Raw genomic sequence first — 67,822 nt, 5'->3', positions numbered from 1 at the left:
TACCCTCTTCAGTTTCTGGCACATGCCAGGCTTTCTGATCTGAGACTGTGGTTACAAAGGATTACACAAAGGATTAGAAACTCTTGGTGGACAAGTTTGAGAGCTCGGATTGAACCCTTTCTGTAGGAGGTGATTCAAAGCTCTGTCTACTGACTGCAAACCCAAATGGGTTTTGGACTTCCTGGAGGCTGGGGCACTTGCTTAACAGCCAGGAGAATCAGGTTCCTGGGGAACTCTGTGCCAGCATCCAAGTGAACAGTCTCCTTCCAGAAAGGCTCTGGTTCAGCTTCACCTGTAATGCCCTTGCATGTTACCGTTCAACTTTGTGCTTGGACGCAATGGGCTGAAGAATTTATAGCAGGTTACACAGTGCACTTCAAAGCCCCCAAAGTGTGTATTCGAAAGATTCCCTGGTGATGATGATTAAGCAGGCTTGAGAACCATAGTCTTAAGACAGTGTTCAGGTGTAAGCGGACCTCAGACAGACCGAGGGTCTTTTTGCCACATGCCGGTGGCCCTGCCAATCCTCCACCAAAACACCATCAGCCTCCCAGGAGCCTTCCTGTCTCCGACGCCTTATCTAACTCGGCAGCTAGGCTTTGCTGTTTCCACAGAGGGGAGGCTGAGGCTCGCGCCCGCCCCCCGCGCTCCCAATGCCGCCGCTGAGTGGGCGCCGGGCAGAGGAGCGTCTGGGCGACCTCCGAGCGGGGCGACGCGGCCTGGCCAGCAGGCCTTGGGACCCGGAAGGGGATGAGGCTCCCTACCTGCTTCTGCTCCTCGCTTAGCCCGTTGATCGCATCGTCCACGGGCAAGAGGGAGTGGGCCCGCTGGGACACGAGGCTGGAGAGCCGCGCCCGCGGCGCCCGCAGCCTCCAACTCGCCGCGCGCCGTCCCAGAAGCCAAGCCGAGGTCGCCATCTCTGCCTAGCACGGGGAGCGGGAGCCGGAGGGGCAGCTGCGGCGCCAGCTCCAGCGGCGACGACCCGCCCCCTGGGCTCCACCAATCCCAGGCTTCGCTGCCCCCACCCAATCGGTGAGGGGGTGGGTCTCCAGCAGCCTATCACCCTCCGCGGCCGGCTGAAGGCCGCGCTGCCCTTGGTCACCACGCGAGCCAATCAGCGGTGACGGCTTGACTCCCGGGGCACCCCCGCGATAGGAGCCGTGGGGCTGGACTCGCTTTGCGGGAGTCAGTCCTACGTGGAGACTTTATTAAGTGGGAGAGCGAGAAAGGCGTCTTCGGAATCGAGGAATGGTATCTCCCCTGCGTTAAAGTAGCAGCCTCTGACTACAGAAGTCTATCTCTGCGGGAGAGGAAGTGTTAAAACAGTCTGGGGAAAAAGATGCCCAATGCTTGGAAATAAATTGTTTTTTTGTTTTGTTTTTTCTTTTAAAGATTTTATTTATTTGACAGAGACGAAGCGAGAGAAGGAACACAAGCAGGGGGAGTGGAAGAGGGAGAAGCAGGCTTCCCGCTGAGCAGGGAGCCCGATGCGGGGCTGCAGCCCAGGACGCTGGGATCACGACCCGAGCCGAAGGCAGACGCTTAACGACTGAGCCACGCAGGCGCCCCTGGAAATAAATTGTTAAAGCAAATCTGGGATATCTAAGATTGGGTAAGTGGCGCTGGCTCTGGTGTGCAGTTAGAAACCAGTAAAACTTGCTTTATTATGTAACAGGGTGTAGTGATTTTGGAGTTCTATGCGAAAGAGTTGCTGTCTTCCAAATTATTTAATGTACAAGAAGAACATCAGGACTTTTTAAAAACAGGGTTGGGGGTTGGTGTGAAGATATAGAAAAGGGAAAGTAGTGTGTTACGAGTATTAAAAAGAAAGCCACCGAGCCATAGCGGAGCCACTTAAGGCTCGGAATCAGTAAACCAAGACTTAACTACCTAACTGTAGTTTTCACCGCCCCAGGAATGTAACCTCTAACCACTCGACATGGGAATTTCCTATCAGCAGTGGGAAATTTATAGTACCCTCTTGTGTTCCCCTTAGGATAGACCTTACCTGAAACAATCCTTTGCCTATTTCCTTTTTCTATTCTTTTGCTACGTTTAAAAACCTTTCCTTTTCTGCACCTCGATGGAGCTCCTTTCTATTTGCTAGATGGGATGCTGCCGGAGTCATGAACTGTTTAATAAAGCCAATTAGATCTTTTAAAATGGACTCAGTTGAATTTTCTGTTTTTTAACAGGGAAAGAGGAGAGCTGATAAAATTAAGCCTCTATCCCCCTTCGCTATTTTCCTCCTCCTTCGCATTGGCCCACCATTTCATTTCAGGTGTTAAGTGCCCTGGGTCCGGGGATGAAGTGCTGCATGAAATGAAAATGTGAAAACGGTACCACCAATATCACCCACAGCAAGGCTGTTAGGAGTGCTAAAAAGGAAGCCATAGGCCCAAGGTGGAGTCACTTGCCCCCAGGACAGCAAATCAAAACTGATTTGCAGTTTCAGTTTCTCCCAGAGTAGAATTTTAAACCAATCAATTTGGAATTTTCTGGTCAGCACCAATGAGGTAATCTGTCACATGGGTCCTCTCATTCCCCCCCCCCACCACCACCAAATAAGTAATCCATACCTTTCCCCCTAAAGAAAGATGACCTTGCCTGGAACAAACTTTTCTTTCGCTAGTGACTTCCTTGCCCCATCTTCCTTCCTACAAAAACCTTATATTTCCAACAACTCCTTGCAGCTCCCCTCTACTTGCTAGGTGGGATGCTGCCTGATTCATGAATTGATTTAATAAAGCCAATTAGATCTTCAGGTTTACTCTGTTGAATTTTGTTTTTTAATGAGGAATAAAGGAGCTAGCATACTTGGTGACAATGATTTCTGTTTCTTCTTAACAGCACCCCATTAGTCCAAGGTCTGAAACACAGCTAAGACAAAAGCCAGGCTTTGTGAGCTTGTCCAGACTGAAATGCTGTCACCCCACATATGATGAGTCTCCCCTAAGTGGAGAACAGGTTTCCCCTCCAAACCCCAAATAAAGGTTCTCCTTCTAGACCCCAAGCAGGGTCTTGGCCCCTACCTCACCCTGTTTTCAAGGGCCACAGCTCAACCAAAGGGGTAGAATGTCTCTCCCCAAGACTTCAGGCCACCAACAGTGAGAGCCAAGATCCCAAACTCCAAGGAGGTAGTTAATAGTGTCCTCAGCTACTTTGAAAGTCAAAACAAAGACTGAAAACAGATTTGCCCACAGGCAAGTCATTGGTGACCTTAGTAAAAATTATTTTGGTAGAGTAATGAGAAAAAAGGCCAGATTAGCCATAAGTAAAATAAGAAATCATTTGAAAATATTTTGAATGGAAACATAATGCAAATATGACAAAGGAAAACCAGTGGGATGCAGCTATCTAGCCCTTAGAGATGTTAAAACGAAACAATAGATCCTGAATGGAGTCACTTTTTTTTTTTTTAAGATATTATTTATTTGACAGAGACACAGCGAGAGAGGGAACACAAGCAAGGGGAGAGGGAGAGGGAGAAGCAGGCTTCCTGCAGAGCAGCGAGCCCTTTGTGGGGCTTGATGTGGGGCTTGATGTGGGGCTCGATGTGGGGCTTGATGTGGGGCTTGATCCCAGGACTCTGGGACAATGATCTGAGCCGAAGGCAGATGCTTAACGACTGAGCCACCCAGGCGCCCCCTAAATGGAGTCACTTTTGCTAAGCCCCTTAATAGAGGGAAATTTATAGTTTTAAGGCATATACTGGAAAAGAGAAAAACTAAAATGAAGTTATTCCTATTTTAAGAAAGCAGAAAAAGAACAGTAAATTAAAACCCCAAATATAGAGGGAAATGAATATGAATAGAAATTATGAACTAGAGAAGTACAACAGAGAAAAATCAACATAAAATTGATAAGCCACTAACAAGACTGATGAAAAAAAAAGAGAAATTGCAAACTGCTGATACCAAGAATGAAAAAGAAGTCAGCCTTCAGGTCCTATAGATAGAAAAAAGACGAGGGTATTTTGAGCAATTTATGCCAATACATTTTACACTGATGAGATGGGCAAATCCATTTATATAAAGTTCAAGAAAAGACAATACCCATAGATGGTGATTTTCTGTCAGAATGGAGGGGGGCAGTAATTTACTGACATGTACATTTAAGGTTAGTATACTTCGTGACGCCTCAATACATTTTCTTCAAAAAGTAAAATATACATAACAATTTGCCATTTTAACCATATTTAAGCGTACAATTCGGTGGCATTAAGTATATGCACAGTGCTGTGCCATTATCATCACCACTATCCATTTTCAGAATTTTCTCATCATGCCAAACAAACTGTGTACCCATCAAACCATAATTCCCCTGCCCTTGCCCCTCCCAGCCCCTGGTAACCTCTATTCTACATTCTGTCTCTGTGAAGGAGAGTACCTCAGGTACTCAGGTACTCAGGTACTTTAGGTATCTCATATGACTGTTTTTGTCTTTAAGCCAGATTGAAAGCGGAAGAGGACAGACAGTACAAACTCAGAAATTTGACTGTGGGAGCGCCTGGCTGGCTCAGTCAGTGGAGCATGTGACCTTGATCTGGGCAGTGTGAGTTCGAGCCCCACGTTGGGTGTAGAGATTACTTAAAAATAAAATCTTAAAAAACAACAACAACAAAAGAGGGGCGCCCGGGTAGCTCAGTTGGTTAAGCATCTGACTCTTGATTTTCACTCAGGTCATGATCTCAGGGTTGTGGGATTGTGCCCTGCCTCGGGCTCCGAGGGGAGGGGAGTCTGCTGGAGATTCTCACTCTCCCTCTGCCCCTCCAAACCTCCTCAAATAAATCTTTAAAAAAGTAATCTTTTGAGCTTTTATAAGACATAAAAAAGGATAACACCATAAAAACTGTTCATTCTTGGGGCGCCTGGGTGGCTCAGCCAGTTAAGCGACTGCCTTCAGATCAGGTCGTGATCCTGGGGTCCTGGTATGGAACCCCAAGTTGGCTCCCTGCTCAATGCGGAGTCTGTTTCTCCCTCTTGCTCTGACCGTCCCCCCTTCCCCTGCCCGTGCTCTCATGCTCTGTCTCTCTAATGAATAAATAAAAAATCTTTAGGGCGCCTGGGTGGCTCAGCTGGTTAAGCAACTGCCTTCGGCTCAGGCCATGATCCTGGAGTCCTGGGATCGAGCCCCACATTGGGCTCCTGGCTCAGTGGGGAGCCTGCTTCTCCCTCTGACCCTCTCCCCTCTCATGCTGTTTCTCTCTCTCTCGCTCTCTAATAAATAAAATCTTTAAAAAACAAACAAACCTGTTCATTTTCCGGAGCACTTTCTTCCTTGTGAAGAGCATGTTTCCCCAGACAGCTGTCCTAACTTGGGTCCTAATAAAACTCCTTACTTTTTTTAGCGGAGACAGTGTGGGGTGGTGGAGGCACAGATGGGGAAGGAGAGGGACAAGCAGATTACCCTGAGTACGCAGCCCAAGGCAAAACTTGATCCCACAACCCTGAGATCATGACCTGAGCTGGCAGCTTAACCTGCTGAGCCACCCAGGCGCCCCTCCTTACTTTTAGCGATTCTAAAAAGTTTGTTCATTTTGTGTGGACAATTCCATTAGTGAATAATTGTAGTTATTTAAAAATGAAATAAAAATATTTTTTCAAATACCTACTAAGTTGTTGGATCTGATCACTTAAAATAGAACCACTGATACTTCTTTGGGTGTCATAAATATTACTAGGACATTAACTAGGGGCATCATGAACTGAGAGTTTGGAAATCTCTGGCCTAGATGATAAAAATCCACACTTCTTAGCCTAGCATTCAAGGATCGAGACTTCTTTTTTTTTTTTTTTTAAAGATTTTATTTATTTATTTGACAGAGAGAGAGACAGCTAGAGAGGGAACACAAGCAGGGGGAGTGGGAGAGGGAGAAGCAGACTCTCCGCTGAGCAGGGAGCCCGATGCGGGGCTCTATCCCAGGACCCTGGGATCATGACCTGAGCCGAAGGCAGACGCTTAATGACTGAGCCACCCAGGCGCCCCAAAGGATCAAGACTTCCACTAACACCAAGTACCTCCCGCCCCACTCTTCCCTGGCTCAAATCTTTCTCCAATATTTGCTTGTTGTTTGACCTTGGGTAAATCAACCTAACATCTCTGAGCGTTATTTCCACAGCTGTAAAAAGAGATAATAGTGCTTACCTTGTGATGGTAATGAGGATTACCTGAGAAGTGCAGCAAGGAGTTATGTGTATCTGGCAGAGTACAAGTGCTCAATTAAGTGTCGGACATAATCCCCTCACCTTGAGTCTCTGAACAAGCCCAGTTCCCCAACTCACTTCCCCAAGACTCATCTCAGCTCTCTATTCTTTCCTTCAGCATTTCATGATTTTATTTTCTCCCTGGAGCTTCCAATGGCAGCCCCGCCTTCTTGGGTTTATCATTTGCTAGAGCAGTTCACAGACTCAGAGAAACCTTTTATTTACTAGGTGATCAGTTTATCGCACAGGCTGTAACTCGGGAAGAGCCCGGCGGAAGAGATGCAGAGGGCAAGGTGTGGGGAAAGGAAGTGGGGCTACCATGACCTGAGCTTGCTCCTCTCCCCAAACCTCCACATGCTCACCGACCTGCAAGGTCCTCCACTTTCCAGCTAGCCTCTCCAACTGTTACTCTTCCTTCAGTCTCCAGCCTACGTCCTTCATCAAGCCCTCCGCAACCAAAGTAGCCCATAGTGAACTACTAGAGCACACAGCTAGGCCGCACAGCCCACAGTTAGTAAGGTGTTGCTGTTGGCGATTTCACTTATATGTCACCTGCACGTGTAAGTTTTACCGAAGAGATTGCAAGCATCTTTGAGGTGAAGAATGCCATGCTACATTCAAGTTTCCTAGAGCATCTGGCGAAGTGGAGGGCACAGGTCACTATTTGCTGAGTTTCTCTAACATGGGTTCGTCCCGCCTCCAGAACAGATGAAGCGCCCACAACACCTCCACACGTACAAAAGGCAGATGGAGCAACAGAGGTCGGAGGAATCAAGAGAAAAGGCAGAGGGGCACCAGTGCCGGCTGGTGCTAGAGAACTGTGAGGGGAAGGCCCCTCGGGAGCCCAGGCCACCAGCCACCAGGGTTTCGGCACTGGGCGAGAGGAGTCACAGGCATTGAGAGTTACATTCCCAGGTGTTAACTAGGGAGGCCTGACAAGGAGGTGAGTTCTCCCCCTCTCCTGCCAAGAAGGAAGTAGAACTTTTTTTTGGGGGGGGGGGCAGAAATGCCAATTACAAATTCATTTGGGTAAACAATCTTTTAAAGTATAAACATGCTGAAAATGGGTAGAAGAAAATATTCAGCTCTTCTCACGGGTGAGAGTTATGTAACTGGGTTTACCCCCTCCTAATTTTGGGGACATAAGCAACTGTGTGAATGTCTGTGTGGAAGGCAAAGAAACTTAGCCCTGAAAGTTAGGGTGGGGGTGTTCCTTGGCCTGACTGGGTGGTAGCAAGAGGGGAGGGGGGAGGTCGGTGAAGAAATTGGGAGATGCAGAAAAACATGGAAGAGAGCCAAAGCCAAAGCCTGCCTAGATCAACTAAGAAATGAAATAGAGCTGTGCCTTTGGTAAACCCGGGGGGAAGCCTACCACAGACCTCGGCTACCTAGGGAGCCACGGGGCCAGGCCTAGGACTGGCTGTGCAAAGAGCAGTAGAGAGCAGGCTCAGGAATATAGGCAGGGCACAGGCAGCTGGGGGATGGAGTCGGGCACCCCCCGCCACAAACAGGGGACACCCTCAGAAGACCAGCTACCGCTCCTGGAAGACAGCAGGGCTAGCCACAGAGCACTGAAGTGGAAGACAAATATTCTGGGTTACATTGGAGTCTTGAACTTGTTCGCTGGATTAGGTCAAGAGTATTCGGTGGACGTACTTCAGTTAAAAGGTTTCTTTTCATTTCTCAGTGTTATAGTCTGGATAGTCACAGAAATATTTATTTTAAAAGTAGCACTTAGTAAAAAATAAAAGAAGAAGTGATTTAGACTAAAAGCTCCAAGGTGTATTATTTCAGGTAGGTGTTATTGCTATCTATACGCTCACCCCATTTATTAAGCCATTTCAATAACTTCACGTTCATTAACTTACAATGAGGTCTAGAGCCCAACCAGGATGAGACGGAATGTGTTCCAAGTTAGAAGGGGATAGGATCACTTCTCACTGATGTCTCCCGTGGAACCTCTGCACTCTAACCGCACAATTAAGGTTTTCTTCCTACACATCTGAATGTGACCTTTGGGATCCTCTGGCTGTGGCTGGTTTGGTCTCCTGATTCTAATGGCCTGCTGCTTTGTTGCCTAGCAGGTCGATCCAAGCTTCCGCACCTCCCCCCCCCATCAGCCTCGATTATGTGTGTGTGAGGTTCGGGGGAACCCACCAGTCTGAGGGTGGCGTTCGCTTGCCTGAAGGAGGAAGCGCCATTCTAGCATAGACTGTCCTTAATCCTACTGCAGCAAATGTCTCCATTCTGGGGACGGTGAGTCCTAGAAGGTCATGGCCGAGAAGCAGATGTCCTGAGTGGCTTCCCCTGTGGGAGCCATCTGGTCACTTGCTTTTTATCACATTTCTAATAGCTGCTCCATTTCCTCCAGGGCTGCTGTAAAATCATTTACTTGACTGTTACATAAAGTCTGCTGTTCTAGGAACCGGGCCCTCTCTTCTTCTTTCATCTTCAACTTGACTTTTAAGGCCTGCGTGGAAAGACATTCAAAAAGAAAGAAACAAACACGTACAAAACTTTGATTCACATGAAAGGCAATACCATCTCAGGACATTATGCTTCTCTTCCCTTGAGGAAGACCACTGGAATACTGACACGTGATTTTCTATCTTAGATCTGTGTATCTGTGCTGGTTTTAGGAATGGTCTCTCTCTACTACAGACTCTTATCTCTAAACTGGAGCCTTGAAATCCTCTAGGATTCAGTGTACTGTCCCTTGATTCTTCCAAGCAATCCAAAGCAGTCCAGACTCAAGAATCCGGGTTTCCTATTACAGTTTCCTTGAGATATCAAGTTTCCAAATCATAGCGGTCACACCTCTTACATTGAGCAACCTAGTGTTTTGCACATTGCCTCAAGCCCTGTAGATGTGAACACTTCTGAGTCTTTGGAATAGAACGTCAGTTGAAAAAAAATGGTGAAATCAAGCGGTCTTGCAATTTAGTGAATAGGAATGCATCAATGTTGGTTTGTTAATTTTGACAAATATACTATGATAATCTATGATGTTCATATTAAGGGCACTAAATTCCCTCTATTTATCTTTGCAACTTTCCTATAAATGTATTATTACAAAGCAGTTTATTAAAAAGAAATAAATTGATAAATAAGAAAGAGTCCTCCAGAGCCCCAGCCACTGTGGCAGGAAGTGGTCATCCTGCCGCATGGTGCCTGCCTCTCACCTGTAACTCCTCCATCTGCTTTTTGGCCGTTTCGTTAAAGAACTTCAGCTCATCTTGCAAAGTTTCTAACAGCAACTAAGAGGAAAGTACAATGTAGTAACAAATCTTTACTGATATGTGAAAACTTTCTTCATATAAACTAATCTCTTCATATAAAATGAAAGTTGATTAGTTGATTGCTAACAACCCTTCCGTTCATTCAGGCATGTACTGAGCATCCCCCATGGGCCAGGCCCTCTCCTGGGCACCCCTGGAGGAACACAGTCCACAGGATGGACAGATCACCCCACTTCCATGTGCTCTACGTTACACTGGCCATGTGGACAAAACAGAATGGCCATCAAAGAGGTGACTACTAGCCTGGGGGGTGGAGGAAGGCTTCCACAGCTAGCATTCTAGGATTCTAAGATGACAACTGATCTTTCCGGGGAAGAGGGTATAGAAGCTCAAAGACTTAATCCCAAACAACTACCTTCCTACTTTGGGGAGGGAACCAAAGAGAAGCCAAATTTAATTCAGGCTGGACCTTTCTTTCATACAGTTCTCAATAAACAGACAAGGGGAGAAATATGGTAAAGTGGAGAATAGAGAAACCAGAAAGTTCTCTATACAGGTCCATTGTAACATGTGCCTTAAAGCAGCATATTTTCAACTCCGACTCACTCACATCTGTAAGCACAAAGTCGCCTTCCAAGTAAAATATGCTATTTTGAGTACACATCCACTGTTCTCTTCCACTATCATGGAAAACAAAGGCGGCTTCCTGGGGTTTGCTGAGCACTTGGCCCTCGCCCACTCACACCCATGCCCTCACCATAGAGTCCGTGTGATCTGCGGCGGATTCCCGCTGTGATGCCAGGGTCTCACTGCCTAAAACTGACACAAATGACAAAGTCAGCCTTGCTTAGGGAACTGCACCTAAAACAAAAACTAAAAACCCTTCCACGGACAAGTACAGGAATATTCATGAGGGAAACTTCTCGAAGAGCCTGGTCCCTGAGTTTCTCCTGAGTTTTCACCTTGGCAGGGCCACCCACACCTACCCTCAGAGCTTTATTTTACCTCCCTCCTCTCTAGCTTTGGATATGGTTAAAAGTTCATTCTGCTTTCTCTTCAGCTTAGCAGAAAATTTGCCAAAGGAAATGCATCGGTTGGATTTTTTTGTTTTGTTTATAATACAAAAAATTATTTTTATTTGAAAAAAAATTTTTTAAAGATTTATTTTATTTTTATTTATTTTATTTTATTTTTAAAGATTTTATTTCTTTATTTGACAGAGAGAGACACAGCAAGAGAGGGAACACAAGCAGGGGGAGTGGGAGAGGGAGAAGCAGGCTTCCTGCGGAGCAGGGAGCCCAATGTGGGGCTCGATCCCAGCACCCTGGGATCATAACCTGAGCCGAAGGCAGACGCTTAACAACTGAGCCACCCAGGTGCCCAAGATTTGTTTATTTTAGAGCGGAGAGAGAGCACGCATGAGTGTGGAGTGAGGTGAGGGGCAGGGGGAGAGGGAGAGAGAGAGAATCTCAAGCCAACTCCCCACTGAGCGCACAGCCTGACAGAGGGCTGGATCCCATGACCGTGAGATCATGACCTGAGCCAAAATCAAGAGTCTGACGCTTAACTGACTGAACCACCCAGGCGCCCCACAAAAAACTATTTTTTAAAGCTTTTTGGGCTTAAAAGTTATTATTTTTGGTAAAAGTAGTACATGTGCATTATAAATTAAAATCATACAAAAACATATATGGTGACTATAAAGAATATATCCTAAAATGCACAGGTTAATCAGCAGCATTCAGAGTCAGTGTTCCTGAGCTCAGAGAAGCCTGGGCCCCTTCGCGGGTATTCTCAGGCTCCCCAACTCAGTCGGAAGCTCTTGTACCGTCTCTGGGCAGTCCCTTCTTCTCCTCCCCTCCTTGCCACAGACTCCGCTCTCCAGGGACAGGGCCGGAACAGAAGTCACATGTAACCACTGTGATTCTGCTGACGAGCGGCTTTAGGAGCCCTGGAAACAGCATCACCTCTGTCTTTTCCCACCTGGGAAAGTCACCGTGTTTGTTACCTGCCTTAGAAGAAATAAAATACTTCCGGTCTATTTGCAAGGTCATAATTGTTGGTACCAAATGAATGGCATAAAAGTGTGCAGATAGGAGATAATCCTCTCTCCACAACCATCTGAAATTCTGTTGGTTAAAGTCAACACCACAAGGGAACACAGAAAAGCTCCTCCAGGGCGCCTGGCTGGCTCAGTCTGTAGAGCATGTGACTCTTGATCTCGGGGTTGTGAGTTCGAGCCCCATGTTGGGTGTAGAGATTACTTAAAAATAAAAAAATCTTGAAAAAGAAAGGAAGGAAGGAAGGAAGGGAGGGAGGAAGGGAAGGAGGGAGGGAGAGAGAGAGAGAGAGAGAGAGAGAGAGAAAGAAAGAAAGAAAGGATCCTCCCAATCTTTATTGCTTTGCTAAGCAACCCCACACTGAACGGGCTGGCTGATGCTATGCTGGACTCTTGACACACAGTCCACAATCCCCCCCAGGAAGGGGCACGTGCACTGACTCCTCTGAAGGCAACCATGTACTGTCTCTTACCTGGGTTGAGGCCCTTGCTCTCCAAAACTGCCAAGCAGTTGTCTTGAAACTTCTCCAGCAGCTCCACCTTTTGGGTCAGGTCCTTCAGTTCTCCCTATGGAGGTGCCATGAGACAGATCAGGCCTGTTCCCCTGTGTGTATGTGGGGGGGCGGGGGTCTCTCTCGCCCCTGCTCTAATGGTACCACAAGCACAAGCCTAACGTCTTCTCTTCCTCGCCCCAGGCCCCCGGGCATTACAAGCTTCTCCTCCCCCAGGGACCATCCCTTAGGAGTCCACACATTGCCTAGTGCAGTGACGACAGAGGTCTGGTGGGTCTCCTACCTGAGTTTCAGTCAACTTCTGGTGCAGCTGCTTGTTGATGGCCTCTAAGAGCTGGTTCTTATCCTTGAGCTCTTCCTCTGATTTCTGCTTACTCAGCGGTTTGTAGCTGTAATGATAATTGGTGCTCAGCTGAAGAGGTGGAGGTGTTAAGAAAATGGGCTATAGAGTCATATGAGCAGGGGTTCAAATCTTGGGGTCATTACATAGTAGTATATGATGCTCAGTAAGTTACATAACCTCTTTGGGGCTTTGTTTCCTCATTTCTAGAATTAGGATAATACTCACATCTCATAATTATTGTGAAAAATAAAGGGAGAGAATACATGTAGAATTCTTGGCACAGCTACTGACACATAGTAAATACTTAATAATAGCCATTATCATCACTTCTCTTCAGTGGCCTCAGAGTCCTTCTTGAATAGTATTTTATCTTCAGAACTTTTTTTTTTAAGATTTTATTTATTTATTTGACAGAGAGAGACACAGCGAGAGAGGGAACACAAGCAGGGGGAGTGGGAGAGGGAGGAGCAGGCTTCCTGCGGAGCAGGCAGCCCGATGCGGGGCTCGATCCCAGGACCCTGAGATTGTGACCTGAGCCGAAGGCAGACGCTTAATGACTGAGCCACCCAGGTGCCCCAGAACTTTTTTTTTTTAATTTTTATTTTTTAAGTCATCTCTACACCCAAAGTGGGTCTCGAACTTGCAGCCCCGAGATTAAGAGCTGCATGCTTGGGGCGTCTGGGTGGCTCAGTCAGTTAAGTGTCTGACTCCTGATTTCCGCTCAGAGTCATGAGATCAAGCCCCACGTGGGGGTTCCACACTCAGTGGGGAGTCTGCTTGAGTCTCTCTCCCTCTCCTTGTGCCCCTCCCCAGCTTGCACACACTCTCTCTAAAATAAATAAATAAATCAAAAAAAAAAAAAAAGAGTTGCATGCTCTACCAACTGGGCCAGCCAGGGCCCCTATCTTCAGAACTTCTAACACATGCCCAAATAATAGACTTGGAATTAGAACCTATTTCTATAAACTTTCCAGCTTGTATTATTTCTGTCTTCAGAAGCAAAACATCCAAGCCAGCCTCAAACAGAGAGATGGATCCTTCCCCGGGATTTCTACCCCCACCGTCTCGAAGTCATTAACCACACGCAGCGCCTCCTATCCTGAAGGCTCACCCTCCTATCAACGGGCTAGAGCTGGGGTTGATTTCCAATCAGCCGTGGGCCTGGCATGGAGCCCAGAAAGCTCTTGTCTGGTTCTCAAGATGGGAGCATCGCAGATCCTTGCCCTGCCAGTGGTTCTCAAACCGGGCTGTGCCTCACCCCTGGAAATTCCACTCAGATTTCTGGGGTGGCACCCAGGCTGTCAGACACTAAACAAACCCACGAGTGATTCTGAGGCACAACCAGGACTGAGATCCACCACCTTAAAATGGTGGCCAACTTTCGCTTACCCTGATGCTCACCTCTTTCTGATGTTCTTCCTCATGGCAGTGTCTGCAGCTTTTACCTGCCTAGAGAAGCAAAAACAAAGAAATCAGGATGTTCGCTCGTCTTATTGTGGTGATCATTTTGCACTATATACAAATAGCTAAGCATTATGTTGTACACCTGAAACTAATATAACATTGTGTGTTAATAGACCTCAGTTAAAAAAACAACAACAAAGAAATCAGAGACCGGTAGCATTGCTGTTCTGTGTGTTGTGAACAAGGCAGAACAAAGAGCCTGGTTTTCTGGGGCGCCTGGGTGGCTCAGTCGTTAAGCGTCTGCCTTCAGCTCAGGTCATGATCCCGGAGTCCCGGGATCGAGCCCCGCATTGGGCTCCCTGCTCCGCGGGAGGCCCGCTTCTCCCTCTCCCACTCCCCCTGCTTGGGTTCCCTCTCTCGCTGTGTCTCTCTCTGTCAAATAAATAAATAAAATCTTTAAAAATATATATGTGTATTAAAAAAAAAAAGAGCCTGGTTTTCTGAGGAAAAAACCAGAGACTACATACAATGCAAACAGCTTCAGAAGCTCTGAGGGTCCGTGCACTTTTGTTTCAGCCTAGACTATTGGAAAAGGCTTATGAATAGGGAATGGGCTCCTCTCCTGACCCACCTCAATATTCCGACAGACCTGCGGCTGCTCAAAATGGTGTGGCTACCTCATGTCAAGCTGGCTTCCGTGGGAACTGAGCACAGGGAAACACCCACCCACCCTGGGCGGGACTATGCTCAGAGCAGCACCTAGGCTAACAATCAGCCCCACCCACTCTGACCACCACCTGGGGCGGTGTTTGGCCCCGGTACTGCTGTTTGCACACTCGGAGCAAGTGGTGAGAGCACAAAGTACCTCTTATCCTAACCCTTGCTGGGCCTCTTCAGAACTGCTCAACACAGAATCTTGATCCTGAGCAATTTCTAGCAAGATGTTCTCATCGGCGTATTGCATGGAGCACTGGGTATACGCAAACAATGAATCATGGAACACTACATCAAAAACTAATGATGTAAGGTATGGTGATTAACATAATAAAATAAAAATTAAAAAAAAAAGATGTTCTCATCGGATACCAATGATCGGACTCTCACCCATTCTCTCGTCTCGGTTTGGTGATTTTTGTAACATCATTCTCTGAACCTCCTGAATGAAGTCTGGAAACATCCACTTCTTTGGACTTAACGGGTAATAAGCTCTTAGAAGTGGCTCGAGTTTGTGTGTCTGCAAAGGAAGACAAGTGGGTGAAACCTCAAGCATTGTGACCCAACAGCTGCAACTCTGTAACAGCTCTGTTCCAGGTTGTCAGAGCCCTGTATTTTCCAGTTCCAGAGCCCTGTATTTTCTTTTTTTTTAAATATTTTATTTATTTATTTATTTGACAGAGACAGTGAGAGAGGGAACACAAGAAAGGGGAGTGGGAGAGGGAGAAGCAGGCTTCCCACTGAGCAGGGAGCCCGATGCGGGGCTCGATCCCAGGACCCTGGGATCATGACCTGAGCTGAAGGCAGACGCTTAACGACTGAGCCACCCAGGCCTCCCCAGAGCCCTGTATTTTCATTCTGGACCATCTCAATTTGCAAAGATTAATTCAGAAGAATCCGACTTCTAGACTAATTGGAGATGGAAACCAAAATCCTTTGAAGGTGACAATGCAATGTATTTGAGGATCGCCAAAAGCCTGATGATAGGCCAAACTGAACGGCCAGAGGGTAGCGGTGTGAAAGTGGATGTTGATACAAGCGAAGAGCGAAATGACAGGTAGTGTGGTGGTCCGCAGGGCAGCCCACAGTTGGAGCCTTCCTCCGGGACCAGTGGAAACCGACCACCTTGCGAAGCTCCTCTGCCCTCTGCCCGTTCTCCCAAGGCTACGCTCAAACTGCTGCGAGGTTCTCTTTCAACCGTTGCATAGTTGTTGTTATCTCTTTATTCATTTTTATTTATTTTTTTAAAGTAGGCTCCATGCCCTACGTGGGGCTTGAACTCACAACCCCGAGCTCAAGAGTTACATGCTTTACCAAGTGAGCCAGCCAGGTGCCCCAGGTCTCTGTCTGAAGTAAAAGGTAACCTTAGGGGAACATATTTACGTCCTCTTTCAAGTATTAGTAAGTTATACACAGTAACACATCTACCCCCAGGTGAAAAGGTGTTAATAAATTTTGATCACAAAATTAACACTCTTCATTGACTGGAATCAGTTCTTAATCTGTACCTGCTAGAGCCTAAGGACTGCACTGTAGGAAAAACTTAGCAGCACTTAAGGAAGACTGTCTTCTTGAAATGAGAGACGCAGGGCACCTGGGTGGTTCAGTCAGCTAAGCGTCTGCCTTCGGCTCAGGTCATAATCCCAGGGTCTCAGGATCGAGCCCTGAGACAGGCTCTCTGCTCAGCAGGGGGTGTGCTTCTTTCCCCCTCCCCAAATAAATAAATAAAATCTTTAAAAAAAAAATGAGATTTGGGGCGCCTGGGTGGCTCAGTCGTTAAGCGTCTGCCTTCAGCTCAGGTCATGATCTCAGGGTCCTGGGATCGAGCCCCGTATCGGGCTCCCTGCTCAGCGGGAAGCCTGCTTCTCCCTCTCCCACTCCCACTGCTTGTGTTCCCTCTCTCACTATGTCTCTCTCTGTCAAATAAATAAAATCTTTAAAAAAAAAAAATGAGATTTGCTAAGGAGGGGAATTGGATGGCTGGTCAAGGGAGGGAAAGAGACTTGTTCTTCACTGCATAATGTTTTCTAACTTTGGATTCTTTTTTACATGTATATGTTATGTAGGCAAAAAACCTAGAGATAGCCTTAAAATGTTAAACTATTGAGGTTATATGTGATCATAAAGCTGGGACAGGAATAGAATGCTGAGATAAAAACTTCCAACTTGGCTGAGGAGAGCCAGTCACTCTCCACCCAAGGAGAGGGCACTGCTCTCCAAGGCAAAGGCAGTGCAAGGGGCGTGCACCCCCCCCCCAGCCCCAACTCCTAGATCCTGCTGATGCCAGATTACCATTAGGTGTTTTGAGGCCAGGTAAGACAAACAAAAAACCCCTTTAAGCCTTTGGAGAAAAGCCTGTTTACTGCACAGATCAAAAGCCTGTTTACTTTACAGCTACTGCTCATCAACCAGCTGCACAGAGTCCCCTGGGAAGGAGTCTTAAATAGCTACTTCAAAATCTCCCACCACAGGTTCTGATTTTTGAAGCTTATTTTGTGCCCTGCTCTAGAAATTAGGCAACTTGACAACTGCCGAGCGTAGATGACTTTCAACCACAAGCCCAGTAACACGAAGCAAGATGGCAAAGCAATCAAAAATTGCTTTTAATCCTATTTCTTCTCCCAAGGTTATGGAAAACTCTGGCTGGGCCTGGCCCCTCTCTCACTTCACCCAACAATTTATTGAGAACTTACTATATAAGAGAAACAGTGCAGAAACAAATGTGAACTAGACATAGTGTGAGCTCTAGTGCCTCCCTCTAAGAATCACGCTTCTCAAATGACTCTCCTCCCTTCTCCCTGACAACAAACCCAGTCCCTCCAGATACCCCAGATCTGGAAATCAAACTGGCAATTGTTTAAAAAGGGATTCCTGGGGCACCTGGGTGGCTCAGTCGGTTAAGTGTCTGCCTTCGGCTCAGGTCATGATCCCAGGGTCCTGGGATACAGTCCCACATCGGGCTCCCTGCTCAATGGAGAGCCTGCTTCTCCCTCTCCCTCTGCACCTCCCCCTGCTTGTGCTCTCTCTCTTTTTCTCTCTCCCTGTCAAATAAGTAAATAAATAAAATCTAAAAGAAAGGGGGGGGGGATTCCTAGCTTAAGGAAATAATACTGTGAAACCATAAGCAACTTAAATCTAATTAGTGAATGCAGCATGATTAGGTTTGGGAAGAGGAATGGGGGAGGGCAGGTCTAAAATCCTACCACAGGGCCCTTGCCCCAACTCCCATCATAAACCTAGACAGCCCAGTTCTAGGGGAGGTAGCAGGTTGTCAGAGCCGATGAATTGCCCTTCCCCTGCCCGCGCCCCCCTTTCCTGGCCACTGATCTGTGCCCTCTTACTCCTCGGTCTGACCAGCCCCGCCGGTCCGTAGGGCTGCGTGGACACCTACCTGCCGGCAGGGCGCCGCTCTGCACAGCGGGGGGTTGCAGAGTGTATACTGTCTTAACCACGCTGGTCATCGTAACGAGGCGGCACGGCTGGGCCCTGGAAGGTGCAAGGTGAACGTTACCGTGACGGGTCCGGGGGCCCGTGTAGGTGGAGGGTCCCCGGAGAGCGCGACCTGGCCTGTCCCGGCCCGGGGAAGAAGTCTGGAGAAAGAAAATTCTCCATTCCCAGCCCATCCCGCCCGCCCCCGACATCCAGCCCCGTCCCTCGCCCCGGGAGAGTCGAACCCAGGCTCCTGCAGCTCCTGCCCGCAGCCCTCGTTGCCCTGGTTCAAAGGAGGCTCCTCGGCAACTGCCGCACCAGCTACCGGGTCTGCCGCCCGGCTTTCAAATGGAAACTTCCGGTGATTGGACGGGAGGGGGAGCGGTTCGCGCTCTGTAGGCGGCCATGTTGTACGGATAGCAGTGCTGTGGGCCACGCCTTTAGGGGCTGCCATGCTGTACGGCAGGTCAGAGCTGAGCCCAGTGCCTGAGCTTCTAGGCTTTGGGTGTCAGAGGCCCCAGGTATGGGCGGGGGAGGGGAGTGGTACACTTTGCCTGCCTGAAAGGAGCTATGAGCCGCCAGCGTCGTATTCCGGGCTTGAGACACAAACGCGGTCATCGTTAGAGTCTGTCACAATCTTCTTTATTTGGTCCATGACTGTTAGGGATTTTGCATGATGCCTGATTGGCAAGAGCATAAAAGTATTTGGATGGGTAGGGTGGAGAGTAGCAGGTGAGGTTTAAAAAGGATCTGTGGGCGGAAATACGGCCTCACCTAGGACAAACGAGGGGCTTGGACTCACAACGGAGAGATCAGGAGTCCCATCCTCTACCAACTGAACAGCCAGGTGCCCCCACACTTATCCAGATTTTAAGCAGAGATTCAGAGTTACTCCTAGAGAACAGGGCAGGGTTCTCAAGCACTTAAGGCACTCATTCATTTTACTTAATAAATATTTATTGAGCACCTGCTGTGTGCCAGACCATTCTTCTAAGAGGACAGATGGGGGCGGAGCAACAAACAAAGTCTGAACTGACTTTGGCTCTGCCCTCCTGGAGTTTACAATCTAGAAAATGGAAACAAAAAAAATCACACAAACTTATTAGTTACATCTCAGTTAAGTGGGAAAAAAACTCAAATAAATATATATTTACCAACTGTAGTAAAACTATGAAGGAAAAGCACAATGTGCTATGAGAAGAAAATTGGGGAAACAGTTGAAATTGGATAGTGAGGGAAGACATCTAAGGTGATGTTTGATTAATGAAAGATGAATGGGAGTTCGGGGAGCCTGGGTGGCTCAGTCAGTTAAGTGTCTGCCTTCGGCTAAGGTCATGATCCCAGGGTCCTGGGATGGAGCCCCACGTGGGGCTCCCTGCTCAGTGGGAAGTCTGCTTCCATTTCCCTCTGCCGCTCCCCCCTGCTTGTGCCCTCTCTCGCTCTCTCTCAAATAAATAAAATCCTTAAAAAAAAAAAAAAAAAAGGTGAGTGGGAGTTTTTCAGATGAACAATGGGGGAGAGAGGAAAAATGCAAAGTCCCAAAGCTGGTATGACTAGCTGGGAATGAAAGATGGGAGGAGAGATGGGAGGAAAGTGATACAGATAAAGCTGCAGAAGTAAGTCAAATGGCAAGCTTTGCGGACCAGAGTTAAAGAGATTAAGATTTTATCTTAAGAGTAATGGGAAGTCATTGAAATACTAGAGCGGGAGAGTGTTATTCAATTTATATTTTAAAAAGCTCATTCTGAGTACTTCATGAAGGATTGAAGGGGGGTAAGGGCAAAACTAGGGTGGTAGTTGGGAGGCTACTGTAATGATTCACATGAGAGATGTTGGCTTGGCCATGAGGGTGCTGGTAGGACTGAGAGTGTAGAGGCCGCTTTTAAGCAAACAGGCTAGAGTGATGGAGTGCAGAAAGAGCCTACAGCAACCACCTGGCTGAATACAGATGGACCCAACAGGTGACCCACCTCAAAATCTCCATAGGTCCTAACTGACCAATGGGCTACTACAACTAGGCACAGTTACCGAAAAAGGGAAGATTCCATATGTCAACATACCTCTTCACCTTCCCTCTTTAAAAACAGCCCCCACCCACTGTCTCGTGGCAGACAGGGTTGGACTGGATGTGGGAGGAGGGCAAAGGGAGAAGGAAAATTTTTTTAAAAAGATTATTTTAAGATTTTTAAAAAAATTTATTTACTTGACAGAGAGAGAGAGAGAGAGCACAAGCGAGGACAAGCAGGGTGAGTGGCAGGGCGGGGATGGGAAGAGGCAGAGGGAGAAGCAGGCTCCCTGCTGAGCAGAGAGCCCAATGTAGGGCTCCATCCCAGGACCCTGGGATCATGACCTGAGCTGAAGGCAGATGCTTAACGGACTGAGCCACCCAGGCGCCCCTAAAAGATTATTTATTTTAGAGAGAGCACAAATGAGGGGAGGGGCAGAGGGAGAGAATCTCCAAGCAGACTCCCCACTGAGCGTGGAGCCCAAAGCCAAAGTGGGGCTCAATCTCACAACCCCTGAGATCATGACTCCAGCTGAAACCCAGAGTTGAATGCTGAGCCACCCAGGCACCCCGAGAAGGAACTCTTAAGGAGAATTCCCAGGCTTGAATAACTGTGTGGATAGAGTCACTATTTTATGTTGCTGGGAGATTCAGAGCTTAGTTTGGAACATGTTAAACTTGAAATGCCTCTCAGACATTCAAGTGGAGCCGTCAAGTAGACAGTTTGAAATACGGGCTTTGAGCCCAGAGGAGAGTCTGGGTTGGAGATCTACTCTTGAGAGTCAGTGTATGGATGTATTTAAAAAAAAAAAAAAAAAAAGCTGAGATACTGGATGAGATCAGCAAGGGAGGAAGTGTACAGAGTGTACAGAGAGCCACGGATAGGGATGGCAGCTTTTAGAAGTTGCAGTGATAGGGTGCCAGCCAGGAAACCTGATAAAGAGGTGCCAGAGAGGTGAGAAGACAACAAACAAAGGGCGGTGCTTTAGAAGCCGAGGAGGAGGAAGTGGTAAACTGTGGAAGGAGGGAGTGGTAAACTATTGAAAATAACTGGTAAAGAAGTCATTGGCAAATATAGCAAAAGGAATTGTGGGCGAGAGGTAGGTCTGAGTGGAAGCCACACTGGAGTGGGTTAAAGAGTACATGAGAGATGAAGAAGCAGTGATGGCGGATGCAGACATTAGGAACTTTGTGGATGGAGTAGAGCAATTGGGCAGTAACTGTGGAGGTGGGTTGTGGGGGTCAAGGCAGGGTTTTCTCAAAGATGCAGCTGCTAGTGGATACATGTGCTCAGGGGAATGAGCCAGCTGAGGAGAAGAAAAGGATACTTCAGGGGGAGAGGGGATGATCAGAGGAGCAAAGTCATACACAGACGGGGAAGGAAGACGGACTCTGGAGTAGCATTTGCAAAATCTGCTCTTTTTTTGTTCACATACCTCTACCGATAATTAAGCAAAAACAAAAGCAGTGTGCCCTCTCATCCATTTTTACCTGATGCCTACCTTTCTTCATAATTTTAAGTATTTGTAAAGGACCAACTTTCCACCTATTATATATTGTGTACCTCTTTATTCATTTCTAAAATTCTTTTCTTTTGGTGTTTCATTTTGGACAATTTCTATTGCCATGTCTTCAAGTTCACCAATCGTTTTTTCTGCAGTGTCTAAACTATTGTTAATTCCATCCAGTGGTTTTTCATCTCAGACAGTTATTTTCATCTCTGCAAGTTCAATTTGTGTATTTTTAAAAATATCTTCCAAGTCTCTACTTAGCTATATGAACATATGGAATACAGCTATAATAATGTCTTTGCTAATTCTCACATCGGTGTCAGTTCTGGGTTGGTGTCAATTCGTTTTCCTCCTCACTATGGTTCATATTTTTCTGCTTATTTGCATGACAGGTAATTTTTTTATTAGACCTCAGACACTGTAAATTTTGTGTTTTTGCGTGCTGGTTATTTTTGTATTCCTGTAAGTATTCTTGAGGTTTGTTCTGAGATGCAGTTACATTACTTAGAAACAGTTTGATCCCTTCAGGTCTTGCTTTTAAAATTTATTAGATGGGATGAATAACTAGGGCTAATTAAAAAAAGAAAAAAACTGGGGCTAATGTGTCTCCACTGCTAAGGCAAGACCCTTCTGAGAACTCCAACCAATGCTTCATAAATTATGAAGTTTTCCAGTCTGGCTGATGGGAACAGACACTACTCCAGTCCTCTATGAATACTGGCTACTGTTCTAATCATTTTGGATGATTCTATCCTTAGTCTCAAGTAATTTCCTCACATTTACGTGATGAGTAGTGCTCTGCTGAGGGGTGGGGGGCTCTACAGATCTCCAGAATTCTCTCTCTACGTACCTTTTTTCTCACCAGCACTCTGTTCTGAGCACTTTAGTTTGGATTGCCACAAACTCTAGCTATCTCCTCAGCTCAGGGAGCCTGCATGGCCCTGCCTGGGTTCTCCCTCCCTGCAATATGTCCTGGAAACTCTCTCAAGCAATAAGCTGAGGCAATCATAGGGCTCACCTCATTTGTTTCTTGTCTCTCAGGGATCACTGTCCTTTGTTGTCTGATGTCCACCATCTTGAAAACTGTTGTTTCACAGTTTTTATGTTTAGTTGATTGTTTCAGGAAGGAGGGCAAATCTGTTCCCTGCTACTCCATCTTGTCTGAAAGGGGAAGTTGCATATGTACTCTAAATGTATTTTTGTTCAAACCATGGAGCTGCAGATTTAAATCATTCCATTTTTGGATAATGCCTGCCATATATCCTATGTGCAAAGCTAGACCTCTGTACCTATCAGCCAAATCAGACTGGCTTTCTTTTTTTTAAAGATTTATTTATTTTAGAGAGAGAGACAGAGAGAGAGAGAGTAGGGGGAGGGGCAGAAGGAGTGGGAGAGAGAAAAAGTCTTAAGCAGACTGCCCACTGGCCATGGAGCCCTATGCGGGCCGATCCCATGACCCCGAGATCATGACCCCAGCAGAAATCAAGAGTCGGACGCTCAACTGACTGAACTACCCAGATGCCCCCAGACTGACTTTCTATCAGAAAAATCTGATACTGTCTTTCAGTCCAAACAAATGTGGTTAATATGCATCCTGTATCAACCTTTCACTCTTGAATTTAAGTTCTTAAATGAAGAAGGCACAGAACTGAATAACCACACAGAGGCCTCATAATGATTATAACTTTATCAAGGTCCTTCCAGGGCTTTTCAGCACAGAATGGCTTTGGACAACCAATCATTTACATATAGCACATAGTGGCTTTCTTTTGTTTCTCATCTTCCCATTGAACTGAGTTACAATTTCTTCTCTTAAGCATAAACACCTCCAGACCTTGAGTTATAGTTGTCCCTGGGATCAAGGGTGTGGGTGGAAAGGGTGAGGAATGCCTGTTTTTTCTATCCCCAAGCAAATGGAATCTTGATGGATGGGATGGGGTGTCAGAGAGCTTGTCATTGCCTACATGTATTATCAAAGGCTGAGATAAGGCCACCATAGAAGAAAAGATCAGAAACTCTCCAGATAAATGGGTGAAGGTTGTAAACCAATGAATCTTCTTTCCTGATACCTCTCACCTGCCTCCCTGTCCTGTCATGCAATGGGAGAAGAATGGAATGAGTTAGACGGGGCCGAGGAAATTTACCTTATAAATCTCTTGCGAGATGTCAGTTTCAGAATCAGGCTGAAGCTGGGCTATTGCCTAAATATCATGGTATCACTTATGCCTTGTGCCAGTAAAATCTAAGAGTGCTAGTCAAATCAGTCTCTATCATTTTCAACAAAGCGCCACAGCCATGGAAGGATGGGTTTTCCCGTAGTAACAAAGTAGACCAAGTTACAGTTTAAAAACATACAGCACACTTATTCATACTCTGAGTGTGAGTTCAAGGATCTGTGGCACAAATAGGAGAAATGACCTTAAGTCCCAGATGGGTGTCAGTGTAGTTCCATTTTAAAGTGTCTCAGTGTTAAGAAAACTTTTCTTGAATTTTTCAGAGCAAACACGAATGCTTTAGCTGGTTTTCCCCTGCCGCAGCATGCTTCTAAGCCATATACTCATTGTAACCACCGGTAATAATAATAAAGTGAATAGGTCTGCTGAAACTCACAGGAAATTGGAAATGCTTTAAATCCTGCTTTCCAAAGTTGGGGCTGGAGAGGCAGGCTGGATTATCCATTCATGTGGGTTGCCTGCTGTTGGTATGGGCCACTCTAGCTGTGAGGTGATGTTTTAGATTACCACTGGGTTCTTCCAGTCTTTGGGCGCCAGTGTTAGAAAGAATAAATCCAGTCAGTACCTCAGCTACTCTGGTTCATCTGCCTTCCTGTAGGGTTTTGTGGCTGTGGCCTGCAAGAATGGGACCCAGAAAGCTCCGAGTAGGATCCTCAGCTGTGCCCACAGCCCTGATGCCCACCCTACCCACCGCTCCGTATTCTGACATTTCAGTGGTTGTGTTCAGGCAAAGTTTTGAAGCTCCAGTCCCAGACACCATGTCTCCCTTTGCAAGACACAAAAGAGGATGTGGAGGAGCAGGTTCTTTTGGTCCAGGTCCCTGCTGCCCCTCTACAATACAAGGCAGAAGAGCCTTGGTGAGCTGCTCAGAAGCAACTAAGACACTGGTCTCTCTTTTGAGTCAAGGCCAGACTTCTGCTCATGCTCAGGAGGAAGGGCTCACCTTGTCCTCCCTCTGGCTGATTGTCCCAGATGAGGCCAGGGCTCTCAAGGCGTGGCTGTGTGATACAGAAGGGCATTGTCCATGGTGTAGAGAAGCCAAGACCCTGATGAGCAGCCCCAGGCCAGAGAGGTGGAATTCCACTTGGACATGAGGATAGAGTGGTCCCCACAGACCTCCGAGAGGATAGGTCTAGTCCCTGCCTCCTCTTCCAGGTGTCAGGGGTCAAATGGGTTTGATTTTCTTATCTTGCAAAGGAGCCGATGTATCCTGTCATTCCCACCCATGGTCTTCTCTCTCTTCCACAACTCCTGTGTGTCATTTGGGTTTCTGCTCCACTTCTCATGGGCTACTTGCAGTGGGAGGTAGGTCTCAACAATATAGGAAAAAAACAAAACGAAAACACCTCTTGATTTGCCTCCAGCTCCATCACAGGCTGTCTGTCTGGCCCTAGAAGAATCCATCCCCCTCTGTGATACTCATCTGTAAAACGGCCTGGATCAGTGGTTTTCATACCACATTCTGTGGAGCTGCCAGGAGCTGGAGGGGGCCCCGAGAGACACAGTAGAAAGGGAGGCTGAGCTGACTCTGTACACCCCCCACTCAGCACCCACCAGAGTAGCTGCTTTTTATCTGTTTTACATACTGTGTTTTCACACAAGGATTCTTTGAAGAAAGGATCCTGAGGCTACAAAGTTTGAAAACTGCTGGAATAAATGGTCATTAAGGTCCCTTCCAGTCTGAGATACTTGGACTTCTGAAGCCCAGCTCAAGTTGTCTCCCCTCTGGGAAGCCTTTCTGGTCACCTGATCTCGGGTACTTGACCTCTAGCAGTATGAATGGTGACAGTCATGGCGCCATCAGTGACCCATCCGTGCCTGCTTATGTGTGCGAGCTGCTCCCCCAGCTAGCACGTGAGCTCCTCGAGGGCAGATGTTCAGTTTCCCTTCCATGCTTCTGTCTCATTGTGGTTCCACATGAGAGTAAGTATTCAAGTAAATTTGCTCCAAGGGCCAGGAGCTCTCACATGGCACAAAACCTTGCAGAGAGATTCTTTGCTTTGGGGACAGGGAGTCACCTTTTGGTCTCCTGAGTGCCCCCAGACAGACTTGTCCATAGGAAGCTGGGGACCCTGACCCGGGGAACAATTTTGGACTCACACACTCCCAAAAAGGGCCGGCCTGAGTTCCCGCCTTAGCTGAATTCTCTACTGCCCTCCGTGCCTCTCCTGGCAGGGGCTCTCCACACACTGCGGCCATGGAAGAAGCATGCCCCTGAGCCTGGGAATTGGCTCAGCCACGATGCCCCAGAGCCGGTAGGTTCTCAGTGGATCTGGAGGGAAGCACAGGGCTGGAACAACTGCGGGCTTGCTCAGAGTATCGCTCTGTCTGGAGATGGAGGTCTGAAGACGGGAAGGATGGGAGTGTCCTCAGAGACACCTGCAAGGTGAACCAGCAAGTTAGCCACAGGCCAATGCCCTGGGGCATGTAGCCAGGAGAGTGGGAGTTCTAGTGGTGGAGTGAGCCAGGAAGCCCGCTCCCACACTTATGAGCTCTGTGACTGTGGGTCAGTCACTTAACCTTACTTATTCTCAATGACTTTACCTATAAATCAGGGGGCAAAAGGACCTGGCTAATTGCAGGCTACCCCAGAGTGAAATGGTGAGATTCCAGGGAGACATGGGTGTGCAAGTTAAGTATTGTGTAAAGGAAGAGATGCAGGATGTAAAGGGTTCTTATTGTTTGTTTACAGGGGAGAGCACTCTTTCTGTGCCAGAGCAACTCCCCACGAGGGACCATCCTGCGGTTTAGAGACACTCTGGGACCGACCAGCCCTCCTCCCCCTGCTTCGTTCCCAGCAGCCATCTTTGCCCAGCCTTGACAAATTGTTGGTCAGACTGGGGAGTATGAGGGTGTAGCACCATTCAGGAAAGAGGCCTCAGCCTAATTCTGGCCCAGAGAAGCTCCCCAAAGAGAAGGAAGTGTCCTGATAAAGAGCCCCTGAAAGGTGTGAGGTCCCGGAGGCTGCTGAGGTTCCCCAGGGCTCTTTTGGTTGGTGAGGCGCCGTGCAGGGTCCCAAGGACTGGGCCCCTCACGCCCACATAGCGTGGGGGCCAGGTCAGCCTCCCCCTGATACCTGGGGCTACATATCTGGCCTTCCCTCTTCCAGAGGTCCTGGTTGGCACTACACGGGGCAGACGAGAGCTCAGCAAGTCACAGGACATGAGCTTGTGACCTTTCACTCCAAAGATCCGTCCCACTGAATCCTCCAGATGTGGGGAGTAAGTGGCAGCCTGGATCAAGGCTGACACATGTGGCAGGGTTTAAAATCCACAGCTGGGCGGTGAAACCTCTCCATGCTGAGGTGGGGAGACACCATCAGGCTCCATCTGGGGCTGCCTCGTCACCTCTGGCAGGCTCTGCACCCTAGTCCGGCCTCCCCGGGCCTCCCTCAGCTACTGTAGCCGGAAGTGTGGGTGCTGGGCCTGCGGAGCCAAACATCTGGCAGGTCTGGCTGGCTGTTGGGCAGCACCACGGGGCTGCCATCCCCCGGGGCCCCACGGCCCTTCCAGGACGAGCTGCTCTGGTGGGAGGCAGGCAGTGATGGATCGTATGCCGTCTCCCTCAGTGCCAGCCACAGGGTGTCCCGCTTCCCATTCAGCTGGCCCCGCTCGGGTACTGTTGGCTCAGTTTCGTCCAGGTTGTCTGGGGAGGCACCCGCAGAATCTGGTACTCGGGCACTGGGCTCCGAGGTGCTCAGGCAGGTCTCATCAGAGACGCTGAGCCCCTCCAGGGTGCTGGCTGAGGAGGAGAGGCAATCGGGAGGCTCCACAGCCCTGGCTTTGGGAGTGTGGGCGGGCGCTTCTGGTGAGGCCTGCACAGGCTCAGCCTTCTGCCCTGGGGAGTCCTGCCTGCTTTGGGTCTTGGGGCTGGGGCCAGCCTGCTTATAGGGGGAGGAGGTCTGCAGGGCTGGGCACTGGCTGAAGACGGCCTGGTGGTCCAGGAACAGCTCCCTCGGGGACGCAGGGGCCGGTGCGGGCCGGGAGCAGCAGGGGCCATCGTGCAGCTGGAGATCCTCAGAGAGCACTGAGGGCCGGTGGGACAGTTTGCTCGTGGCCGTGCTGGTGTCAAAGCTGGGGCTCCGGCGCCGTGCCAGGGGCTGGAGCTCGTACTGTTCCGAGCAGGATCCGGGCGCCCCTCCCACCGGCCCTGCCCGTGGGCGGCCTGCCTTCTCCCCACTCGGCTCCCCGGTTCCAGCGTCCCACGGCAGGTGGGCACAAGGCCAGAGGATCTGCCCACAGTTCTTCTCTGGCCCAAAGAAACAGCACAGAGATTGGAAGAAGAAGCTGGCAAAGCCGCAGCTGACACACTTGACCATCATCAGGACGATGCCCAGCTTGCGGTAGAGCAGCACTGTGGCGGGGAGCATGAGCACACCGGCCGCGAACAGGGCGGCGGCCCCCACTGCCGTGGCACAGCTGGTCTGGCGCAGGGAGAAGGCCACGCGGCTCAGGCGGTCAGGGTGTGGGCACAGGTGATAGGAGATACAGTAGTTGACGGTGAAGTCCACCGAGAGGCCCACAGAGGCGGAGAGAAAGAGGGCTTCGGCAGTGTTGAGCTGCCATTCGAGGAGAACCAGGAGCCCCACGGTGAGCAGGACGGTGCCCGCCACAGCTGCCACGGAGAACAGGCTAAGCGGAACGTTCCAGGTGCCCAGCAGCAGCGTGGCGAAGGCCAGCGCCAGCGCCAGGCCCAGCACCACAGCAGGTTCTGTGCTCAGGCTGTGCTGCAGGCTGTAGAGCTCCAGATGGCTGGTGAACCAGCCCCGGTGCAGGCCAGCGGGTGCCCGGCCCAGCTCGGCCGCCAGCCAGTGGCTGACCTCAGTGTAGAAGCGGTGGGCCTGGCTGTAGTCCGGACTATACTGGAAGTTGGTCTGGAACTGCAGAACCAGCGCGGCCAGGCTGCCGTGGGCATTGAAGCGGGGTCCTAGGTCGCGGGTGCTGTTGGGGCCTTGCTCCAGAGCCATCATCTTGAGGCAGTGCAGGAAAAGCTGCGGTGCCCAAGGGAAACCTGCGTGGCCACAGCAGAGGCCCGGCCCCAGGCGGCCACAAGCGGGGCTCTGCACCCAGCGCTGGAGGGCCTCCACGAAGCACAGTGTGGGCCAGCCCTCCGGCTGGGCTCCAAAGAAGCTCTGATTCCGAGCTCCATGGCAGAGGGCCAGCAGCCAGCGCTGGGCCTCGGGACCCCCGGCCGAGAAGGCGGGGTCGCTCACCAGCGAGCTGTCGCTGCGGGGGTCCAGCGGGTCGCCGGTGTCCACGGGCAGGATGCCCCACACCAAAACCACGGGCATGTGGCCGCCCTCGCCCTGAGGCAGCCGCTCGAACAGGAACTGCTGGCGGTACTCGGCGTCGAAGCGCTCGAAGGGGTGGCTAGGCCGGAAGACCTGGCCGCGAGCCGGTGGCAGGGTGGGCAGCCGCAGGCGGGGGCTGACGCCCGCGATGTAGGCGCCCCCGGCCGCCAGCGCGGCGAACCAGCAGATCCAGATGTAGCGGAACTTGATGACCCCACAGGGCAGGAGGCGCTGGAAGAGCAGGCGCGACGTGCCGGCCGCCGCCCTGCGCAGGCCGCGGAGCCGCCGGTGCAGGGCCAGCGCCAGTCGCCGGGGCGCACTGCCGCCCCGCGGGCCCTGCGGCCGGGCCGCACAGCCGCGCGCCAGGTAGCGCTCGTGGAGCACGGCGGAGGAGGGCAGCCAGGCCAGCGTGAGCGCCAGGTGCGCCAGCACGGCCGTGCCCAGGTAGAGGGCGAAGCAGCGCACGGCCGGCAGGCGGCTCAGGTAGCTGGCATAGAAGGCGGCGGCTGTGGTTAGGCCCGAGACCAGCAGCAGGTAGCCGAAGTGGTGCATGGTGCGGCCCACGCGCTGGGCCAGCCCCGCCGACGGCAGCTGGCTCTTGCTGAGGCGCCACAGGTCGAAGAAGATGAGGGTGTGGTTGGCGCAGACGCTGCTGAGCAGGACGAAGGCTGCCAGATTGACGAACGGGAAGTAGGCCATGCGGAAGGCCACTCGGTAAAGGAAGAAGGCGACCAGCAGGGAGCCCAGCACCCCCAGCAGCACCATGAGGGTGAGGAAGAGGGAACGCAGGTAGAGGGCGATGCCGAGGAAGATGGCAGCCAGGGCCAGCAAAGGGTACACGGTGTCCTGGGCCAGGTAGTGCCTCAGCAGCTCCTGCTTGAGGCCCAGGTCCATGCCAGTGATGGATGTGTAGTTGTCAGAGAGCCCCCAGGGCGTGGCTAGGCGGTCCAGGTAGATGCCCATCATGGAGGCCCCCTTTGGAGTGGGCAGGAAGAGCAGGCTGTACTTGAGGGAGGGCACCTGGTAGTCAGCAGTCTGGGGACTCAGAAAGTCCCTGTCCAGCACGAAGTGGAGGAGTTGGTAGACGGCGCTGCTCCGGGAGCACTTGGTGGGAACCTGGGCGCAGTGCGCGGGCTTGTCCTGCCCGGGGCCCAGACAGGAGGGCACCAGGGCACCGCGGTGGTAGTAGATGGCGCAGGCCCGCAGAAGGGCCAGCGTTCGGGCTGCATCGGCTTGAGTAGTGTCCAGGCAGGAGGAGCGGTTGGAGAGCACGGCCACATAGTTGCCCAGGGACCAGCTGGGGCAGCACCTGTTGGCTTCCGTACGCTGGCACAGAGCCCCAAAGTGGCTATGGGAGCGGATCTGTACGGCACACAGGGCAGGAGAGAGCTCAGGGGCAAGGCGGGGGCCCAGGTTCCCCAGGCCCTGTCCAGGGCCCTCTCACCTCCCGTCAGGCTCGAGGGCGGAGGCGGAGAGGTATCCTGACAGCCCAGCAGCTGAGGCTTGTCTCAGATCTGCATTTGGTTCCTGGCCACGTCTTCACTCCAGCAAAGGGGGGGGGGGGGCGGCGCAGGAATGCTTCCCGAGGCCTCAGCCTGAGAGGTCCTGCCCTAAGGGCCCCTGCAGCACACACCCCAGTTCTGCCCTGCCTCAGCTGGGAGTGGAAGGGGCAGTGTCGGCCACAGATGGGTCAAGGGTCCGGGGAACTGGAAGCCAGCAGTGGGAAAAGTGGGGGCCAAAACATTCCAGGGTCAGGGTCAGTGCCAAACCTTAGCCCCCTACCTCTATCCACTGGGCTGCTTAGACCGTCTTAGGGACAGGGCTATTTCTTTTTCAGACCTCATGCCTCCTTTTCTCTCCCACCTGCTGTTGACATGACACATCACAACAGCTGGTGTAGCTCTGGAGGGCACTGGCCTGGGGATGCGAGGCCCTGTTTTGCTACCAACTGGCGGTATGGCCTTGGGCCTGAGATCATGGTGACAACAGCAACATTTATTGAGAGATTTCTATTGCCAGTCTTTATGGTAAATTCTATCTTGTTTAATTGTCACAACATCCTTATGAGAAAAGTACCATTATTTGCCCCATTTTCTATATACAAAGCCAGAGGCACTGAGAAGTTTAGAAAGGTGCCTGCAAGTCACCCAGCTAGGGAGTATTAGAACTGGCCTTGCGGCACCTGGGTGGTTCATTTGGCTGAGTGCCCAACTCTTGATCTTGGCTCAGGCTGTTATCTCGGGATAATGGGATGCAGCCCCATGTGGGGCTCTGTGCTCAGCGTGGAGTCTCCTTGTCCCTCTCCTTCTGCTCCTCCCCCTGCTGTCTCTCTCTCTCAGATAAAAAATAAATAAAATCTTAAAAAAAAAAAAAAAAGAAAGAAAGAAAGAACAGGCCTTGAATTCAGGAATCTGACTCCAGGGCACACGTTCCTAACCAGGGTCTGTTGGTACTTGAGATACACTTGTGGGGAGCGCCTTGGGCTACTCAGTGGTGTTTACCCTGTTTTTAGCAGCAAACCTTTCTTCAGATGTTATGGTATATGGCTCTCCAATTAGCATGATTGGATTGGCACTGCTTGGGTTGATGGAGGTGGGGGCCTTGGGCTGGGGCCTGCTCAACAGCTCTTGAGACTCCTTTTCAGGACCTTTTGAAAATCCCCAGGCTCTGCATAGTCTCTGTTGTCTTGGCTGTGTTTGGCTTTTCTAAAAACAGCTGACTCTTCTTTCCCTACCCCAATCTGGAACCTTTCAACAGGGGTTCGAATACTTTTCTAAGCAAGGAGTACTCTTCCTCAGTCCACCCTGGCAGTCCTGGCTTAGCTGTATTTCCTGGGGATTAGGTCCCTCATGTTCCTGGCCCGCCCCCCACCCCCAACCTCCCAACCCCTGGCACCTCCCCAGTCGGTTCACCTGGTCCTGTTCCATGCGACACATGGAATGGATGGCGTGCAGGTTCCACAGGCTGCCCGCTGAGGTGGACATGAACACCAGCTGTGCATAGCTCTTCTCTGCAACACACACCCCAGAGTTCAGCTCTTTGGCATCAGGTCCTGGGCCCACTGGAGGGAAGACGCTTACCCAGGGCCATATGAGGTTCAGATTCTCAGGAGTCTGAGACCTGTGCCTGGCTGCCTGATCCGGTCTCCCGCCGCCCCCACCCAGCCTGACTTTGTGTGGCTGGAGCACCTGAGTCCTACCTCAGCCTCCCAACTATAACCCAACTTCCTTGGCTTGAACGTGGCCAGCCGGCCTCCTTCCTTTCTGTCTGCCCTGATTTGTTCTCCTGCGCCCTCCTGTTGTAGTAGGCACGATGGGGACTACCATTAAAGGCAGGAACTGGCCAGGTTGCTGCTTACCAGGCGGGCCACAGAAGAAGTTCTCCGGCCCTCTGTCCTCCAGGGGCTCCACCATCCTTCGAGGCCGGACTAAGCCCTCCTGGGCACTGCTCCAGGGTGTGGGGCTCAGAGTGGTGTGGGCGTTTGAGCTGAGGTAGAGAGAAAAATCTATGCCAGGCACCATCAAGGGGTGGGGGCTCGGAGGAAGCCAGACACCACTTCCCAGCAGACCCCAGCAAGTCCCTCTGACCTGCATTTGGGGAGGTCACCCAATGCCCTCTCTCTTTCCCCCATTCCCTTCAACAGTGGAAAGATGGAAACCCACTACCTGTTCTGCTCAAGGTCTGGGGAAAGAGAAAGCAGCTTCCTGGGGCCCGTGAGGGCTTGCAGTGTTCTCCAGACCACTAGCTTGCGCCCAATGTCTGTGTCTCGAGGCTCAAAGCCCTGCAGGGAGGGGAACAGAGAAGATCAGGCGGGCAGAAGGAGGAGTGCTCCTTCTGGCCCTTCTTGGCTCTGCCCCTTTGGGTCCTTGGAGCGGGGAAGGCCAGCCTGCCTTTCTGGATTGTTGGACGAGAGTGTCACCTCTGTGCCATCTCCCCAACTCGCTCTGGGGGTCAAGAGCCCACCACTGCCATCCCACCCCCAGCTGAGTTGCTCCAACTTTCTGCCCCAGACTGAGATGAGGTGGCCAGTCCGGGCGTCCCTGTCCCTCCCCTTAGCCTCTTACCAGCAAGGGCTTGGAGAAGTCGGGCAGCTGGTCCCCCAGCAGGGCAGCCAGGGTGCAGAGGAGGGTGACAGCCAGACACAGCAGGAGCACAGCCACTGGCCACTCGGCGATCAGCTGGGAATAGCTGGGAAAGAGGAAGAGAAGCCACTGGAACTGGTGTGGGGCGTGGTAGCAGGGCACAGTGAGCTTAGGAGTCACCAGGAAGGGGTGGTAGGGCCAGACTCGGCACCAACCTAGTCACCCCAAGGGGGCCAGAGGCCCAGGCCTACCTCTTTGGCATCCGGAAGGTCCGTTCCTGCCTGTGGAAGAGAAGAAAAGACACTTGCTTGTCAGAGCCATCTTGTAGGGTGGGACGTAGGGTGTGGGGACAGGGCAAGATGGTATTAGCCCTTTCAGGCTGTTCTACTCCCAAGCTCCAACCCTTACTTCCTCCTCCATCCAGGCTGCCTCCTCCATCAGAGGCAGGGGACATCCTGGGCTGCCTCTTAATGGAGGAGTCCAGAGCCCGGGGGGCTCACCCCACTTTTAAGCCCTGCCCCATCTTCCAACGGAAGCTTGCAGGCTGCTGGACCCTTCCTTACCTGACACTGACCACAGGGTGCTGCACAGATGGCGGCTTCCAGGCCCCATCTCGCTGTGAGGGGGCTGGAGAAGGGCTGAGGCTAGAGCCATGGGAGCACAGAGCTGCCCGGTCCCCAAGCCCTGGCAGGGAACTGTCCCCCCGGTATTCCTGTGGTGCCCGGGGATAGGTGAAGTGTGCAGGGGCCAAGGGGCTGGACGCGCCCACAGGCTGGAGGGTGGAAGTTGCTGGTGGGGGTCCTGAAGAACTGGAAGGGTCTTCCAAGGGGCCTCTGTGGGGGCAGCAGCTTTTCTCTGGGCTTGCCTCAGGGGCCTTGCTCTGGGACCTGGGGAGAGAGGAGACAAGGGTGATGGGGGTGGGGGATGGTGTTGGGCTACCCCATGCCCCAGCATTGTTCAGTAGTCTGAGACAAGGAGACGGAGGCTTGGGGTTGTTCTTATTAGTCCTGGGGGAGAGGTGAAGAGGGTGCAGCCTCTAGCTGTCCATCCCCATCCTACTTCTTGGGTAGCTTGTCTCATTCACTCACCTGTGCATGCACTCAAAAAACATTATTGGCAGCCTGCTACGTGCCAGACACTGTGCTTTTATGTGTATGATCTTGTGTACTTCTCACAAAACCCTACAGGGGAAATACTTTCCTTGTTCTATATTTGAAAATAGGTTCAGGGAGATAAGAAGAGCTGGGCCTTAAACACATTCTGACTTGCAGTCCTGCACTCTTTCTTTCTTTCTTTCTTTCTTTCTTTCTTTCTTTCTTTCTTTCTTTCTTTCTTTCTTTCTTCTTTCTGATTTTATTTATTTGTTTGAGAGAGAGAGAGAAACAGAGAGAGAGAGCATGAGCAGGGGGAGCGGCAGGCAGAGGGAGAAGCAGGCTCCCCACTGAGCAAGGAGCCCAATGTAGGGCTCCATCCCAGGACCCTGGGATCATGACCTGAGCTGAAGGCAGATGCTTAACTGACTGAGCCACCCAGGTGCCCCTTAAGATTTTATTTTATTTTATTTATTTATTTTTTTAAAGATTTTATTTATTTATTTGACAGAGGGAGAGACAGAGAGAGAGGGAACACAAGCAGAGGGCGTGGGAGAGGGAGAAGCAGGCTCCCTGTTGAGCAGGGAGCCCGATGTGGGGCTGGATCTCAGAACCCTGGGATCATGACCTGAGCCGAAGGCAGATGCTTAACCGACCGAGCCACCCAGGAGCCCCAGTCCTGTGCTCTTTCTGCTGCAGCCACCTGTTTATTCTCTTGGCAGACAGTCATTGAGCACCTACTACAATCTTGTTCCCACCTTAGAGCCTTTGAACTTTCTCCTCCCTCAGCTTGGGGTCTCCTCCCCAAGATAACTGCATGGCTCACAGCCTCCCTTTAGTCTCAGTTCAACTATTACCTTCTTAGAGAAGCCTTCCCTGACTACCCTTTCTAAATAACTACCTGCCAGCTCTCTATCCCCCTACCCTGCTTTATGTTTATTCACAGCATTTGACGCAACCGGACATTATACAGTTGTCATGTTTCTTGCCTGCCTCTCCTATGGAATGTGAGCTCTGGGAGAGCAGGGTCTTGTGCCTTTGCTCATCTCTGTAGCCCGAGGGCCTTGAACAGTGCCTTGCACTCAGAAGAGTCCCGGGGAATGTTTGTTGAGTGAATACTGAGCCCTAGACAAGCTGCTAATGGTGGTGCTTGGATGAATAAGGCCCATCTTTGTCTTCTAGGCACTCATAGTAGGTGGGAGACGTTGACAAGAGTCCAACATGTTGAGTGCTGTGAGAGAGGAAGTCACAGAGGGCTTCCTGGAGGAAGGCCCAACTTTGACAGGGGTGGGGGTAGTCGGGGAAAGTTTGGCAGAGTCAAGTGCTGCCTTTCCACCGCCCTTGGGCCATGGGGCAGAAGGTTTGCTTTGCAAGAGTGTGCACAGTTGGGAGAGGGAGTTGGGACCCCCAAAGAACTTACCAAGGCGGAGTCAGCAATAGATTCTTCTTTCAAAATTACTCATGATGGGGGCGCTGGGTGGCTCGGTTGGTTAAGCATCTGCCTTCGGCTCAGGTCATGATCCCGGGGTCCTGGGATCAAGCCCCGCATCGGGCTCCCTGCTCATCGGGGAGCCCGCTTCTCCCTCTCCTCCCCACTCATGCTCTCTCTTGCTATCTCTGTCTCTCTCTCTCAAATAAATAAATGAAATATTTTTTAAAAAATTACTCATGAGGGCCGTACTCAGTACATGGACCCAGCCCCACTTCCTGGGTGCAGGGGGAGGCAGGACCACCAGACTTGGGACAGGAGTAGATGGCTATGGGGTGTTCCCAGAGAGGTTCTTGGCTGGGAAGCCCTGGCAGAGCCCTGTCTCCTCCCCGCATTCACCGGACTCACCTGGCCTGCCAGAACTTGTGTAGCTGTGTGGTTTACGCCGAGCCAACCCTGGCTTTCAGCCCCACCTGCTGCACTCCCACAGCGGGGAGAGGCCAGAGTCCTGGCCCTGGTGACAAGCAGACATTGCCCAGGGACACTGGGTTCTGCCCAGAGACTAAGTAGAGGAACTGGGAAGAAGAGGCAAGCTCTTCCTCCTCCTCACGGAAGGATGGTTGGCTGGCATAGCAGTCTGGGAAAGCACGACCTTCATGCCGAGGGCAAAATGGGGGAGCACTGGAGGTGGGCTCCCGGCTCTGTCATCTGAAGCTGGATAAATGGCCTGGGTTTATGTGCATAAGTGTTGATATTTACTTCTTTAAAGTTTTTATTCTGCAGGTCTTTTTTTTTTTTTTAAGATTTTATTTATTTATTTGACAGAGAGAGAGAGAGGCAGGCAGAAGGAGAAGCAGGCTCCCCACGGAGCAAGGAGCCTGATGCAGACCTCGATCCCAGGACCCTGGGAATCATGACCTGAGCCAAAGGCAGATGCTTAACCAACTGAGCCACCCAGGCGCCCCTTGCAGGTCTCTTTTGAGCTCCTATCACATGTTGGGCACCACTCTTGGTCTGGGTTATCCTGAAGGCATGAAAATGACCCATTAGTCTTGGTCTCCCCTTAATTTATTATTTTTTAAAGATTTTATTTTATATTTTATTTTTTTGAGAAAGAGAGAGCGCGCGTGCATCATGGGGAGAGAGGGACAGAGGCAGAGGGAGAGAGGGAATCTTAAGCAGGCTCCACACCCAGTGCTGAGCCCCATGCAGGGCTTGATCTCATAACCTTGAGATCATGACCTGAGCCAAAATCAAGAGTTGGATGCTTAACTGAGCCACACAGGCATCCCAAGACTTAATTTTTTAATTTTTATTTTTTATTTTTTTTTAAGCAGGCTTCCCATGCCCAGTATGGAGCCCAAGATGGGCCTTGAACTCACGACCCTGAGATCAAGACCCGAGATGAGATCAATAGTCGCATGTTTAACTGACTCAGGCACCCAGGTGCCCCAAGATTTTTTTTTAAAGTAATCTCTACACTCAATGTGGGGCTCAAACTCACAACCCCGAGATCAAGAGCCACGTGTTCCACTGACTGAGCCAGCCAGGCGCCCCTTGGTCTCCCTCCTTAGAGCAAAGCTTGCATTCCAGCGCTCAGGAGGGTGGGGCAGCCAGGGTGTCTAGTCCAGCTGCCCATGGCCTTAGAGCACTCACTGAGTACTGGGCTTTTCCTAGAGCCAGGCTCCCCCTGCCCCACTTGGAATGTTTTGTTTTGGTTTTTTCCATTAAGGGTAGCTAGCACTATGGGGGTGCTGGAGGAGAAAGGGAGCACTTCCCCTTAACCAGTCTGCCAAAGCTCATAAGCCTGCTCTGTTCTTGAGCTGACTTCTGTTCCAGGGGGATTCTAGCCTCTACTGTTAGTTTGCTTCTACTGGGGTCTCCCTGGCCCCAGCCCTTTCTTCTCAACCCCTCTCATCCCTCTCCAGAGACCTAAGATCAGCTGCTCCCAAATCTCATCCTTCTTGACAGTGCCCATCATTGCCCATGTGGCAGAATTTGAAATCCTTCACATTCTAGCTATAGAACCGGGCCTTGGTCTCAACCCTCCCGAGGAGAAGAGCCAACCTCTTCTGAGAATAAAAGCTTTCTCCTGCCAGGCCCCGCTGCCCTCGGTTTTCCAGAGACCTAGTAGTAATACAGGTTAAACACCCCTGGCCTTGCCGCCCCAAGAGGCATTCATTCTCACCCCCTCAGTTCCACGGCTCTGACAAGGGTGAGCAACCTCCTAGGCTGGCCTGTAACCCAAGTGACTGGGGCAGGCAGGCAGGGGGATGGAAAGTGGTGACACAGGCTTCCTCAAGAGGCCAAAGCTAAAGCAGCCAGGGCCTGGCTGACAGCCCCCCCCCACACACACACAGCCCCCACTTGGGAGAATCATAAGAGGTGAATGTACATGCGCATTAACGGCACCCCCAGGCCCACAGACACATAGCCATATGGCCATCCATGTGATCCCGCAGAGTGGCCAAGGCAGATGAGGGAGAAGTTCATGCCACTAGGAAAATAAAAAGGTAATTTTAAAAACACAGTGAATGAACTATTTCAAATTGCTCTGGAGTCAATGAATTAGTAAAGGACCATGGGTGTGCTTACACGCAAACAGCACACTGTTTTATTCGCTGTGTATCTAACTCCAGAGTACTACTTAGCTCAGCAGGAACATATTTGTGTTTCTTGAATTGAACTGTGTCCCTTTGCCTGATTAGTGTCCAGGGTCTCTGGAGAAATGCAGAGAGAGGCCAGAGGTCCCAAGGAGTTGCTGAAAGAGAACAAGTGGTTCCTGTGCCCAAGAATGACCCCCATGTGCAGGGGAAGTGATCAGACCAGACAAGGCTTATCCTTGATGAAATATCCAAGGCAGCAAATGACTCTCCAGCCCCTTCTAGGGATACCCCTGGCCCCAGGTCCCCACCCTGGCCTGTCCTGTCCCTGCTCTGTCCATCCGTGGCTCTTTGGTCAGGCAATAGTTCCAGGCAGCTCCCTGGTCCAGGGAACACATCCATCCTGTGTCTCACTCCCTTGAAGAAAGCTCTGTGCCTTTCAGAGTGAAAGGTGGCTAAATCTATCCAGGCTGATGTGTTAACAGTAAAGGGAAGAAAACATTTTTCTCTACTTGTGGGGCCTCCTCTTTGCTCTGAGGTGCAGAACGTACATTTTAACTGGGGCAGTGTATGTCCACCTCTGCTTTTTGCCCCCAGAGAATGCCTTATTTTAGTCCAGGCAGGAGAGAGAGAGGCAGTGTCATGTCAGAGGAGGGATTCTGAGGGTGGCAGACCAGGCAGGGCACAGAAATTGCGCCATATTGCTACCTGGCTGGGCTGTTCCCTCACACATATGGTGGAGGAAGGTGGAGGAGAGGTACTGAGATCTGGGCCCTCAGTGAGAAGGTGCTCCTCTTGTCCTGCCAGCCTGGGACTCCTTCAGGGATGGTACTGACCGCAGCCTGAGCCTCAGAGCCTGCCCACCCTTGCCACACGCAGGGGCACACGCAGTAGTCGCCACACGCAGGGACTCAAGCCGACACGTGTGCAGCCAGCTATGGAGGCAGACTGGAGACTGATGGTGATGGACAAAGACAGTTCCTAGCGTGGCGGCGACTGTCTGCCCTCCCCAGGACACACACCTGGGGGATCCTCCCGTCTATGCCACACGCGCACCTTCAAGCACACTGACATGCTGGAACCCAGACTAAGGTCTCCGCGGGCTTGGGGCTTACTGAGAAGATGCGGGGGCAGGGCCTAGAGGGAGGGGCTCAGGAGGCCGAAGGGTCAGAGGAATCCCCGGCCCTAGAGGTAAGGTAGGAACAGTGGATGGGGCAGGTATTCGGGCAGTGAGGGCGATGGGGACTGACAGTAGGGGGTATCAGGGAGGAGAAAATTGACCCAGCAGAATGAGGGCGTGGCCAGGGGGCCGGTAGCTCCGAGGCGCTGGAAGGGGCTCTGGGAGGGGCTGAGGAATGAATGAGGGAGACATATGGCGGCTACCGGGATACTTGGGGCGGGGGTGTTGGGAAGGTCTGCGAGCTGGGTCTGCGGAGAGGTCCGCCCTACCTGTCCGGGGAGCTGCCGTCTGGGGCCAAAGTCTCCCCCTTGGGCCGCTGCTCCCCTTCCGGACCTGGGCCGGGAGCCGGACCGCTGCTGCTGCTGCCGCTGCCGGCGTCCATGCCCGTGGGCGGCACCGCTGTCCGGGCGCTGGTGCTGAAGCCGTGGCGGCGGCGAGCTCCCGCGCATGCGTCAGCGCCAGTCGGACAGATCGCTGGGCGGGGCCAACAAGAAGCCCAGCCAATGGGCGCGGCACCGGGGGGCGGGGACAGAGGCTCCTTGCGGCGCGGCTGCCTAGCGCTGGAGACTTGCTGTCTTTAAGACCCCGGGGCCGGTAGTGGTGGGCCCCTCTACCCAGGCCAGGTCTGAGAGCTGCTGTTAGGAGTCCGGCCGGCTGGCTGTAGTCCGCACATTGGCCGTTCCCAGGGGGACATCGATCTTCCCGTAAGGGACCAGGAAGCGCGACTCCAGGCACCGTGCAGAGAGCATCGCTACTTAAAACGCACTCTTCCAGCCGGAAAGAGGGAGAAACTTCCACACCCGCACTTCACTGTGCAGGAAGCCGAAGGGTTGAGAGATCGGGCGACTTAAGTCCCACATTTCTCTCGGCTTTGCTCAGCAACCCCCTCCTCCCCAATGGGACCAGGCACTGTTCAGGTTGGGTCCGTCTTCACATTTGCCTGGACCTGGACCTGGGTTTGCACCCCTCAGACCTGGAGCCTGGCTTCTGTTATTTAAGTGTGGAGTATGCGGCGTGGGGAGAGGGAGAAGAGAGAATTCGCAGCTCTTTTTCTTATAATCACCCCACTTAAGCCTCGGAGGTACCCAATAGCCACTCACTTTAAGACACTTGCTGCTCCACCATCAGGGAATGGCTATGAGGGAGGGGAGGGGGTGATGGGCCTGGGACAGGCCCGGGTAGAGGGCTAGAATAGATGTGGGTGATGTGAGAGGCCTGGGAGTTGGGGAGTGGAGAGGGTTCCAGATGTGGGATTTGGTTGGAAAGGGTTTCACAGCAAGCATGCTGGCTGAATGTGCAGGGAGGTGCCATGGCTGAGGAATGGGGCTGGGGAGAGAGTCAGAACCTACAAGCATTGAGGATATAGGTATCCTTACACTGTGTGCAAATGTCACTCTACGCAAGGCATAGGTCACTAGGTGGGAGAATCTAGAGGTAGGTGTAGAAGTGGTGGGCCTGTCTGAGTAGCTTACAGTTTGGCTGGAAATATAAAAGGCCAGCCCATAAACTGGTGCCAACTGGGTAGGGTGTGGTCAGGCCCATGTGATGGTTGATATAAGCTACAGAGAAGAGTGAAGAGGACCTCTCTCTTCGTAATGCGCTTTAGGGAAGGCTTCATATTGATGGTGGAGCTTCAATATGGGAGGGAAGCTGGCTGGAGGTGGGGAAGGGATGGTGGTGGTGGTGGTGGTGAAATAAGCAAAGTTAAGGAGGCTGGAAAGTTCAGTGTCTTTTTAGGGAATGGTGAGAAATACATCTGGACAGTAGGGATCTATTGAAGGCTTTTGATGTGTAGAGTGAGGCATCTAGATGGAACCTTGGGAGGCCCATCAGGTCTTGGTGTATATGATAGGGTTAAAGTGATGAGGACACAGTTGAGGCTGTTTGATGGGAGAGGGCAGAGGTGAAAAGGAAAGGAGCGGTGGTCTTATACAACCATGTGCTAAGGGCACCACTGAGTCAAGCTTCTGAGAATGCCTGGCTAGGTGCTCATTTTTATAATTAGGGAACTCAGGGACCACCAGGGCCCCTGGGTACCAAGTTGGATATGAAGGAAGATAGGCTCTTTAAGAGTAAAATAGGGCCTCTGGGAGGCTGTTTATTAGGAAGAGAAGATTCTGCTTCAGGCTCCATGCCAGGTCAGCAGGGCAACCCAACTCAGGCTCTCCATTCTTGTGTCCTCTTTCTTCTGCTTCCTTAGTGAGGTGGACCAGGGCAGTGCCCACAGGGCCCTGGGGGATTTTTCCCTCCAGGACCATGCCCTGGGTCATGGCCGGGGGGTGCCCACAGGGCCCTGGGGGTGGTTTCCCTCCAGAACCATGCCCTGGGCCATGGCCGGGGGGTGCCCACTGGGTCCTGGGGGATGGCCACCACCATGGCCATGTCCCTGTGGAAAGCCAAATGAACAGTGTTAGAGTCAGAGGTCAGTGCCAGTCTTGCCTGAGATCAACTTTCCTCTTCCTTCCCCCTTCCCTCCACCTTCTGTTGTAGAGGATTCTGGATTCCCAGGCACTAGCAGGGGATGGTGGTGGAGGGCTTCGAGGCAGGGACAGCAAGTGATGAAGCCAGAGCACTGAGTAGACAAAAGGGGAAGAACCTAGATTCATTGATTTCCATTCCTTGAGCCAAGAAATGACTCCTACTCCCTGGACCTTGGTTTATTTCTGTAACTAAGGAGCAGAATTATCTCATCTTCTCCCTTTTCTCACCCAGGAACCCTTACAGAGTCATTCGAGACTTTGCCAGGCTAGGAACTGCAAGCTGACTACTCACAAGTGAGGGTGGGGCTGGGGGCGGCTATAAAGGAGCTCACTGAGGGCCAGGAGCAAGGAGGAGACGAGAGGCAGGGTTAGGGGAGATGCAGGAGCCAAGGAGGAGAAGGAGGAGGAGGAGGAGGAGGAGGAGGAGGAGGAGGGTAGCTAGAGGGTGGGAGGAGACCCAAAGTAGGTGGCAAGGTGAGGATGTACATGTTCTCTATATGAGTGTGTGTGTGTGTGTGTGTGTGTCGGTACACGGGTGTGTGCTCCATTTACATGCAAATATTTCTACCTGTCTGTGCACAGGTGGGTGCCACCGCATGCACGGGTACACAGATGTACGCACATCTGCCTGCTGTGCACGCAGATATACACATGTCGGCGCATGTACGTGCTTGTGTATGTGTGACGGTGGGAGCGTGTGTGAGCCCACGCCTGTCCCTGAACAGGTGCTAGACTCAAGAAACCAGGAAGAATAAAAATAGTAAAATCAAGGCTTTATTGCCTCAGCCAGAAGAGGCCAGAAAGAGTGTGGCTTAACCTTCTGTCTTTGCTGGAACAATTCCTGAGGCCCCAAGGCCAGAGGAGTTTCTTAGCCTCTTGCCACAAGCCCAAGGAAGAGAAGAGAGACACCAACCACCTTGCTTCTGGTGCTGGGGCATTGGGGGCCTGGAGCCCTGCGGGAGTGGGGGTGGGGCTATGCCCCTATCCCCAGATGGCTTCTGCCTCCAGGCTTGGCATGGGAAAGGAAGAGGCAGGCTCCAGGGCTCGGGGCCTTCCTGTGACCATTTCAGAGCAGCCCCTTCCTCGTCCAGGCTCAGTGATGCCTGCGAACAGCCACTTCGCACCCTGCCCGCATTTCCTTCTATGACTGTCTTTGGGGTGGGGCCAGTTCCAGGCCTAGGAGCTGGGTCTGCTGGTGGGAGCCAAGGAGGGGAGGGGGGTGGGCAGCCTCCCTTCTCTGGCAGAGGCAGGTCACTGGGGTCCTGCAGTGAGGTTGGGGTTTGGGAGCAAGCCAGCCATCCAGGGAGGCTGTGGGGGTAGCCAGGAAAGCAGAGAAGCATGGAACAGGCGGGGAAGCAGCAGGAGAGAGGCTGAGACAGGGAGGGAGTGTGAGGAAGCCGGAGAGACAGATGGGAAAACAGGAGAGGAGCCGAGGAGAAGGCTGCAGCCGGCAGGGGGTGGAGGAGCACTGTGGTGCCCCTGCCTGCCTGCCCATGGGGCTGATGGCCAAGCCTGCTCCCCACTTTTCATTTCAGGAAGGTCATGGCTGCTCCCTGAAGGTCAAGGAAGGGGCCTGGAAGTCTGGAGGACATGGCAGCGGGGAGGAGATACGGAGACAGCTGGAGAGCTTTCCTACCCTTGGACCTGTGGGAGAGGAAAGGAGAAAAAGAAGTAGCTTTGGTCATTTGGTTCTGCAGTGAGATACCTGTCCTGTCCCTGTGGCCCCATTTTGTGGCCACCAAACCCTGCCCCACCCCCACCGCCAAGCCCCTCAAAGGCTCTTCAGACTTGGTCACTTGCCTGACCATCATTGCTTCTCTCAACAATGGATACAGATATATTGAAAGTCAGTACAAAGCTCAGTTGTGCATCCCTGTTTGCTCAAGAGCTGACTGAGCCCTCCAGGGTGGGGCGAAGTCAAGGAGTGTGGGTTCTCATCCCCAGCCTGTGGGCTGTCTGCCCTCTCAACCTTGGCCAAATTCCATGATGCTAAGGGAGGCATTCCACGGTGGCAAATCCTGATTCTTCTGCTTCCACCTCCAGACAGTCCTTACCCTGCCTCCCCATGCACCCCCTCCCCCAAAACCTACTTTTTCCCACCCAATCTCTGCTCAGACCCTCAGCTGTTTGTGGGTTCCTGCTTATGACCTTCTAGTCCCAACTCTTAGCTTTTGCTCATGTCTCCTGCCACTTGGACATCTTTCTTGCTCTGTTCTGTGTGCCTTCCTACAGAAAGCATGCTTATACTGGGCCATCCTGCTGCTCTGCTTGCTACGGTGGGTCCAATGGGCTCACTCATTCTGCAACAACCAGTCAGAGGGGTCCTGGGCATCCTGAAGTGCTCCGTTGGTGGGAATCACCTGCTCGATGAGATTGCTGTTTCTTGAGGGCCAGGATAGTCTTTTGTTCCTTTTGAGGGGAGCCAAGGGCACAGCTGCCAAGAGCTGAGTTCTGGGCTCCAGGCCCTCCACATCTCCACAGCCTCATCCTGAGCATGGCCTCTAATTTCCCTGGGCCTCATGCGTATGATGGGAGAAGCACCCTGTTTTACTCTTGAGGTTGAAGACCTAGTGAGATGAAGGATGTATGAGCATGTTTCCTAAACTGTCAAGTGTTCTACAAAATCTAAGAGATTGTTTTCCTTTTAGAACCCTCTGCCGCCTTCACACAAACACACGTTCTTGGCCTGCAGTAGATACGGCTGATGACCTCTGCCCGCACCTCTCTCCTTCCTTCTTCACCCCACAGCCTCCCAGCTGCAGCGCTTACCTGGATCCATCTCTATCAGCCAAGCACCGGGAGGGACAAAAGGACCACCTGTGGTTCAACAGGCCAAGTTTAGTTGGCTGTGATCGAAATCTCAGTCTCTCCTTCTTCCTTCCCAGGGATGTATACATACAGCCCCTTCAAGGGATAAAAGCACTCCCTCTGGCTTAGCTTGGTACCCAGTATGGAGCTGGGCACGAAGTAGGTGCCAGGCATGGGTGCTGAATGCACACAGTGGGTTCACCCACATGGTGGGTAGATAGGGACATAAAAGTATCAGGCACTGGCCCCCGAACCCCACACCCTCACACTTGACCCCCAGAACCACCCCCAGACTCCCAGTCCCATGTTAACTCAATTCCCCTTGGTCAAGGCCAGTCATGTTACTTATTCACATGTGCCTACCATGTGCCTGGCCATGGTACCCAGTCCCTACAGATTCTTGTCCCTGTGTAGACACCTGGCATAAACGTGGGAGAGGGAGGCTTGGAGACAGCAGTGTACCCAGAGCAGAGAAGAGCAGGATGGGGTTGTAAGGGCCTCTGGGGGACTCAGCACAAGTGAATGGAAAGCCTTCCAGGGCCCTAGCTGCTTGTTCCTACCTCCTCCCAGCAGGGTTGGAAGTTGTGGCAGGCTTGGGGTCTGAGCCAGTTTGCCATTCTCCAACGGGTGTCCTCGCATTGGATGGAGCTGCTGATGTGCTCTGGTGCCAAGGCTGGCTTGCTTGGGGCTGACACATAGGTCACAATGCACAACCCCAGAATGGACCCTGTGCACACACAATACATTCATTATTTCTTCTGACCCCCAAGTCAGACTATAGTATATGACAAAAGGACCAAATACCTGACATCAGGGTGCTCTGGTACTCGTATGGTTGCTGAACATGCAAGCACAGATGTTCATACACACACACACACACACACACACACATCCCTAATACAACAGCCCCAACCCCTTGTACCTCTCGAGTCACCCATTTTTGTTGGCTTCTACTTCTACCACAAATGTTCAGCTAAGATCAGCTATGCCCATGGTCCTTCCCGACCCCTGAGCCTTCCCCTAGTGAGTATTGAGTCTGGAAGAGATCCATGAGGCTGGGGTTAGGGAAGGGGGTGATAAAGAAAAGCTTAAGGCTAGTTAAGTTGGAAGAAGGAGAAAAAACCCAAGCCTGTTAAAAAATGGACAGCAGATCTGAATAGACATTTTTCCAAAGAAGATGTATGGATGGCCAACAGGTATGTGAAAAAATGCTCAACATCACCCATTATCAGGGAAATGCAAATCAAAACCCCAATGAGAGATCACCTCACACCTGTCAGAATGGCTAGTATCAAAAAAATAAGAAATAATGAGTGTTGGTGAGGATGTGGAGAGAAGGAAACCATCATGTACTATTGGTAGAAATGTGAATTGGGGCAGCCACTATGGAAGACAGTATGGAGGTTCCTCAAAAAATTAAAACTAGAACTACCACAGGATCTAGAAATTCCAGTTCTGGGTGTTTATTCAAAGAAAATGAAGACACTAATTGGAAAAGATATGTGCACCCCCAGGTTCATTGCAACATTACTTCCACTTAAGTGGAAGCAACTTAAGTGTCCATCAATAGATGAATAGACAAAGGAAACATGGTACGTGTATACAGTGTTCTATTTTTTTTAGATATTATTTATTTATTCATGAGAGACAGAGAGAGGCAGAGGCAGAGGGAGAAGTAGGCTCCCCACTGAGTAGGGAGCCCGACGTGGGACTTGATCCCAGGACCCTGGGATCATGACCTGAGCCGAAGGCAGATGTTTAACCATCTGAGCCTCCCCTGCTATAGAGTGTTCTATTACTCAGCCATCGAAAAGCAGGAAATTTTACCATTTGCAGCAACTTGGATAGACCTTGAGGGCATTATGCTAAGTGAAATAAGTCAGAGAGAGACAAATACCATATGATCTCACTTATATGTGGAATCAAAAAAAATCCAAAAAACCCCCTCAAAAGCCCCCAACCTCATAGACACAGAAAACTGACTGGTGGTTGGTGGCCAGTGGGTGGAGGGGGTGAGGGTGGGTGGAGGTGCAAAATGGGTGTCACAAGGTACAAACTGGGGGGCGCCTGGGTGGCTCAGTCATTAAGCGTCTGCCTTCGGCTCAGCTCATGATCCCAGGGTCCTGGGATCGAGCCCCACATTGGGCTCCCCGCTCAGCGGGAAGCCTGCTTCTCCTTCTCCCATCTCCCCCTGCTGGTGTTCCCTCTCACTCTGTCTCTCTCTCTCTGTCAAATAAATAAATAAAATCTTAAAAAAAAAAAAAAAGTAGAAACTGGGGCGTCTGGGTGGCTCAGTCGGTTAAGCATCTGCCTTTGGCTCGGGTCGTGATCCCAGGGTCCTGGGATGGAGCCCCACGTCGGGCTCCCTGCTCAGCGGGGAGTCTGCTTCTCCCTCTCCCACTCCCCCTGCTTGTGCGCTCTCTCTCTCCCTCTCAGATAAATAAAATCTTTTTTTAAAAAAGTACAAACTGCTGTACACCTGAAACTAACATAATGTTATGTCAATTAAACCTCAATTAGAAAAAACAAGAGGAGCCTTGGACTTTCTCTCCTCAGTTCAGGCCAAGGAGCTTGAAGGACAGGAGCTGGCGTGCAGGTTCCTCTGAAAAGGACCCTGCACACCTGAACCCCCTCGGTGCTCGGTGAGACCCCTCTGCCTGGCATGGCGGAGGCGCTGGGGCTGGGGAGGCGCATATGCAGCTACACAGACACATGGCACACAGACCCGCGCTGTGCTCATGAGAGACACAGACCAACACTCCCAGATGTATGCACCCACACAAGCAGAAACAGAGGCACGGATACCAATTCAGCACACATGCACACACACCAGAGAAAGCACGGCCACACAGACCCACCACACACTTGCACAGAGAGCCTCTCATGTCCCCGGTCTGCAGCCAGCAGAGCCTTACCTGAGAGCACAGGGTAAGGAGCCGGAGCGAGTCTGAGGCTCTGTCCGCACTCAGGTGTATTTGTATAGGGTAGGGAGGGGCGTGATGAATCCGATACACCGGGAGGGTCACAGACAGAGTGTGTGGAGGAAGGAGGGAGGATGGGCTAATCTTTACCTGGGCAAAGAGCAGCTGGAAGCGGGATGGGGGTGGGGGGTGGGGAGCAGGAGGGGGGATGGGAACGACCCTTTACCCCATCCGTCTGGTAAGGAAATGCCGTAGAACCAAGGAAGGTCCCAAACCTCGGGAACCCTCGGGCTCCCAATGCTGGGTGAAACTGAAGCCTGCTAACACTCCCACCCTCAGCTAGACGAAAGGGCTTCGTTGGCCCGTTTTGATCAAGGAGAACAAGAACCCTGAGCAATTGGAAGCACGCCAGAGAAAGCAGAGAAGTTATAACAGCCACTGTTTCCAGGCCTCCCGGTAAAGAGCCTGGATGGACTGGCTGCAGCTGAGCTGCATTAAATTCATTTTTATTTTTATTTTTATCTATTTATTTTTTTAAAGATTTTATTTATTTATTTGACAGAAAGAGAGACAGCGAGAGAAGGAACACAAGCAGGGGGAGTGGGAGAGGGAGAAGCAGGCTTCCCGCAGAGCAGGGAGCCCGATGCGGGGCTCGATCCCAGGACCCTGGGATCATGACCTGAGCCGAAGGCAGATGCTTAGCTGACTGAGCCACCCAGGTGTCCCTAAATTCATTTTTAAAAAGTAGCATGCCCGATTTAAAAAGAAAAAAAAAAGTAACATACCCGAGAGAAATGAAAACAGGTCCTCACGAAGGATTGTACTTGAATGTTCATAGTAGCTTTGTTTGCAATAACTAAAATCGGAAACTGGAAATTTCTCATATGTCTATCGATAGGCCAAATGGATAAACAGATTGTGGGGCATGCGTTCAATGGAATAGCACTCAGCAATAAACAGGGACGAACTGCTGATACACGCCAAAACATGCCTGCATCTCAAAATCACTGTGCTGAGTGAAGGAAGTGAGACATAAAGAATACAGATTTTGTAAATTTTGTAAAATTCTAGATAATGTGAACTAACGACAGCAGATCAGTGGTTGCCTGGGGACAGTGTGGTAGGAATTGGGAGGAAGTAGAAGAAGCCATGAGAGGCGCCTGGGTGGCTCACTCAGTTAAGTGACTGACTTGGTTTCAGCTCAGGTCGGGATCTCAGGGTCCTGAGACCCTACGCTTAGTGGGTTGTCCGCTTGGGACTCTCTCTCCCTCTGCCCCTCCTCCCTATGTGCGCACTCTCTCTCTAGTAAATAAATAAATCTTAAAAAAAAAAAAGCCATTAGAAGGGACATGAGGACACTTTAGGGTTTGTTGGATATGTTTCTTATCTTGATTGTGGTGATGACTTTATGGAGTATACACACGGCACGTAACAAATTGCACAATTTGTGCAGTTTATGGTATGTCAATTTGGTCTCTGTTCTGTTAAGAGCTGTAAAAACAGAAGTAACATAGCCACATCAGAAAATGATTTGAGGGGCGCCTGGGTGGCTCAGTCGGTTACTCTTGATTTCGGCTCAGTTCATGACCTCAGGGTCTTGAGATCAAGCCCCACGGTGGGCTCTGCGCTCAGCAGGGAGTCTGAGATTCTCTCCCTCCGCCCCTCCCCTCCCACGCACATGCGAGCCCGCGGGCTCTCTCTCTCTCTCTCTCATAAATACGTAAATCTTAAAAATAAAAAAAAGAAAATAATTTGAAAAATGGAGAGAAGGGAAAAGTGATTCTCCTTTATTTCATGGTAGACAGGAAAGGAAAGTGTTCCTGTGTCAGGTGCTTTTACACTATCAATGATCTCATATCACCTCTTGGAGAAAGGGGTTATTATTTCCCCCTCTTTTATAGATACAAAAAGCCAGGACTCAGAGAAGTTGAGAAACTTGCCTGAGGTCCCCCAGCCAGTGTGTAGTTAGTACCAATCAGGACCTCCGGATCTGGAGCCTGAGCCTCTTTTCCTTACGTTGCCTTTCCTTTCAGGAATGCTCTTCAGAAAAATTCCAGCCTGCTCTAGTAACATCGTGGGCAAAGGGCTTTGGTTCATGAGAAGGTGGGGTGTTATTAATCCATCACGTACACAGTTGTGCGCCTTCAGGGTGTCAGAGCCCAGAGGACTGCCAGAGTCCCAGGAGTTTGACACAGGTGTGGCGCCTGCGGCGTCCCACCCTCCAGCCCACATCTCGGGGATGGCACTGCTTGCATCCGCCCATGCCCCGTCCTTCGCTGCCCTGCAAGCCCCCCCTCCTCTTCTGGGAATCCTCCTTTTCCCCTTCGGGGGACCCTGGTGGTATGACTTCCCCACCCCCACCCCCAGCCTTTGGCAGGAGGCTGAAAGGAGGCCTGCATCCTCAGGGACCCCCCAAAGGGGACAGTGGGGCTGCAGGGCTGAGGTGTGCAGTGGGGGCCCAGTGCCCTGGGCTCCACGTTCCGTTCTTACCATCTCTGGAGTCAGGGTCTGAGTCCTACAGGCAGGTTGTGGGAGGCAAGGAGGCTTTGGGCAGAGCAGGTGCACCTGTCTTGATGGGGCGGACAGAGAAGCTAGGACAGAGCGACCGGGGCCGGGCTGGGGCGGGGGAGGCCTGCAGCAGGTGAGGATGCCCATAGCAGCGGTGCACACGGCAGGGTGAATTTACAGCAGAGGAGGATGTGTGTGGATTCTTCCCTGCCCAACCTTAAGATGTGAGTGAGCAGAGCCTCAACCATGGGTGTGTCCCCTCTTTCCTTGGGTACAATGCCTTAGAAATGGTGAACTTGGGGCGCCTGGGTGGCTCAGTCGGTTAAGCGTCTGCTTCATCTCAGGTCATGATCCCAGGGTCCTGGGATCGAGTCCCGCATCAGGCTCCCTGCTCAGCGGAAAGCCTGCTTCTCCCTCTGCCTGCCGCTCCCCCTGCTTGTGTGCTCTTGCTTTCTCTCTCTCTCTCTCTCTCATAAATAAAAAATCTTAAAAAAAAATGGTGAATGTTCAAGTGCTTGGACTTACTGTCTGCCTGAGAGAGGTGGTCTTCCCTGCCAGAAAGTCATGAGTGGAGAAGAAAGGACTCTGAGGAGCAAGAAGAGACATTTCTGGGAGGGGAGAGGCTGGGCTCAGGGAGAGGAGAGGCGGAAGGGAGTCTCCCCTCGCCATAGAGGCTGCGGGTGGGGCTTCTCAGGGAGGGTGCTGACTGACAGTGAAGGCCAAGAAGGCAGGCAGGATGTCACTCTCTGTGACCTCAATCCCTGCCAGCAGAGCCAGCGAGGCACCGCCCTGCCCCTGGGCTGCCCTGTGGCTTGGGGAGGGAGGCAGGAGAGCCAGGCGTCTTTTTTTTTTTTTTAAAGATTTTATTTATTTATTTGACAGAGAGATAGAGAGAGAGAGAACAAGTAGGCAGAGAGGCAGGCGGAGCGAGAGGGAGAAGCAGGCTCCCTGCTGAGCAGGGAGCCCGATGCGGGGCTCGATCCCAGGACCCTGGGACCATGACCTGAGCCGAAGGCAGCCGCTTAACCGACTGAGCCACCCAGGCGCCCCGAGAGCCAGGCGTCTTTACACAATTCGGGTGGACAGTTTTCTCATGTCAACAGGGCAAAGGTGGCTGGTCCTGGGCATGCGCTGGAGAGAGTGTGCAGGGCTAGGCATCGGCCTCACTGATGCAGCAAGGTGCCCTGGGGAGACCCCCCCCACCCCCACCCCACCACAGAGACTCCTGGGCAGGTCACTGACCCTGATCTCCAAAACGGAGCTAACAACACCTGCCCTAGTTAATTCACAGATTTCAAAGTTTGATGAGATCAAATCACATCACAGGTGTAAGGCCTTTGGCAGGGTTGTATGTAAGTGCACGGTATTCTTTCTTTTTTTTTTTTAGAGAGAGAGAGAGAGCACGTCCCCTCCCCCCGCCCCCAACATGTGTGCATGGTTGGGGAGAGGCTGGGGAAGGGGGAGAGAGAGAATCTTAAGCAGGCTCCATACTAGGCTCAGAGCTCAGTGCAGGACTCCATCTCACAACCCTGAGATCGTGACCTGAGCTGAAATTAAGAGTTGGACACTTAACCAACTGAGCCACCCAGGTGCCCCAACATGGTGTTTCTTATTATTGTCAGGATTAGCCCCGATGACCTACTGTCTTCCTGGCCTCATCATTCCTGCCCTTGCTCACACTGGGATCTTCCTGCTGGACACGTCACCATTTTTGGCTTCTGGCATCACTGAGTATTTCACTGAGAGGCTCCCAAGACATTCCCTCTTTGCCCCAGCCTCTTGTAGCACCCTCCTTCCCCCTAAGGTGACCAAACATCCGGGTTTGCCTAGGACCGAGGGGTGTTCTGGATGCAGGACTTTCAGTGCTCAAACGGGATCAGTTCCAGGCAAGCCAGGACAATTGGTTACCCTACTTCTCTCCCCACGCCGCCCCGAGGATGCTTCCTCTTCCCTGTGGTGACCATGGTGTCCCAGGCATTACAACACATTCTGTTTCACCCAGGCTGTTCTTTCCCTGTCTTGAAGCCACCAGGCTGGGTGATGCACCTGGCCATTCCAAAGGCCCTTCCCTGTCTCAGTGGGACAGGCCAGCTCTCAACAACCCTTCTGCCTTCTGTTGGGCCTCTGTTCTTCTTTCTACCCCTCAAAACCTTGCCAGACTTTCCCCCTATGCCTAGAGGGTATGCCCCCACCCCCACCCCCACCTCCCCTCAGAGGCCCTTGTGGTAAGCGGCAAGTGGGGGGGCCAGAGCCTGCCCGTCCCGTGCCAGCATTCCAATCTCTCTGCCTGCCCCGAGGCAAGAGCCCCCTGGGTGCATGTGGGCAAAGCTGGCCTGCTCCCCACATCCGTGAGGACCCCTAGGCCTGAGTCCTCGATGCTGTCTTGGTTCCTCCCCTCCCCACCTTGCCCACCCCCATGCTACTGCTCTGAGGCCTCCCGAGGCCCCCCTGCTCACTCTTCCCTGGATCCCCACTGCTCTGCCCTACCCAGACCCCTCCCTCCAGGATCCGAACACACCCTCCTGTTTGTGCCATGGCCACTTCCCGTGACTCATTTATGGAATGCCCTCTCCCAACCATCCCCTTGCTGAATCCTGCTCATCCCCTTGAAGCTCACCTGGAAAACTCCTTGGTTGGCCTGAGCCCTGTGCTGCCCTGGCCTCAGGCTAACTGCAGCCTGGTGTTGGCAAGTGCCTCGGAGGTGGAGTCGGGGTCTCGCCTCTTGGTTCCCTCATCGTCTGGGCCAGAGACAGCATACAGTAGGTAGCGTTAATATGGTGGGCGAGCACTCGACAGGGCAGCACTCAGCTCCTGGTGGTGGGCAGCTCTGGGCTGGGGGTGGGAGGGAGGCCTGGGTCCTGGGAAAATTACACTGGGAGTCACCTTTGCACTCACGGTGGAGAAAAGGGCCCCCAACAAGGGAGACCCCAGGGGTTCAGTCACACACTAGGGTTCATCTCTCACCGCCGCCGGGCCAGAGCTGGAAATCTTGTGATGTCCCAGCCTTGGGTGTGCCCTGGAAAGCAGAACGGAGGAGCAGGTCCCCAGAGCAGCCTTCCTTCTGCCTCCTGATGCCTCAAAGGGCTTCAGTCCCACCCTGCTGTGGCATGTCAGTTCTCGGGAGAGGCTGCAGCCTGGCCACGGCCTGTCCCTTCTGCCCTATCTCAGGTACTCTGAGTCCTCCCCAGCCAGGCGTAGTCTGGCCTGCCCTGAGAGGCTTCCACACAGACCTCAGGTCAGGAGGAGTCAGGAGAGCGGTTTCTTGAGCCAGGACTGGCCCTGATGGGGATTGGGTTTGCAGGAAAGGAAACCCAGGAGGCTTTAAGCCGCCCTCTTGACCTTTCCCATTTGGAGGGTCGCCTGCCTATTCTCTGGCTCCTGTGATCCAGCCTTGCCCATCCTCTTCAGTACTCATCCGCACACCCAGAGCTGGGAACGTGATACTGGTGACCTCTAAGTTTCGGCCCCCACCAGGAATGGTTCCTGGGCAGTGGGATGTGAACTCGGAACTGGGCCCTCTTGTTGCCCTGCTGGAACAGAGGCAGGTGAAGCACAGAGACTGCTTCCAGAAGCACCAGCGCTAGCTGGGACTTCAGAGGGGACAGGCATGGGGTGGAGGTGGGGGAGCAGTCGGCGTGGGGCAGGAAGCTGGCCTTGCAGGCTTTGTGGCCAGGGGTCAGCATGAAGGGAGGCTCAGAGAGGATGCTGAGGGGGTGCCTCAGGATCTCCCCACCAGGTTACAAGTGAGCCTCACACTTCAGAGGGCTTCAGTGTGTCCAGATCCCAGCAGGCTAGCAGGAGGCAGCCTTTGGGGCCCCTCAAAGGATGCTGCAGTGGTAGCATCCAGAACGTAGCTCCCATGCTCACCTGAGGCAAGAAGCAAACTATGTTGACCTCTACTCTGGGTCGCACATTGTTCCAGATGTGGATATCACATGTTATTTCATTTCATCTGCCAACGACTCGGAGGAGTAGGTACACCACATTTTGCAGATGGGGACCAGAGAGATAAGGGACTTACCTAAGTCATATAGCCAGTGAGGGTCAAGTTAATCGGGACTCCCGCATCCCACTCTGCCTCATATTAGGACGAGGTTGAGGGCGGGCAAGGGCCGGAGTGCTTAAATGTTATTAATCAGCCACGGGCAGGGGCAGCCATTCTGGAAGCAGTGAACGAAGCCCATGAGTGGGGCCTCTGTCAGGTCTGTGCTCCCAGTCTCGGTGTGTGGTCCAGAGAGTCCCTTCCTCCCCTGCAGACCTCTCTCCTCTTTCCTCCTCAGTGACGATCCCCAGACTTGCAGCCATCTTGTCCTCAGGATGAGCTCGGGGTCTGTAAACCACAGACCACAAATACCGCCCAAATATGGTCAGCTCCCGGTGTGGGGCTGGGGGCCCAGCTGGCAGGCCACCTGAGAGGGTGGGAGACCAGCCAGGGAAGAGATGTGACCAGGACCCATGGCTGAGGTGCTAGGACAACGGGTCCACCTCAGAGTAGAGAGGACGAGGGCACAGGGTGAAGTTGCTGTGGAAACAGCCTTCCGAGGGCAGCCTGGGGGTGGGGTGGGGCAGGAGAGTGCTTGGCTGGGTGGCAGGTGCCTTGGCTCCTGGTCTCAGGTGTGACGCAAAGGCTGTGTGCCCCGGGCCGATACCGCTACCTCTCTGGGCCTCCTCGTCAGTAAAATGAGGCTTCTACAACTGTGTCGCTTCTCTGCTCTGGCCGAGCTGGGAGTTCTCTAGTCTGGGGATTAGAGAGACTCAGAGGGAGAGGAGCTGGGGAGCCGAGGGAAGAAGGGAAAGAGCACCCCCACTTCATCAGGCTTTGTGACTCTGCTGTCCTCTAGTGGTGGCAGGGAGTAACAGACACGTGGTCTCCCCCTACCTTCCCCAGACAGCGGCCTTTACACTTTGTAGGGGCGCTCGCTGCTGCCGCCGGCCTCAGGCTGCGTGTGTTCTGGGTGCAGAAAGGCAGTGAAAGCCTACGCGTAGGATACCTACAGGCCTGCACAGGACAGCATGGCTTATTCACACGTGTATTTGCTCTGCAAGTGCTGAGGGAGCATCTATGATGTATTTATTTTTATTATTTTTTTAAGATTTTATTTATTTATTTGAGAGAGAGAGAGAGAGAGCACAAGCAGGGGGAGCAGCAGAGGGAGAGGGAGAGCTGAGCAGGGAGCCCGACACGGGGCTCGATCCCAGGACCCTGAGATCATGACCTGAGCCGAAGGCAGACGCTTAACCGACTGAGCCACCCAGGCACCTCAGGGTCTGTGGTTTTTAAGGGCACTGTGCCAGGCCCTGGGGATCTGGAGGCACTTGGCTCACCATGTCTGCCCTTAGAGAGCCTCTGTCCGGTGGGGGAGCAGATAAACACATACTGGACTCTGGAGAATATGGGAGAATGTAGGGGCTGCTCTGAGGTATGACATACTGTGTAACACTTGGGAAGGGAGGGGCCAGCGACTGTGGGGTCCTATCTGATCACTGGTTTGTCCTGGGCACGTGGGGCTGCAGCCTGATGGGCCCCGAGGCCTTTGTCACTGGGTTAGGAGAGTCTCTGCCTGCAGGCCCTTCCAGAGAGCCGGGTCGCCCACCCTAGGGGACAGCCGGATTGCTACCCAGGCCTCCTGTCCCCCTGCGGCTGTCCCGCCCCAACAGAGTTGGGAACAGGAGTGAGGAGCACAGCTGACCTGGCCTTGCCCCTGTAGCTACACCCCACCCCCCCAGGCCTGGTTGGGGAGCCTGGGTTCCAAAGATGCTGGAGAACATTAGGTCTCAGCTGGTGCATCTCCCCATCCCAGGCTGGTGCTGGGCAGGCCTCCCAGTTCCAACAACACATTGTAGGGCAGGTGGTGGGAAGCTGGGCTGCCACCCCACCAGGGCCCTGCCTCTGGCCTTCCGGGGGCTAGGCTGGAACTCAGCAGCCTGTTTCAGGCAGTACGCAGAGAGGGTGGGAGAAGGACAGAGAGACAGAGATTGGCTCAGGGAGAGGAGCCTGGGTGCATCACCATTGCTGGGAGTCTGACTCAGGGGGAATATCCGGCAGGAAAGGAAGAGAGAGTGTGGTGGCATTTCCAAGCAGGATGGGAACTCTGGGGCCGTGGAGACTGGGTGTGGGGCCAGGGGTACTGTGTGAAGGCCTGGCCGGGAAAGAGGCTAACGGTGGAGGGGGTGGGAGGGTGGCAGGAAGACACGGTTCAAGGGGAACAGAGATTGAAACCCTGGCTGACTGGGCTGGTCTGGGGAGGAAGGAGAGAGCAGCGGGGCTTTCTGCTCTGGAGACAGAGCATGGAATTAGGGAAACTGAGGCCTGGTCAATCAGGGATGTGGGGGATGCAGTGACCTCTGACCCTCCCTTTAGGGCTTGGAGGCTGGGGCCTTGTAGCTATTAAAAGAGACCACAGGTACCCCTGATACAGAGACCCCCTCCCAGCACCCCAAGCTCCAGCTCCTGGAGGCTCCAAGAGTGGGACCACCAGGCAAGCTGCTCCCCTGGGCAGAGGGACCAGCCTCAGCTGTATTGGGAAGAACTGGGGAGAGATTTTCCTGAGAAAGGCTGCTTCTTTTCTCGGGGTGGGAGAGGCTGAAAGGCCAGACGTGGAGAGCAAGGCCAGGAAGGGCCCGGAGTGAGGACCCTGAGTGGGGAAGGCTGGTGGTTGACTCGGACTGCGGTAGCACGGGCCCTGCAGGAGGGCCCAGTTCCCCACACCGAGGGGAGACTTGAACAGCTGAGCCTCTCAGAAGTGGCTGTGCTTTAAAACACAGGGAAGACGATGTTCAAGCTAAAGGAACGGCTAATGGTGTTATTTCAGGTACGTAGTTGTATTTGGTGGCCTAGGGGAGGTAAGCTTCTCAATGCCTTCAAATTAGCTAAACCTGAGCTGATAAGGACGGTAAAGGGAGGCTCATTTGAGGTGGGGGCCCTCAGACTAGGATGGCCGAGGGGCGCAGCTGCACCCTGTAGGCCTTTCTTCACTACTGGGAGGGATGGACGCTTATGCTGGCTGCCTGTCCCTCTGCAGGTAGGTGCAGGCTGGGGCTCGGCTGGGCATAGGGCCTCGGAGAAGGCAGGGCCTGGGGCAGCCAGGCCCCCTGTGCGGGCTCAACCCACCAGAGAGAGGCTCCTGCCTGTGTCTCTGGGGACGCTGGGCCGGGCTGGGAGAGGTGCTGGGCAGGGCCAGCGCCCTGGTCCTTGCCCTCTGAGAGTGGATGGGTGGGGGTGGCGGTGCGCATTCCTGGCTGGGAGCCCAGAGGAGTCTTTTGTAATCACAACATGATCTCGTGTGCTGAGCAGTGAAGCCGGCAGGGAGAGGCCAGCAGAGGCCCGGCTCCGGCTCCGTAGGCTCCGCGCTCCGGCTTCCCTCCTGCTCTGGCTCCCCCGGGGCTGCTCTGGAATTCTCTCGGTGCCCACTGTTGCCATGCACTCAGCTGTGAGTGGCACCTCACCTTTGGCGGGGGGCTTCTTGGGGCTGGGGCGGAGGCTGGGACACCAGGCCCTCACACTCCGGGGGCAGCTGGGGACAGCTGGGGACAGCTGGGCCTGGGAGGACGAGGGCTGTGCCTAGGCCGGTGGGGGGCTGGGCAGGGGCACTGGCTGCAATGGAGACCCTGCGGCCAGACAGGGAGAGACCTGGGGTCTCGGGGCAGAGGCCTGGCTTGCTTAGGGTGGCTCCCCAGCTGGGCCCGCCCACGGAACTGGCTGTCTCTCCAGACCTGGACAGGCCAGGCTCGTGGGAGCCGCTCTTTCCCACAGGCTGGGCACAAGCCTGGGGAGTGGGGCCCAGGGCCTGGGAGCCCAGGACACAGCCGGGGCCTCTCTTTTTCCTGTGGTTCTGGGCCTGGGAGCCGAGCGGCTCCCCCCCTCGACCTCCTGAATCCCCTGGCAACTTCCCAGTCACGGCAGGTTCCGCTGCCAGAGCCATTTATAACTCTCATTCCAGGCTCTGCTCAGCAGTGGAGCTCCCTGGAGGGCCCGGGGGGAGGGGCAGCCCACTGCTGGGAGCTGCAGGCCTGGGTATAAGGCCCTGCCCCGAGCCCCTGAGGAGGCAGAGAGACAGGCAGAGAAGCCCAGGAGGGTGGGGACTTGGGGCCTTCCACGTGCCATCTCCCCTTGTGAGCCTAGCTCTGGGGCCGGCGTCCATTCGTGGTAAGAATATGCTTCTCAGGTGAATGTGAAAGTTAGGGGCCTGATAAGGGATGGGCCCAGCAGTCAGGAGCTTGCCCCCCCACCCCCCAACCGGCCCTCTGCAGGGGCCTCACGGAGCCGAGTCACCCATGAGCAGGCAGGAAGAGAAGGATGCTGAGCTGGATCGGAGGATCGTTGCCCTTCGAAAGAAGAACCAGGCCTTACTACGCAGGTACCAGGTGAGTGGGGCGTGACGGGGGCCGGGAGGACCAGCGGGGTTGGCACTGCTGTCTGACCCCCAGACCCCTGCACCGGGGTCTTTCCCTGCAGGCGCTAGGCCTGGGGCCAGAGTTATGGTGGTGTGGTCCATCTCTGAAAGTCTGCGAGGCTCTCGGGGACGCTGTGATGCGGTGCCTCTGCCCCCTGGTGGTCCCACTGGTGTCTCTCTGTGTAGGCCTGTCTGTGTGCGTCTGGGGGGCCATGGCCTGTGCTGACCCCGGGCCCTCCCGCAGGAGATCCAGGAAGACCGGCGGCAGGCGGAGCAGGGGGGCATGGCCGTGACCACAGCGGAATTCCTCCGACCCGATGGCCTCACTGTCACTATCAGCCAGGTCCCCGGCGTAAGCCCCCCCACCCTGCCCCCCCCCTGCAGGGAGAGAGGGTGGTGAGGTGCCGGAGGCCCAGCCCATGTCTGGGAAGGACAACCGTTCCCGCTCCTCTGTTTCCTCCACTTCCAGTTCTGGGGCTCACCCTTCAGCTCCCAGCCTGAGGCCGCCCAGCCCACTGCGGTCCCTCTGACCCCAAAGGGCCACAGCTGAAAGGCCACCCAATAGAATCCTCCTCATGCCCTTTTCCAGGTGAATGTGAAAGTTAGGGGCCCCGCAGCCCTGTACCCGTGCTCCAAATCACAGGCCATTCCTAAACCCCCAACCCTAGAGGGACAGAGAAGGGGGGCTGAATGCCAGGAGCACTGTCTGAGGGACAAAGCCCCATTGTCTGAGTGCTCTGGATTTCCCAGCTCAGAGATGACAGGCTGCTGTGGCATCTTGGACCCCGGGGTGGCCCCGGTCCCTGGATAACCTCATGCCACTGGCATGTCAATGCCCCACGGAATCAGCTCCTCTGTGGGCATTCCAGGGAGGGCCAGGGCTGGAACCCAGCCTGGGGAACCTCCCAGAGGACTCCGTCCCCAGCTCCTGCTCAGCACTGGCCATGTGGTCTGAGGGCACGACATCTCATTCTGCAGGGGAAGCGGGTGGTCAGCCGGAACTGGGCAAGACCCCTCAGACCTGGAGCAGCCGATGAGATGCTTGAGGATGAGGAGGTGGAGGACCACACTGGTACTTTCTGCCTGGGGGAACGGGTAGAGCTGGCTGTGACCATGGAAAACAAAGCTGAGGTGAGCAGGGTGGGTGGGGGAAACCCAGGAATCAGGCCAGCAGCCTCTTCTGACCAGGCTGTGCCACACTGCCCATCCCGCCTCCCCCCAGGCCAAACGGATCGTAAGTGAGAAGCCCACCAGAGCAAGGAACCAGGGCGCAGAAGGGTCACGTGGAAGGGGCTTGGGCCGGACCCCCTCCATGCAGATGGCCATCAGCTCGGATTCTGCACGGAAAGTACATCTTCAAGAGGGAACGGGGACGTGAAAGTGGCAGTCATCATTTGGGGGAGGCGGAGAAGCTGAGTCACTTATGTCCCCTATCTCTGGGGACATCGCCCAGGCAGCACCAGCAAGAATTCCCACCCTTTCTTCCTTTCTCTGGCCCGTCTCCACGTTGGGTGGGCCTTACCCTGATGGGGTATGTCAGAGGTCAGCCCCTTACCCTAACTGGATCTCTGATGGCGAGCAGGTGGGGGCCTTGGGGTGGGCCGTGTGCCAGGTGTGACCTCTAGGTGGCAGCAGCCCCCAGTCCTGGCTCTTGCTCACCGTGGCTGGGTGCCTCTCCACTCTGGGCCTGTCCACACACCCCTGCAACGACCCAGTGGATAGGCGCTATTATTAGCCCCATTCTACAGATGAGGAAATGATACACAGAGAGGTTAAGTAACTTGCCCCAAAGACACAGCTAACAAGGGGGTGGAAACCGTGCCTATGGCGAACGAACGTGTCAGAGATGGAACGGATTTCATTTTTAGATGGGGATGTCAAAACCTTGAGGGGCAGGGGTTGGTAATATCCAGATTTCCACTCCAAGTCCAAGGCTTCCTGCTTCTTCCCCATGGTGCTGAGTGTCTTCTCCTTGCAGGGTGCTCGGGAGCCCCAGAGTCCAGGCCTGGTCCCAGGCCCAGTTCCCCACCGGCCCGTGGGGGGACCCGTGGAGGTGGGCTGGGACTATGCCCAGTGGAAGCAGGAGCGGGAGCAGATCGACCTGGCCCGCGTGGCCAGGCATAGAGACGCACAGGGTGACTGGCGCCGCCCATGGGACCTGGACAAGGCCAAGCCCACGTGGGTGGCAGGGCTGGGCAGCTCGTTGGACTGACATGCTTGTGGGGCTTGGGGTAGGACTAACTGCGGATGCTTCTTGGAGGGCTGGTGGGACCCTCTCCAGGGTGGTTAAGGGTCTGCCCGGGCCCTGTGGTGGGACCTTGGGCTCAGGGTGGGCACCGGGTCCCCCATTTTCTTGGGCCCACCATCATCTTGTTGCCGTCGGTTCTGGGGTTGGGGCTGGGGGAGGCAGTGGCTTCGTGGGTCTTGCTGTAGCTTGTGTCCACCCCAAAGAAGCCTGACCTTCTGGCTCCACAGGCTACAGGACTCCGGCAAGCCTTGGGAAGAGGGTCCGGCCAGGGTGGGCAGCACCAGGGGTGAGCCAAGACCCACCTCACCCCCTTTCCCTCCTTGGCTTTTATCACAGCCCTACCCCCCCCAGCCCCCCCGCCCCGTGCTTCCTCTCCTATCTCTGTCTCTTGGTGTGCCACTTATTTTTGGAGCTGGAAGGAGGCATGGAAGAACATCTTACTTCCTCTCCCTCATTATCAGAGCAGGGCACCTCCCCACCCTCCAAACCCACAGCTCCTCCCCTGGGTTCTGGCCCCAGAAGGTCTGGGGAGGAGGCTCACAAGAAGTCTGCACTGGGATCCTTTTGAAGTTGGTCCCTCATGGGTGAAAGCTCATTTCCCTGCCCCTGGCCCGTTATAGGAACAGAGCTTTTAGAATGGCTAGTCCCCTTGGTTTTACACATGAGGAAGCTGGGGCTGGAGAGACTCCGCCAGCTGCCTAGCCAGGAATGGCAAAGGGAGCACAGGGACCCAGCCCTCTTGATCCCCAGACCTGGGATCTTTTGGGGAGTCAGAAGATCCACACCTGGACCAAGAGAAAGACTGACAGCTTCCCAGTCCTGGAAGACTGGTGTTACTGCTTTGGATCCTTTATCACCCCACTCTTTCTCCATTTCCTTTGCCTCACTTAGGTCCCAGGAGCCACCGGAAGTCACAGCCCCCACCACTGTACCTTGATGGTAAAGGTGAGTTGGGAGAGAAGGAGCAGGGTCGCATGAGCTGGTGAAGGAGCTGGGCTGCCATGACCCTCTTCTCTCCTTAATTTGTGGACCATCTCTTGCAGGTGGTACTACTCGGGGTGCGCAACCCAGCAGACCCTCAGTGGTGTTGGCCACACGAAGCAAAGCCCAGGGGACAGAGAGGCTGACCGGCAGGGCCCGCAGGTAACAGGTGGCAGCGGGCAAAATCAGGGGAAGCATCTGGGCTTCCTGGATCTCCCTTGCCCCTGGGAGGTCAGGCCCAGCACTGGTCCAGGTGTCTGCTCCAGCCCTTGGGGCTGCCTGGAGGCAGGTTAATGAGGTTGGGGGTGGGGAGGCCGGCAGGAATTACAGCAGTTGCCTCGCCCCCGCCCCCGGGGAAGTTGGGCATGCCTTTCCCAGGCAGTGCAGGCAGGGACACGTCCAGAGTCCCCACGGAACTCGAGGTGCTGCGGGCTTGGCCACAAACAGCAGCTGGGGACCTGGGATGGCGCTAAAGTGGGTGGTGTTCAGAGGAAATGGCTGGCTGGGGAACAAGGTCAGGCTGGAAGGGACGCCTCCTGGGGCCTTGGTCCAGCTCTGGCTGCTCCCTAAGAACAGGGGCCACTGGCTACCGAGCCACGGATGTGAAGGGCCGTGGGTGGGAGCAGGGCCTGCTACGTGCTGTGTTCCTACAGGTGGGAAACGAAGGAAGACAAGGAGGAGCTGGAGAGCCAGGAGGTGGGTGCTTGGGAACAGGATGGGGCGGGCTAGGGACATGAGCTCTGAATCCGCCAGCCAGCAGGGCCAATGTCTTGTTTCAGGGAAGCCAAAGTACCAGAAAGACTCGGAGTGAGGAGGAGCATTCACAGAAGCAGAGCAGGTTGGAGCTGGGCCGACCCACAAGTGCCCCAGCAACCAGCCCAGCCCCAGGATCCCCAGGGGGGCCAAAAAGGGGGTCAGGAGCCTCCATAGCCAGTCCAGTCCCTGGCTCTCCACAAAGCACAGACTTGGTTCCCCTTGACCTTTCTCTAGGAGGGGCCAGTAGCCCCGGGTCCGGGGAGAGTATGTGCACGCTCACTTCAAGGCCCGGGGCCCAGGAGAACCCTGTGCCCTCGCCGGATGGTTCCGAGCAGCTCCTGGGGTGGAGTGACCCCCAGGCTGAGCCGGAAGTACGGACTTGTTCTGAGCCACAAGGAGCAGGGCCGCTAGAGCCCAGAGAAGACAGGTCTGGCAAGCCTGGGGCCCAGCAGGGCTTGGCACCACGAAGCAGGCCCCCCAGAGGAATGAGCCAAAGGGCAAGGGGCCCAGGAGGTGTGAGAAGCAGGACAGGACGGCCTGGCCCTGCAGGAAGATGCTGAGCAAAGCTCCTGGGAGCACGGGGGCCAGGCTGGGGAGAGGAGGAGGGAAGAACGCAGGCAGGACTCTTGCGTGCGATGAGTATCTGGATGCTGGTGGCTTGTGGCAGTCTGAGCAGCTGGGCAAACTCTCTAGTGGGGTGACATTGGGAGGGCAAGGAGCTGTCCTTCTTTGCCCCTCATGGGCACATCCCGTGCATAGGTGTGTTTTTACCTGCAGGTAAAGCTCCTGGTGTATTCCTATGCCACCCCTGGTCTCTGAGGCTGTTGAGCCCTGTCCTGGGTCCACTGCCACCGAGGCCACAAGCTTCCCTGCCATGGCAAGAACTGGAGGCTTAGAAGCACTCGGCACCTAGCTCTCCTGGCCTCTGTCACCCCCGAGGCCTGGCTTCTCTTTCCAGTTGCGGCTTTGGCTCCTCAGGTGCGGGCAGCCTCGGTGGCTGGCAGGACCAGTCCAGGCCTGAGCCCCTTCCCCTGCCTCTGCCTCGCACCCAGGGGACACACAGCCCCAAACTCCCAGGATGGCCCAAGCAGGGGAATCTCAGCCATCAGCTGGCAGCCTCTAGCCTTTCTGGAAGAGGAGGCTGAGCCTCGAAGGAAGGGAGGCCACAGCAGGTAGGGACTGAGCTGGGGACAGAAGAGCAGAGCTCAGGTTTCCTCCGCAAAAGAGAGGGTCCCTGGAAAGGGCTCCTCTCTGAAACGGCCTGGGGTGGGGTGGGGAGAGGACAGCCTCTTCTCCCCACAGGAGGGTGGCGAGCTCATCATCAGGGATACCCTCCCCCACACCCAGGTCAGACAGCAAGTGTACCGTCAAGACAGCATCAGCGGGGTGCAGGGGGTAGCCCAGGGCCATTTCCTGCCATCTCCTACCCCCCACACACACACCTCCCCTGCACCGCGGGCACGCCAAAGCAAGGACTCAGACAACGGACAGAGAAAGTGACTCTAGCTCAGTACAACTTCGGGAGGCGTCTTTCCTACTTAGTCTCCGTCCCCGCCCCTCCCCCGAGGCCCACGGCTGGTGAATTATTCAGACGCCACACAAGCTGTGGCTTCCTCTCGATTCAACAAACATTTCCTGAGCACCCACTAGCGGCAGTGCGGCCGGTGGGCAATGATGTCTCCGCCAGCAAGAGGGAGGGAGAAACCCAGTCCTCCCGCAGCCCCAGGCCGCACGGCAGGAGCCGCTCTTGGCTGGCAGAGCCTGGCGGGAGCTGGCGCCGGTGGTAGGAGCCCAGAGAGAACCATCTCACCTCTGCTCGAAAAGGCAGGTGCCCCTTCCTCCCTCACCACGCGTGGCTCTCCCCCTGTGGCCCCCTCTGCTCCCCTCCTCTTTGGCCCTGCGGGGGCTCTTCCTCTCGGCTGAGGGTCCCGGGCCTCCCCAGCCTCTCTGGTTTCTGTAGGGAGTGTCTAGATCATCCCCAAGGATGCTCCCTTGTCAGTGAGGGCTAAACTGTGGGGTCACAGCTGGGGCTTCCTCAATGGTTCCTGCTCCACCTTCCACCCCCTCTACTCAGGAAGCGTGAGGACAGGGTGTTTTGTCAGCAGATCAGCGTGCTCCTCACACGTGAGGGTGCAGAGTAATGCAGATTCTAATTCAGTAGGTCTGCGGTGGGCCTGGAAATGTGCATTTCTAATAGGCTCCTGGTGACACCTGTGCTGCTGGTTTCTGGACCACAGGCTGAGTAGCAAGGGTTTGGACTAGAATCTACGGAGGGCTAGGGGCTGACAGACTCTAGACTCTGAGGACTCATTGCCGGCTATATCGGGGACCCGGCAAGGGCTGCCCCCACCAGGTGGGAGCTTCTTGGCTTCAGAGTCGGGTGGAAAGCTGAGGCACCTGGGAAGACACTTGAGAGGCCAGTGAGTGGGTGGTGCCAACTTCCTGTAGTGGGGAGTGAGGAAGTTGGTTGGGAATGGCATGAGGTGAAGGGGTGGAAGAGGTTGGTTTGGGGTTGATTAGAGGAATTTTGAAAAGGCTTGGGAATATTCTTATGCACGTAGGAAGAAGACCCCTGTGAGACATGAATAGGTAAAGGCAAATGACTCCAAGCTCAAGTTTCCTCTTGCCCTCCAGTCATCCATAGATGCACTTGGAGCATGACCCTGGACTTGACCCATGACCCAAAGGATGGAGCTGGGGAAGAGCAGATTCAGGCAGAGCCCTTGAATTCAGATGTCTCCAAAAATAATCATGATCAAGAATTTGAATTCTAAGATTCACAAACTATTCACCAACCCCCCAGTGCTCCCAACTGCACAGATGGGCCTTCGTTAGGGAGTGTAGGCCAAGGTATGTTTGACTGTGGGATGGGGATCTAGCATTCGGGCAGAATTCTGGTTCAGCCCTCACAACAGGACCTAAGCAGGAGAGAAAGCTGGGTTATGAAGGGCTATCGAGAAAGAGGGCTTCTCTCCTAGGATGTCCTGGGAGTCACTAGGGCTTGGAGAGTGTGGAGACTGGCCCAGGACATCTTCCCCATAGGAAGACTGTAATGCCAGGCAAGTATCACTGAGCTTTTCTCAAAAAAAGGGGGAGCCCTTCTTCAGGATAAGGGAGCCAGCAGCTACGGTGGCCACCCTCCTCCCCTCAGATGGAACCAGCTATGGAGCAGGAGGGAAGCATGGATACCCCTCCACAAACCTCAGGGCCACGGAAGCCTGGTTGTAGCAATTCCTGGCTCCCTTGTTTAAAGGCCTGGCTGGGAGACTTCCTCTCAGAACCTCTTCTCCAACCAACTGACAAGACTCTCCTCAAAGGTGGGAAGTTCTTCATGAGACAGAGCTCTAAGGAACGCAGGCACAGAGCTGGAGGAACAGAGAAGGAAGCTTTCCGCAGAGCAGGGAGAGGACAGCTTGACTTAAGGCCTCATAACAAGGAGGGCGGAAAGGGCAGAAGATAGCTCTGTCCTGAGCCCCTATCACCTGGGCAGAAGGGAGCAGCAGACCAGATTGCAAGGGAGGTATGTTTTTGGAGGATTGGCAGCATGGTAGAGTGGAATAGACATGGGCCTTGGAATCCAACAGACTGAATCTTAACCTAAGTCTGTCATCAGCTAGCTGGGCGACCTTGATCAAGTTAACTCCCCAAAGCCTCAGTTTCCTTATCTGCAAAATGGGGCCAGTAACAGCCTTGAAGTGTTGTCAAGAAAATTAAAGAGTATGCAAAACATGCCCCGCCCACTAAGTAGGCACTCTATGAACAGTAGCCTGGCACTCAGTCAAATGTGTTGAATAAATGAAGTAGCTATTTGGTTTGATCTCTGTCTACTTTGTTTTCGATTTTCTCCTTTACCTCCTCTTTTGGTCTCATCATCACTGGGGTTGGTACACTTCAGGGAAATAAGGGATGGTTTGTAAAGTTTACTCAGCCTTCCAGGGCAGTGAGCTTCCTTTATTCACCTGGGGGAGTCGACTGGAGTTAAGGGCCTCACAAAGTGACCCTGCTCTTACTGGGGTATTCTTTGCCCTCAGCATTTCCCTTAAGTCCACACACCAACTTTCCTAACTCAGCATTTCCTCGTTTCTTCCGTTAACACCAGTGGTAATCTCATGGACTCCACCACAGTCTTTGCTTATTATTTTCCCCAGAATCAAACCTCCCTTGTGGGGTTTGCTCTATGCCTCCCAGAGTTAAGGTTTTTTCGCCCAAATGAGCAAGATGACTGTATTTTCCTATGGTCAAGGGACAGGTAACTGGGGAATCCCTAGCTATCTAACTAGGCGCAAGTTTGGAGAGTTTGACCACCAGTCAACTCCAGCCCCAACGCTGGCCTCAGGGACAGGAGTAACAGGAAAAGATGGGGGCGCCTGGGGGGCTCAGTCAGTTTAGCATCTGCATTTGGCTCAGGTCATGATCTCAGGTCCTGGGATTGAGCCCCACATCGGGCTCCCTGCTCAGTGGGGAGTCTGCTTCTCCCTCTCTCTCTGCCCCTCCCCCTGCTCATGCTTGCTCTCTCTCAGTCTCTCTCTTTCTCGTTCTCAAATAAAAAAATAAAATCTTAAAAAAAAAAAAGGAAAAAACAGGAAAAGATGGTACTAGCCACCCCCGATGCCCCCCCCCCGGAAAAAAAAAAAACCCATAAAGGAAATGGCTACAATCCCCATGTGGCTATCTATCTCTTTTTATTTTGGGGACTAGGTCAGGAAGGGGGGGTCAAGGGAATAGGAGAAACTAAAGATACCACTTCACTCTGCCTCTCCAGTCACTTATCAGTATGCACAGACCCCAGCAAGCAGCTCTTTCTGAGTGGGGGCTGCCCCTGGGTGACCACAACCTCACCGAGGCGAGAACCCGAGGCTGGGAAGGCAGGGAGATTAGCTGCAGAAAGCACAGACTGAGGCTGCTTTCTCTCAAGTCTGCAGGCCTGCGTCACAGCCTCTCATTAAGCATCCACTTGACGCCGGCGAAGTGAAACAGCACAGACCTGGCACCAGAAAGAACAAATGTGGCACCCACTGCTCCTTTTAAGGACTGACTCGAAGAGCAGCAGGCCCCGGGGCAGGAGGGGAGGCAAACACATCAGTACCTTTGTGGGAGGGGAGAGTGGACTCTTGCAGGCCTGCGTCCTTCTTAACGAGCTCTCCGGGGCGAGTTCTCCCGGCACCTTCAAAAATAACCAAGAACGCAGGCTTTTTTCCCTTTTTCTTACAAACTCTGGGGATACGGTGTTTCCTTTCTCCCCAGCAGGGCAGCTGGCTTCAACCAAGAAGAAAGGTCAAAAGTCACCTTGTAGCCATCTGTCAAAACAGAAATACCTAAACCCTAAGTTCCAGAATCAGAGGGAGAGTCTGGGCCAGTGGTTCTCAGATTTTACTGTCAGAATCACCTGGAAGCCT

General features: G+C 53.1%; 4 protein-coding genes and 1 long non-coding RNA gene across 7 annotated transcripts in view; 1 reads left to right on the top strand and 4 right to left on the bottom strand.

The window, feature by feature from the left end:
- IVD (isovaleryl-CoA dehydrogenase) overlaps nucleotides 1–976 on the bottom strand; it is a 10,905-nt gene extending 9,929 nt beyond the window's left edge. The window contains exon 1 of the mRNA XM_032417655.1: nucleotides 765–976. Coding sequence (XP_032273546.1) covers nucleotides 765–917 — 153 coding nt within the window. The 5' untranslated portion in view covers nucleotides 918–976. The remainder of the gene's footprint in view (nucleotides 1–764) is intronic.
- A 6,835-nt stretch (nucleotides 977–7,811) lies between these two features.
- Nucleotides 7,812–18,360, bottom strand: KNSTRN (kinetochore localized astrin (SPAG5) binding protein). Its single transcript, XM_032417539.1, has 9 exons — nucleotides 18,152–18,360; nucleotides 17,869–17,963; nucleotides 14,868–14,997; nucleotides 13,761–13,808; nucleotides 12,300–12,405; nucleotides 11,978–12,071; nucleotides 10,203–10,264; nucleotides 9,389–9,463; nucleotides 7,812–8,676 (listed from the first exon to the last, which is right to left on the bottom strand). The coding sequence occupies exons 1-9, from the start codon at nucleotides 18,358–18,360 to the stop codon at nucleotides 8,545–8,547; spliced, it is 951 nt and encodes a 316-aa protein (XP_032273430.1). The 3' UTR covers nucleotides 7,812–8,544.
- Nucleotides 18,361–25,941: 7,581 nt separating this feature from the next.
- DISP2 (dispatched RND transporter family member 2) lies at nucleotides 25,942–39,770 on the bottom strand. Of its 2 annotated transcripts, XR_004301030.1 has the most exons (9): nucleotides 39,601–39,770; nucleotides 33,592–33,915; nucleotides 33,280–33,309; nucleotides 33,011–33,134; nucleotides 32,612–32,727; nucleotides 32,305–32,432; nucleotides 31,859–31,956; nucleotides 26,733–30,308; nucleotides 25,952–26,035 (listed from the first exon to the last, which is right to left on the bottom strand). XR_004301030.1 is itself a non-coding variant. In XM_032417529.1 (8 exons), the coding sequence occupies exons 1-8, from the start codon at nucleotides 39,711–39,713 to the stop codon at nucleotides 27,048–27,050; spliced, it is 4,194 nt and encodes a 1,397-aa protein (XP_032273420.1). In that variant the 5' UTR covers nucleotides 39,714–39,770; the 3' UTR covers nucleotides 25,942–27,047. The 2 variants fall into 2 exon arrangements, 1 of the variants encoding a protein (XP_032273420.1); XM_032417529.1 differs by having other exon boundaries at nucleotides 25,942–30,308.
- Nucleotides 39,771–43,238: 3,468 nt separating this feature from the next.
- LOC116640271 lies at nucleotides 43,239–45,323 on the bottom strand. The gene is made up of 3 exons (XR_004301008.1): nucleotides 45,180–45,323; nucleotides 44,581–44,628; nucleotides 43,239–43,455 (listed from the first exon to the last, which is right to left on the bottom strand). It is a non-coding gene; the product is annotated as an uncharacterized LOC116640271 (long non-coding RNA).
- Nucleotides 45,324–57,353: 12,030 nt separating this feature from the next.
- On the top strand, nucleotides 57,354–66,803 carry CCDC9B (coiled-coil domain containing 9B). Of its 2 annotated transcripts, XM_032417967.1 has the most exons (11): nucleotides 57,354–57,478; nucleotides 58,299–58,412; nucleotides 58,686–58,793; nucleotides 59,420–59,572; nucleotides 59,664–59,789; nucleotides 60,420–60,619; nucleotides 60,917–60,975; nucleotides 61,581–61,634; nucleotides 61,733–61,832; nucleotides 62,324–62,366; nucleotides 62,450–66,803. In XM_032417967.1, the coding sequence occupies exons 1-11, from the start codon at nucleotides 57,467–57,469 to the stop codon at nucleotides 62,984–62,986; spliced, it is 1,506 nt and encodes a 501-aa protein (XP_032273858.1). In that variant the 5' UTR covers nucleotides 57,354–57,466; the 3' UTR covers nucleotides 62,987–66,803. The 2 variants fall into 2 exon arrangements, with proteins under 2 accessions (XP_032273858.1, XP_032273859.1); XM_032417968.1 differs by lacking the exon at nucleotides 57,354–57,478 and having other exon boundaries at nucleotides 58,333–58,412; nucleotides 58,628–58,793.
- Nucleotides 66,804–67,822: the final 1,019 nt, after the last annotated feature.

The sequence above is a fragment of the Phoca vitulina genome, unplaced genomic scaffold, assembly GCF_004348235.1.
Source record: "Phoca vitulina isolate PV1807 unplaced genomic scaffold, GSC_HSeal_1.0 scaffold20, whole genome shotgun sequence".
NCBI lineage: Eukaryota > Metazoa > Chordata > Mammalia > Carnivora > Phocidae > Phoca > Phoca vitulina.
The sequence above is the reverse complement of the archived record's forward strand: the minus strand, read 5'-3'. Positions and strand labels throughout refer to the sequence as shown.

Bases quoted from the DNA above. Each gene is read 5' to 3' on its own strand.
- KNSTRN (XM_032417539.1), bottom strand. From the start codon at position 18,360: ATGGCAGCCCCTAAAGGCGTGGCCCACAGCACTGCTATCCGTACAACA. The intron at 14,998-17,868 runs GTAGGTGTCCAC...CTTCCTTTGCAG, and splicing joins GAGCGGCGCCCTGCCGGCAG to ACACACAAACTCGAGCCACT. The intron at 10,265-11,977 runs GTAAGAGACAGT...CATTTGTGTCAG, and splicing joins GAGCAAGGGCCTCAACCCAG to TTTTAGGCAGTGAGACCCTG.
- CCDC9B (XM_032417967.1), top strand. The intron at 59,573-59,663 runs GTGAGCAGGGTG...GCCTCCCCCCAG, and splicing joins CCATGGAAAACAAAGCTGAG to GCCAAACGGATCGTAAGTGA. The intron at 59,790-60,419 runs GTACATCTTCAA...TTCTCCTTGCAG, and splicing joins GCTCGGATTCTGCACGGAAA to GGTGCTCGGGAGCCCCAGAG.
- DISP2 (XM_032417529.1), bottom strand. From the start codon at position 39,713: ATGGACGCCGGCAGCGGCAGCAGCAGCAGCGGTCCGGCTCCCGGCCCA. The intron at 32,728-33,010 runs GTAAGAGGCTAA...CCCTCCCTGCAG, and splicing joins ACTTCTCCAAGCCCTTGCTG to GGCTTTGAGCCTCGAGACAC. The intron at 31,957-32,304 runs GTAAGCAGCAAC...TGTGTGTTGCAG, and splicing joins CTTCTTCTGTGGCCCGCCTG to AGAAGAGCTATGCACAGCTG.